The sequence below is a fragment of the Hibiscus syriacus genome, unplaced genomic scaffold (genome assembly GCF_006381635.1).
Source record: "Hibiscus syriacus cultivar Baekdansim isolate YM2019G1 unplaced genomic scaffold, ASM638163v2 tig00112980_pilon, whole genome shotgun sequence".
NCBI lineage: Eukaryota > Viridiplantae > Streptophyta > Magnoliopsida > Malvales > Malvaceae > Hibiscus > Hibiscus syriacus.
Window position 1 is genome coordinate 144096 of NW_024063430.1, and position 72089 is coordinate 216184.

The 72089-nt window shown below is 36.3% G+C and overlaps 7 protein-coding genes and 1 pseudogene across 7 annotated transcripts in view; 4 read left to right on the forward strand and 4 right to left on the reverse strand.

Moving 5' to 3' along the window:
- Positions 1-3152: 3152 nt before the first annotated feature.
- On the forward strand, positions 3153-5395 carry LOC120184933 (vesicle-associated membrane protein 711-like). The gene is made up of 4 exons (XM_039189279.1): positions 3153-3695; positions 4232-4422; positions 4760-4923; positions 5103-5395. The coding sequence occupies exons 1-4, from the start codon at positions 3479-3481 to the stop codon at positions 5191-5193; spliced, it is 663 nt and encodes a 220-aa protein (XP_039045210.1). The 5' UTR covers positions 3153-3478; the 3' UTR covers positions 5194-5395.
- A 1502-nt stretch (positions 5396-6897) lies between these two features.
- LOC120184945 lies at positions 6898-14063 on the forward strand. Its single transcript, XM_039189287.1, has 10 exons — positions 6898-8346; positions 8909-9382; positions 9466-9767; positions 10173-10898; positions 10994-11272; positions 11478-11639; positions 11730-12665; positions 12760-12975; positions 13084-13344; positions 13510-14063. Exons 1-10 carry the CDS (start codon positions 6960-6962, stop codon positions 13855-13857), a joined length of 5091 nt encoding a protein of 1696 aa, XP_039045218.1. The 5' UTR covers positions 6898-6959; the 3' UTR covers positions 13858-14063.
- A 1299-nt stretch (positions 14064-15362) lies between these two features.
- LOC120184931 (hydroxyproline O-arabinosyltransferase 1-like) lies at positions 15363-17729 on the reverse strand. The gene is made up of 8 exons (XM_039189276.1): positions 17223-17729; positions 17035-17102; positions 16739-16940; positions 16566-16663; positions 16424-16493; positions 16003-16074; positions 15750-15863; positions 15363-15623 (listed from the first exon to the last, which is right to left on the reverse strand). Exons 1-8 carry the CDS (start codon positions 17607-17609, stop codon positions 15564-15566), a joined length of 1071 nt encoding a protein of 356 aa, XP_039045207.1. The 5' UTR covers positions 17610-17729; the 3' UTR covers positions 15363-15563.
- Positions 17730-18203: 474 nt separating this feature from the next.
- Positions 18204-22624, reverse strand: LOC120184932 (neurochondrin-like). Its single transcript, XM_039189277.1, is given in 19 exon segments — positions 18204-18675; positions 18782-18836; positions 18920-19083; positions 19289-19361; positions 19436-19540; positions 19645-19744; positions 19860-19949; positions 20113-20168; positions 20234-20325; positions 20503-20702; positions 20789-20909; positions 21009-21102; positions 21211-21306; positions 21399-21502; positions 21741-21812; positions 21815-21876; positions 22009-22171; positions 22259-22466; positions 22557-22624. Coding segments are annotated over 19 exon segments (1914 nt in total). The 5' UTR covers positions 22560-22624; the 3' UTR covers positions 18204-18619.
- Positions 22625-23842: 1218 nt separating this feature from the next.
- On the forward strand, positions 23843-24274 carry LOC120184940. Its single transcript, XM_039189283.1, has one exon. The coding sequence runs from the start codon at positions 23843-23845 to the stop codon at positions 24272-24274; it is 432 nt and encodes a 143-aa protein (XP_039045214.1).
- A 1656-nt stretch (positions 24275-25930) lies between these two features.
- Positions 25931-27998, reverse strand: LOC120184934 (annotated as a pseudogene).
- Positions 27999-29325: 1327 nt separating this feature from the next.
- Positions 29326-37757, reverse strand: LOC120184948 (trafficking protein particle complex II-specific subunit 120 homolog). The gene is given in 11 exon segments (XM_039189288.1): positions 29326-29759; positions 29973-30887; positions 30890-30916; positions 31303-32180; positions 32461-32753; positions 32835-33123; positions 33528-33587; positions 36001-36110; positions 36486-36668; positions 36790-36993; positions 37271-37757. Coding segments are annotated over 11 exon segments (3591 nt in total). The 5' UTR covers positions 37682-37757; the 3' UTR covers positions 29326-29538.
- Positions 37758-71172: 33415 nt separating this feature from the next.
- The window catches only part of LOC120184941 (probable receptor-like protein kinase At1g80640), a 2156-nt gene continuing 1239 nt past the window's right edge, over positions 71173-72089 (forward strand). Inside the window, exons 1-3 of the mRNA XM_039189284.1 lie at positions 71173-71530; positions 71625-71875; positions 71954-72086. Coding sequence (XP_039045215.1) covers positions 71173-71530; positions 71625-71875; positions 71954-72086 — 742 coding nt within the window. The remainder of the gene's footprint in view (positions 71531-71624; positions 71876-71953; positions 72087-72089) is intronic.

Here is a 72089-nt window from a genome sequence, read left to right on the forward strand (position 1 = left end):
CCGTTTCTCTCATTCTGTCTTTCGTTTTCTTTGGATACGGTTGCTCTCGTCGTTACTGTGTTGTGTCTTACTGGGTATCTTTTTTTGTTCCGTTTGCTGTCGATTTTTTTTTGTAGGTGGTCGATGGCTTTTATAGCCATCGACGGTGTAGCTCTCGAACCGGTCTCAAATGGTGACCCTAGGTGAGTCACCGGACTAAGGTGGTGACTCACCATAGGGTTTCAACGTGGGGCAGAAACGAGGTGCTTCTGGAGGCTTCGGTTGAAGGTGGCTTCGTGGAGGCGTGGCAGCTGGCTGAGACATCGACGTGGGGCGGCTGGAGGCAGAGGCGACGCCGCGTGGTCCCTAGGGTATCATAACCCTAGGGTTTTTTGTTGGGGAGCTTTGGACCGTTGGATATTGTCAGATCCAACGGCTGAGATTGAGGCGGCTGGGATGAAGATGCAAGAAACCCTAGAGTTTAGGGTTACTGTTGGGTCTCCCTTGGGCTTGAATTGGGCTTCAGGATCTGGGCCTTTTTGTTGGGCTTCTGATGTAATTTGTAATATATATATTTAATAATAAATAATAATAATATAATAATAATAATAATAATAATATTATAATAATAATAATAATTTTAATAATAATAAACGAAAAATTAGTGTTTACACTCTTGATTTCGGAAAGACAACCCAAGAAGGTATTGTGACACAGTAACTCCATCCCGTTCGATGATCATGTGGCCAAACAGTTTCCCTCCCATTCTGCATGTATATGTCAATTGAATAAGTACTAAAACAATGAGAACATGAACGAAGGACATCAAAAATCAATTCCTTTCTATGTTAAAAGAAAAAACGAAAATCCATGTCAATATTAAAATTATAACTCAGCCCTTACTTTAAGATGTTCTTGATAGAGTTCACCTATGACCTTCCTTAATTAAAATTACTACTAAATTTCAGCTGCAAATACTTAAAAACCATGGGAACTCTGTAAATGCTTAAAACCAGCTCATGAGGTCTTATATAGACATGGGAAACAAATCTAGAATTTTAAATTGACTAGATAATACATTTAAAAACTGATAATGCAATGACGAAAAAAATAAACTGATAACGTAAAAGCAATAAATGCACTGTATTCTCAATAAATATTACGACGACAACATAAGTTACTGAAACAATCTAGCAATAAAGTCCAATCTCGTCATTGCAAAATCAATAGTCTGATTTTCTTTTGATCTCGATCCAATGTAAAACTAACTCTATATATTAACTATGGTTCAAAATTCTAGAAATTCATGAACTGACCTCTTCTATCGCCAGAAAAGCTGAGCGCTAATTCGAATTCCAAGCTAATTTCAAATGAAATCAAATAAAAAGGAGATGAAATCGTGGGAAATCTTACCCATTTACGAGGGGGCGGACTCCAATCCATCCCGAGAGGCAATGGCGAAGTCCCGTCGTGCCTGTGCTTCGGTGGACTCCGTCTCTGCATCATTTATATCTTCTTCTTTTTTCCTCAATCTATACAACGATTACGATCTCTGTCTTGGGATCGAAAATGAACATTCAAATTAAAACAGGGCGAGGAGCTTTAGGGTTTATGTGATCGGATCAGGGTGGAAGTAGACAACTGGAGCAATAGCGTCGACATGTGTTAGACGTGGGAATTTCAATTTTAGAATTTAGTAAAGATTTTGTGCGTTTTATATTAGAAGGCGGGGAAGTGGGCTTAGGAGTTAGGGGAATGGCCCGCCGGAATTAATTACCCTATCTACTTGAATGGATGTTTTAAATTCATTACTGCTTCACATTTTTTTCACGTAAAACCTTCATAAAAACATTTTAAAAATATATATTTTTAATTAACTGAAGACAATTTTAATATATATAACAGTATGAATTTTTTAGAGAAATAATATAAATAATCATTAAATTAAATTAATTTTTTTAATAACTGAAATTTTAAAAATTAGAAAATGATTATTAAATTTTTTAGATAATTATAAAATAATAATAGTATGTTATAAAATAGTGATACTTTTTTTTGCATGTTTAAGTATTTTTTTACAAAAAAAAAGGAATCATTTTATAATAATTTAGTAAGTTTAATGATTTTTTACAATAATTTGATAAAATTCAATGATTTTTTTGTTATCATTTGAGAAATATAATAATTATTTGTGTTGTTGATGTTGTTATGAATCCCTTGAGATCTATTATTGCGGACATACCAAGTTTGAAAAGTCATAATTGGTCTCTCATTTTCTACCATGAATATCGTGAAGATAATTTTTGCGTCGATGTTCTCTTCGAGATGTACGTTTATCTCGAAGATGAACTATTGATTTATGCTTCTCGTCCGCTGGAAGTTCTTTCTTCTTTAAAAGTTGATTGAATGGGAGTATCCTTACCGATAGGATATACTCCGGCTTAACCAGCATTACGTTATTTCTCTATGTAATAAAAAATATTATTTTTAAATTATTAAAAATGTAAAATTATTTTATATTTAATGAATAAAATAATATTTATAAAATTTATTCGAATTTCTATCAATCATCTTATAAATGTGATCCTATGACTTTAAGAATAAGAAATTATTTCATTTACTTCTCTCACAACAAAAATAGAAAACTTATTTGAAATTTTATCAATTGTTTTATAAGGGTAGGTCAAGCTATTAAATTTTATTTTATTGTATTTTTTATATAATAAATTTTAGGGTAAGTTACATATTCAATACTTAAATTATCAGTTTTGATCCGTTTTAGTACTTAAACTTTTAATTTTTTTCAAAACCATACATTACGTTTAGTTTTTGTTTCATTTTAGTACAATGTGTTAAATGTTTAACGCGTTTAGTACCTAAACTATCAATTTTAGTCTGTTTTCGTATCTATTTTTTATTTTTTTCAAAATTAACATTAAATTTTGAACGGGGTACAAGAACTAAACTTTAGGTATGATTTGAAAAAAAAAATTAAAGTTTAGATATTAAAATAGTTCAAAGTTTACGTACTAAATGCTGAATTTACCCTAAATTTTAGAAACATTTTCCCACGTGTCTAGAAAGCCGAGACAGTATCTATTGAAGCTTGGGATCAAGGAAGAATATAGACAAAGTTCATAGGTTGAAACCTCTGTTATTGAGCAATGGGAATCTCCAAGCTGTATGGACAATAGCAAACTCACATCATTTCCTTCATTATACGAAAAGCAAAATCAAACAAAGAGAAAACACCAAAGAGCCAACTCCCATGTTCTTATCTAAATTATTTTTTTTTATTTTGATTTCGATCATCCCAGCCGATTAATCTAGAAAGTCAAAGAACAGTTTTCATTATCCCGATCCAGCTCACTCAAAATCAATTAATTTTATATAAATCTTAAGGAATAATGGAAGGAAGTTCGTTCTGAGGAGCAAAGCTGCTGTCTTTTCAGATTAATCCATCGAAGCGATCTATTGAGAGAGAGGCTTTCGAGTTTAGATGGCGATACTGTACGCGCTCGTTGCGCGTGGATCGGTAGTGCTGGCGGAGTTCACGGCGGCGTCGACTAACGCGAGTTCGATCGCCAAGCAGATTCTGGAGAAAATACCAGGAGACAACGACACTCACGTTTCGTATTCGCAGGATCGTTTCATTTTCCATGTCAAACGCACCGATGGACTCACCGTTCTTTGTATGGCCGATGCAAGTGCTGGAAGTAAGCTAAATAAGCTGTCTCGTTATTTAATTTAGATGTAATTTTTGCTAAACATATGCTTTTTTATTCTTCTTCTTTTTTCTGAAATTTAACTTATATTTAGTTGACGCGATGGATTACAGTTCAATTTCGATTGCTCTTTCAAGTATTTTTGAATTCTTTTCATTCTAAAGAGAAATTAGTGATAAAGGCAGGCGGTTGAGAAGAAAGTTTGTAAGTTCTATGATTGGTTGACAATCTAGAGTTTGATCATGAGTTGAAAATGGTATAAGGGATGTTTTTTGCTGATCATATCCTTTCGTCAATTGTAGCAATAGATACCTTTTCTGAGAAATTATCAGTTCTCTTATTCTATTGAAGGAATACTCACCTTTTACTTTATGCTTATGAGCTGGAAATGGGGATACTAATGTTCTTCAGAACACTGAATGTTCATTATCCAGATTGAAAGTTTATACCTCTTCTTTGTTTAGAACTCCTTGGTAACTTGGTTCCAACGATGCTGATGGTGGATGTGCTTATTGTATCTTTGGCAGGGAGAATTCCTTTTGCATTTCTTGAAGACATACACCATAGATTTGTGAGGACATATGGAAGAGCAGTATTTTCAGCCCTTCCTTACGGCATGAATGATGAATTTTCAAGGGTTTTGAGCCAGCAGATGGAATATTACTCGAGTGACCCTAATGCCGATAGGATAAACCGACTAAAAGGTGAAATGAGCCAGGTAGGCTTTGAATGGCTCGTTATCAGGTTATCGATTCTTTCATTCTAATTCATCTAGATTCGTATCGGCGTGTTCAACCATCTTAATCATGGTGTTTATTTGAATGCATAAGGATGATCTTACACCTGTAAAAATGAACTAGTTTGCTGTCAGGCATCACATTGAAAATTTCTAATATCGATCTTATATTGCCAACAATTTAACATGTTATATTTAAGGGGATCCCTACTTTTAGTTGCAGGCTGCAGCTATGGCCTTTTCACTTACATTTTCTTCCTTCACATTTCCTTTTCAAGCATTGTCTGAACTTTTCAAGTTGTTTCTTGTACTTAAATAGGTGAGAAACGTTATGATAGAGAATATCGACAAAGTTTTAGAGAGAGGCGACCGCTTGGAATTGCTGGTCGACAAAACTGCTAGCATGCAAGGAAATACCTTTCGCTTCAGAAAGCAAACTCGACGTTTTAGAAACACAGTATGGTGGAGAAACGTCAAGCTTACGTATGATTTCTGAACTTTAGAACCTCGCTTTTTTGTATGTTACATTCACCGCATTGGACTAGAAAGTGAAATCTACCATAAAGATCATACTTTCCCAGTAAACCAGTTAGCCTTAAGGTACAATAGATAAAGAAGGAAAGATGAACTTATCCCTCATTGTCTTGCTTTGCACATTGCAGGGTTGCTCTGATAATCCTCCTCCTAATTATCATTTATGTCGTGCTGGCTTTCGTCTGTCACGGGATCACGCTACCTTCGTGCCTAAAATGAGGTCAGCAATTCGAGATTCGAAGAACTCCGTCCGTCCCCATGGAATCCTGTTTTCTTGGCTCGGTGATGCTTTTGTTTCAACTTCCTCTGCAGTGAGTTGTACACTATCTGTTTATTCAATGTGAAAGAACCAGAGTTTTCATGCTGCTGTTGTGTAACCATAGTTTCTTGTGAAATTTGGGACTGCTGCTTGGTGTTTGTCTCTTGAAGACATTGGATTATGTATACATGTCAAGTTATTCATTAGATATATCGATTACTTCGCCGGTTGTGTATACCTAGGGGTAAATACAATGCAGTATATGTTCAAAGATAAACTCTTAACCTTTCGACATTGAACTCTCACACCTCTAGCATCTATGGTGCTTAAACCCGAGTCTTTAAGGAATAACAACAATTTTTTTATCACGGAGATCACTTGGTTCGTTTTAAAAAAATTAATGTTTGAGAAATATTTTTTTAATTTTTCTTGTAACTACTATAGATATTAGGCTTATATTATAAATCAGTATCTAAAGCACAACATCTTTTTATTGGAATACTTAAAATAATTTTTTATATAAATAACTACTTAAAGTATTTTTTTTGTTAAAATAGGTATTTAAAATATTTAATTTTTTGTTTAAGTTCTAAAAATTTACACATAATATTAATTAAAGAATAATTTAGGTAGTTAAATAAAAAATATAATATATTTTAGCTACATATTTTAATAAAAAATACTTTAAATACTTATTTTAATAAAAATGATAATTTTAAATATTTACTATGAAAAAATATATTTAAATGTCTAGATAAAAATTATTATCATTTATCTTCTTATTTGTAATATAATCTAAATATTAGTATTAACTTAAATTTTAATAAATTTATTATTATTTTGGGTAGAGAACTTAAATGGTTCTCTGACAATAGGGTACTATCTTATTAAATCTATTGACAATTAAAAATTATAAAATGGTCATTTGATTATATAATATTACTTTGTTGAGTCCATCGACTATTAAAAGTTATAAAATAGTCACTCGACTATTCATTATGTTCCAAATGTCGTTTTATGTTAAAAAAAAGACGATGTCATGAGTTTAATGTTAACTTGTTGACTTTGATTTGATAAAATTTGATCCTAAAATCTCAAACGACTATCATATTTCAGTCATCATGTTAACATCGAGTTTAAACAAACATTAAATTTTTAATGAAAAATGACGAGTTTATAACGTAATGAATAGTTAAATGATTATTTTATAACTTTTAATAGTCAAATAACTTAACGAAACAATACTTCATAATTATAAAATTATTTTATAAATTTTAATAATAGAGTGATCTAATAAAATACTATCCTTTAATATAACCTATTATTTTTTACCTCTGGTAGATTCCTTTCCTTACGACTTGTCGATGAAGAGAGAGATACATAATGATGAATCAATCTCGATTATGTGAATAGAGGTCGAAACGCACGTGTACACACATTCCGTGGCCAATCAGATTTATTCTTCGAACAAATCAGACGGCAGAAGAAAAGAACCAACCGCACTGATATTTACAAAAAAGCAGTGCACCGAAAGCCAAGTGGAGTGAGTAATAGGGGAAAATGCAGGTACATGGTTAAGTATCGTGCACCCCTCATTGTCCCCCTCTTAACAATGTTTACATCACCCCTCTTTCCGGGTCGGTATTTAAATCCTGCTCGCGAGGGGTGAAAAGAAAATATTTAAATAAGGAAATCCCCGACAAAGAGAAGAAGGAGAGGGAACGCAATGAAGCAGAGCTCACCTGAGGCAGTCTCGTCATCGTCTTCCTCTATACCCAGCTTACCCGTCCAATCACAGCCGGCCACTTCATCACATGTAACCGAAAACCACCACCACTTTAACAATAATAGCAATAACAAAACCTTGGCGTCGATATCAGCGGCGGATGATTTAGCTGGGGTAGGGTCGAGGGACGGAAGCGCGGCGGCGCATGAAACGGTGACCGTCGATCGACGAGGTGAATATTCGGCGGTGTGTAGATGGACGGTTCATAATTTCCCGAGAGTCAAAACTAGGGCACTATGGAGCAAGTACTTTGAGGTAGGCGGTTACGATTGCCGTTTATTGGTGTATCCGAAAGGGGACTCTCAGGCTTTGCCTGGCTACATATCGGTGTATCTCCAAATCATGGACCCGAGGGGCACGTCGTCGTCAAAATGGGATTGCTTCGCTAGCTACCGGTTAGCTATCGTCAATCTAGCCGACGATCCCAAGACCATTCATCGTGATTCGTGGCATCGTTTCTCGAGCAAGAAGAAATCTCACGGTTGGTGCGATTTCACGCCCTCTTCTACTGTTTTCGATTCCAAATTAGGTTATCTACTGAGCAACGATGCCGTTTTAATCACTGCTGATATCTTAATCTTGAATGAATCCGTTAGTTTTACCCGTGATAATATCGATGCTCAATCTTCATTGTCTTCCATGGTTTCGAATTCCGTTGTTGCCAGTCCCGTTTCTGATGTTTTGAGTGGCAAATTCACATGGAAAGTGCATAATTTTAGTTTGTTTAAGGAAATGATTAAGACTCAGAAGATAATGAGCCCAGTTTTCCCTGCTGGGGAGTGTAATTTGAGGATTAGTGTGTATCAAAGCTCAGTTAATGGGCAGGAATATTTGTCTATGTGTTTGGAGAGTAAGGATACAGATAAAACAGTCATTTCTGATCGGAGTTGCTGGTGTTTGTTTAGAATGTCAGTCCTGAATCAGAGACCAGGGTCGAACCATATGCACAGAGACTCATATGGGAGATTCGCGGCCGATAATAAGAGTGGGGATAATACTAGTTTGGGTTGGAATGACTGCATGAAGATGTCGGATTTTGTTGGGCTAGAGGAAGGGTTTTTGGTGGATGATACTGCTGTATTTAGCACCTCGTTTCATGTGATCAAGGAGTTTGGTAGTTTCTCCAAGAATGGAGTGTTGGTTGCAGGTAGGACTGGTAGTGGAGCAAGGAAATCTGATGGACATATGGGAAAATTCACTTGGAGGATTGAGAATTTTACAAGATTAAAGGATCTTCTGAAGAAAAGGAAGATAACAGGTCTTTGCATCAAGAGCAGGAGATTTCAGATTGGAAACCGGGATTGTCGTCTCATTGTTTATCCTCGAGGTATGCAAGAGTCATTGTAACCGTTTAATGAAATGGATTTTGTGGTCATTTTTCTATTGGACAAACTGACCGATACTTCTAGTTAAAGAAAGTGATGTGTTTGTTGACATTTTCCCTTTTTCTTGGTTAAAATAAAATATAATTGTAGATAGTGACAAAGATGGTTACATGCTTGTTGTTGTCACCCCCCGCAATTTTTTTAATACAATTCTAATTGGTTAGCTTAAGCTTCCGTATTTTGTGTCTCTAGATTCATGTATGATTGACTTGAAAATGGTTTTGGCTTTATTGGCACTTTTAGGGAAGCAGTGACTGATTTTTTAGCACTCACTACTGGTAGTGAAGCTATTTGTCACTTTATATACATGTATGATGTGGTCCGTGGATTCAAAATAAATTAAAAGGGAATTTATGGAGGAAGAGCTGTATTCTACCTTTGTAATCTGGTTTGTCACAAGTCTTATGATCCTTGCATCCGTGACAAGGTGACATGGGATGATTGTTGCTAAATTGTGTTTGGAACATGTACTGATTGAAGTTTCCCATGGCTTGATTCTATCAGGGCAGTCCCAGCCACCGTGCCACCTTTCTGTGTTTCTTGAGGTTACAGATTCACGAAATACTTCAAGTGACTGGAGCTGTTTTGTGAGTCATCGGCTGTCTGTTGTGAACCAAAAGATGGAGGAGAAGTCGGTTACAAAAGAATCTCAGAACCGCTACTCTAAAGCTGCAAAGGACTGGGGTTGGCGTGAATTTGTGACGCTTACCAGCTTATTTGATCAAGATTCTGGGTTTCTTGTTCAGGACACTGTTGTATTTTCTGCGGAGGTCCTTATTCTGAAAGAGACATCAATAATGCAGGATTTCACTGTTCAGGATACTGAGTCAGCAAATACTGCTCTTCAGATAGAAACGGTTGGAAAGAGAAGTGCATTCACATGGAAGGTGGAGAACTTCTTATCTTTCAAGGAGATAATGGAAACCCGCAAAATTTTTAGCAAATTTTTTGAAGCCGGTGGATGTGAGCTTCGAATTGGTGGGTGATTGTCTCCAATCGGTTCCCCACTGAACATTTTGTTTTAGTTGTTTCTCATGATTAACTGGCTGTTTGTGATGCAGGTGTGTATGAGTCCTTTGACACCATTTGTATATATTTGGAGAGTGATCAATCAGTTGGTAGTGATCCTGACAAAAACTTCTGGGTTAGATACAAAATGGCTGTAGTGAATCAAAAAAATCCAGCCAAGACTGTCTGGAAGGAATCTTCTATTTGTACAAAGACATGGAATAATTCTGTTTTGCAGTTTATGAAGGTATCTGATATGTTAGAAGCAGATGCAGGGTTTCTTGTACGTGACACTGTTGTTTTTGTTTGTGAAATATTGGATTGCTGCCCTTGGTTTGAGTTCTCAGATCTTGAGGTTAGTATCATTTGGATCTCTTTTATTTTATGCATTGTTTTCTCTTCTAGATAGGCAAGTTTTGTTTATATTCAGTTTTCAGATTTAGAGGTTGTCTATTTGGGGTTTCTGTTTACATAGCTTATGGGACAGAAAAGATTTCCTTTTCTACCTTCTACAAGGATTTGGAACTTTTTGTCTTTACCTGAAGGTCGTGTAAACTTGATCCTTATCAACTTATTTGGCTTGGTTCTTCTGAACCACCCTCTGCTGTGCTATTTTCTTGTTTGTTCTCATGCTGACTACTTTCACAGAATCAGGAAGGAACTAATGAAGGATATATAAATTTACTCATAATATCTTTTTCTTTATGTTTCAAATGAATTAGCTCAGCATTTTGATGTTTGCTTTCTCCACATTTGACAGGTTTTGGCTTCTGAGGATGATCAGGATGCTTTAACAACTGATCCTGATGAACTCATTGATTCTGAAGACAGTGAAGGTATAAGTGGGGATGAAGATGATGTCTTTAGAAACCTTCTTTCCCAAGCTGGATTTCACATTACATATGGAGATAATCCATCACAGCCACAGGTCACTTTACAAGAGAAACTTCTGATGGATGCTGGAGCAATTGCTGGTTTTCTGACTGGACTTCGTGTTTACCTCGATGACCCTGCCAAAGTAAAGCGCTTGCTGCTTCCAACAAAGCTCTCTGGTAATGGTGATGGAAAGAAGGCTTTGAAGAACGATGGATCTTCACCAAGTTTGATGAATTTGCTTATGGGAGTCAAAGTTTTGCAGCAGGCAATTATTGATCTACTCTTGGATATAATGGTTGAATGTTGCCACCCCTCCGAAAGAGTTGCACATGGTGATCCTTCAGATGTAAACTCTAAACCTTCTTCTGATGGTAGTGAAACTGCTAGCTCACTGGTTTGTGATAGGGAAAATGGAGGTGCAGAATCTACTCATTTTCCTTTGTATGAACGATTGGATTCTTTTGTGGATGATGGTATCACTGCCTCTGCTGTACAAAGCTCTGGCGTGAATGGGATTAATATCTCTGGAAAACCCATTCTCGGACAGCCTATTACTCCACCAGAAACCTCTGCTGGGGGTTCTTCTGAGAATTCCTCCCTTCGCTCAAAAGTATGTTTTGTGAATAATGTTGAATTCAAATAGTAATCATGTAATTTTTTTGTTCAATGATTATTAATCAATTCCTGAACAACTTGAATTTCCAGACCAAGTGGCCTGAGCAATCTGAGGAGCTTTTAGGGTTGATTGTTAACTCTTTGAGATCTCTAGATGGAGCTGCTCCACAAGGCTGTCCAGAGCCAAGGCGGAGGCCCCAGTCTGCACAGAAGATCTCTCTTGTTTTGGATAAAGCTCCTAAGCATCTGCAACCGGACTTAGCTGCATTGGTGCCTAAATTGGTAGAGCATTCAGAGCATCCACTGGTTGCTTATGCACTTCTTGAACGACTTCAAAAGCCTGATGCAGAGCCTGCATTGCGAATACCTGTAAGAGAGTTTTCTTTAATGGACTTAATTTCTTTTACGTTATGGTATTTGTGGGCTGTTCCATTAGGACTTGCTTTAAGAGAAATCAGTTTATGAACATTTGGCTCAAATTTCAAACGGACTATTGTTTTGAAATATGTTTTTTTTTCATTATAAAGTTCATTTCTTTATCTTCGATCTGCTAATAATGATTCTTCTATTTCAGGTATTTGGAGCACTCAGTCAACTGGATTGTGGCAACGAAGTCTGGGAACACATCTTATTTCAATCTTTTGAGCTATTAACAGGTCCAAATGATGAACTTCTGGCTGCAACCATAGATTTCATCTTTAAAGCTGCATCACAATGCCAACATCTTCCCAAAGCAGTATGTTTATCTTTATCATTTCGTTGTTGTATTCCACATATTAACATAATTTCCTGTTGTATATATAACTATTTTGATTCTCTTCTGCAGGTTAGATCTGTTCGTGTTAGGCTAAAAGAATTGGGACAGGAGGTGCCTCCTTGTGTTCTTGATTTTTTAAGTAAAATTGTAAATAGTTGGGGAGATGTTGCTGAGACCATATTTAGAGAGATAGATTGTGATGAGGATTTCAATGGAAATCTCCCGGCAATGGCTTGTGGGTTCTTGTTTGGTGAAAATGGACCCACTTGTGAAAGATTGCATGTGGTGGATGAGCAAGCTTTTTGCTCTGGTCATCATTTTTCTGACATTTATATTCTGATTGAGATGCTATCCATACCTTGCCTTGCTGTTGAAGCTTCTCAAACATTTGAGAGAGCTGTGGCTCGAGGAGCCATTTCGGTTCAGTGTGTAGCCATGGTCTTGGAAATGCGTCTAGCTCAGAGATCGAATGTCAATGCCGTATATGTTGCTGAAAGCTTTAAGCAGGGGGATGCTGTTGTAGAGGGAGAAGCCAGTGAGCAGCTTAGGGTTCAACGGGATGAGTTCTCTTCAGTTCTGAGTCTTGCTGAGACATTAGCACTCTGTAGAGATCTTCGTGTCAGGGACTTTGTGAAAATGCTTTATACAATATTATTCAAGTGGTATGCTGACGAGTCCTCCCGAGTGAGGATGATGAAAAGACTTGTTGATCGTGCTACCAGCACTACAGAAAGTAGTCGTAAAGTGGACATAGATTTGGATGTTTTGGTTATTTTGGTTTCTGAAGAGCCAGAAATTATTAGACCTGTTCTGAGCATGATGCGAGAAGTTTCTGAACTTGCAAATGTTGATCGAGTAGCACTTTGGCACCAGTTATGTGCTAGTGAGGATACAATTATCCGCATGCGTGAAGAGAGCGAGACTGAAATTTCAAACATGGTTAGGGAAAAAGCTACTATATCCCTAAAATTAAGCGAATCTGAGGCCACGAATAATCGTCTCAAGGTATGCCTCTTTAACTAATGGTACGTTCTACGATTGCTATCCCATCTCTATTCTTTTCAGGAAGTTCTTAAAGTTACATCTTATACATTGACAGTCTGAAATGAGGGGTGAGATGGATCGATTTGCTCTGGAAAAGAAGGAACTTTCTGAACAAATACAGGAGGTTGAGAACCAACATGAGTGGCTTCGCACCGAGAGGGATGATGAAATTAAAAAACTCACAGCTGAGAAGAAAGCACTTCAGGATCGTCTTCATGATGCAGAGACACAGCTCTCCCAGTTGAAGTCTCAGAAACGTGATGAATTGAAGGTACTTGGTTGGGATGATAAATATGCGTTGCATCTTTGCTTTTGCTTTGTGATTCCTTCGACTGCTATCTTTACTGCTTTATCTGACAAGAAGGTATGTATGTGATAGAGGGTAGTAAAGGAGAAGAACGCTCTTGCTGAAAGATTGAAGAGTGCTGAAGCTGCGCGGAAAAGATTTGATGAAGAATCAAAACGGTATGCCACTGAGAACGTGACCCGAGAAGAAATTCGTCAATCGCTTGAGAATGAAATTCGTAGATTGACACGAACAGTTGGCCAAACTGAAGGTGAAAAGCGGGAAAAGGAAGAGCAGATTGCTAGGTGTGAAGCATATATTGATGGCATGGAATCAAAGTTGCAGGCCTGCCAGGTTTTCCCCTCACCATCACCATTTTTTATGTTGAATTTCTAGGAGATTTCAGCTGTTTATTGGATAAGACATAGTGCAGAGATTCGGGTTCAAATTTGAATTAAATAATGCTTTTTGTGTTTGCGTGTGTGTGTGTCCCTCTCATTTATGCGTTTTCTTCTGCAGCAATATATTCACACACTTGAAGCTTCTCTCCAAGAAGAAATGTCACGACATGCTCCTCTCTATGGTGCTGGTTTGGAAGCTTTGTCGATGAAGGAATTGGAAACATTGTCGAGGATTCACGAGGAAGGGCTGAGGCAAATCCATGCTCTCCAGCAACGGAAAAGCAGTCCGACTGGTACTCCTCTTGTAAGTCCCCATACTATCCCACACAATCATGGGTTATACACTACAGAACCACAACCAATGGCTGTTGGACATCCACCGCCTTCCCTCCTCCATAACAGTGTAGGAATCCACGGAAATGGGCATGTGAACGGGACTGTCAGGCCTTGGTTCAATCGTGGTTGAGACGTTGAGTTTCTAGAGCCACCTTTTTACGTTGTGCCGGTGCCGGCGCATTAGTAGGTTTACCCCCCCCCCCCCTTCCCCATAGAGCTTATGAACATCACCGTTTGAGGGGATGTCCCTTTACTGAATTATCTTTTTTCTGGCAATTTTTTAAACTGGTAGAACTGTTGGAGCCCATTTGTGACATCCAAATCCAATGGGACTAACAGTTGGAAATATGCTTTTTTTTTACCCTCTTTGCCTCAAATTTTATAAATTTTGATTAGGCTTTTATCAAATACTAATTTGTGTTTTAAGAGCTTCTTTTATACAATCCGATTCAGAAGGACAAATATAATTTTAAAATTTTCCAGACTCCTCTATATATTTAAAAGATCACAGTCCAACTTAGGGATGACAAACGGGCGGGTCGGATGCGGATATTCTCTCCCCCATCCTCATACCCATCTAATATTTTTAAATTCGTCACCCGCCCACCACCCATAATACGTAAAAAATTTCAAATTCAGACCCTCTAACGTGGGTACATTTTCAAATTCTTCTCCACACCCACTACCCAACTGGAGACGTATTCGGTTAGACCCGCCTGAAAGCATATATTTTATACAATATTAAGATTTATAAATTAGTCTATAAAATTATACCTAAATTCATAATGATCCAAAATTTAATGGGTATTTAGTGGGCGGGCGGATACGGGGCGGGCAAGGTCTCAAACCTATCACCTGCCCACTACCCGCGACGGGTACCACTTTCTAAATCCACACCCGCCCATTACCCACTAAAGTTATACATTCCCGCCCCAATTGGAGCGGGTACGGTGCGAAATTCACGAAATTGTATCTGTTTGCCATCCTAATCCAACTGATATTTGGAAATTAATTCAAATTATAGCAAGCAAGATATAATATAATACTACCAGATATGCAACCCACAAATCCCTTACTTGTATTCCGTAGGAACAATGTTGGACCTTGAAATAAAAATGGATTTGATTTTCTTTGCTATATAGCAAGGGAGACAAGGAAGTGAAGTATATAAGACTATCAATATTAAGCTGTAGCTTTTATAGTCAAGCCGGAGTATCAGAAACAGAGACTAATCCGTAGCCTTGATAACCCCAAGTTCCCTCAGTGCTGCATTCTTCAGCTAGGAGGATGTTGGGACTGTCGGATGGAAGGACATGTTCTAGAGGGTAGCTTCTGTTGTAGTGAAGCTTAAGAGCAGTGTTGCCGATTCCTATATGTCATAACCATTTTTTTGAAAAACAATTAGTTAAAAAAACAATTATGACTTCTATTTGAAAAATTGGTAATTTATAAATTAATTTGAATTAAATTGAATGGGAGTCGCCGTCGACCTTTGAGATAAGTAAGTCGAATACCTAAAAACGTCTTTTAAAATAATTTTAAGAAATCGTTTTCAAAACACTCAACAGCTAAGAATTTAAAAGATCTCCATTCTCAACTCAGCAAACTTCAATTAATGAAACCAAACTAGCTGAATTAAAACAACGATAAGCTAATTTGATTTCGAATTCGAATAGTAATCGTCGGACTAAATGTGAAAGATAAAGCAGATTTGTAAATTCGGATTTTGATTCTATAGAAACTGTAAACATCCAACCCATTGTCGACCTTAACTATAACCAAAACTCGAAATGTATGTCGAGTGTGCTCGTTGAATCCTCCAAAAGCTTTTATCTTCTAGGAGCCCCAGTTTGGAATGTTTGATGTGGCTTCGTTGACCATTTTCACCAGAGTTACCTGCCACAATGTAATTTCATTACAACATTGTATGATGTAGGAGAGAAGAGAGTGATCAAAATCTTAGTCCATTGCCTAACTACATAGCTTCATTACAACTATAGAAGGATGAATGTTAGGACATACCACACTTTGCGGAACACCGGGAGGAGGCAGGGGAAGGTTTCTCGGTGGTGCTTCATTAGTGAAACTTCTTTTATCGAACCTCCATTCTCCGATCTTTCCATAGGTTAACTTACCCTGAAATCAGGGCAGAAGAAATCTCACTATAGGTAAACGAAGACACTTTTTTTTCTTCCAACTCAGAAACTAATATTCCGGGGTAAAGCATTTTCATTCAACTGAAGCTAGATGATTGGGATTTCAGAAAACAGGTTACCTTCAAATCATAGTCACACCCATAAGTGAAATGAATGATGAACTTGTCACCGACTTCTGTATCCCAAGGAGGCTGATAACATGTCACAAAACAGACAAGTTCTAGTAAGAAGAATACGGGAAAAAAATCTGCATACCGATAATTGAAATGCCAGATGAATTCAAGAACCCCGGAACATAGCACTTTTCTCGAAACTAATCAGAATTCCAGAATATTATAACGAGAGTATGAAGGGGAAAGTCTCTACTGACAACACAGACAAGTTGAACTCATCCTAATATTCACCTAGGCTTGCTCTTCGGAAACTAAAAGGCGATATCCATCGAAAATGCTAGCTATAGGTAACAACGTGATACAATTGGCATCTTGTACCGTGTGAAGAAGAAATTATGGTTAAAAACGAATGACAATCCCATCAAACCTGGATCATGAAATCTTTGTGCAAGATGTTACCAACACCATGCAAGGCAGAGGAAACCGCATAAGCATACCTACAAGTACGGAACAAGAAAATTAACTCGAGGAGCACCCTAAACAAGAAGTTAAAAGTAGTTAAAACTCACATTTCAAGCACCCAACCGAAAGCTTTATCTGTTTCGAGATCTTTCTTCATTGCCAACGAGACATTCATCCAAGTTGGAGCAATTTTTTCGAGGGAATCCTAAATAATGTCCAAAGAAAGATCAAGACAACGCAAATGCTTCTGTTGTAACTAGGTAACACCCAAATTGCATACCTTAGCAATAATGACGGGAGAATTTCCTATGGGGTCGATTTTGGTTATCGGACCCTTGTTCTCAGGGAAGTACTTCCTCAGAATCGACTCGTACTTTTTAGGTTCTATATAAAAGAAAGGAAACGCAGCGCCGCGACCAGGCTTCGATAAATTCGGTATCGGCTTGACAATGATATGGTCTGGCTCTGCCATCAATATATAACTGGATACATTGTACAGAATGAGAATCAGAAAAATCAGTCAAAAATGAAAGATCACTAGACTCAAGAAAGAAATAACAAAATCAGATTTCTCACTCTTCTTTTATGTATGCCTTTTGGAGCCATTGTACAAACGCCCAAGGTCTGTTTAGGACTATATAGCCCTGTGATCAGCATAAAACATACAGTTAGATATATCAACAACAGATTACCCAAATCCGATGCCTTTTTTCATTTAATTGAAATCTATGAACTAAGCCCCATCAAAAGAAAATTGAAATTACCTTATCCGTTCCAGCTGGTAATGGCTGAGCAATAAAAGTGGGGATCTCATCCATGTACTTGTCGGGTTTACCCGAGTGCAATATCCGAGTAAACCCACCCATATCTGAATTGGGTCCATTCTTATGCTGCTGGAACCAGTAGTACATGACCCGGCACTGCCAAGTGTTGTAAACCGAGTCGGAAGCTGTCACGGCCGTGTGAAACAACCTCTTCTTTGAATTTGACCCTTGAGGCATCATCTTGATTAATGGGTCGGAATTCGATGATATTGAAGGACCGGGAAGCTCTTGCTTTAGAGGAGAGTTGGCTGAGATTAGGATGTTGTAGGTGATTAGAGCTACAGAGAATGTTACGATTAAGGTGTAGAAGGTGTTCCTACACCCCATTTTCACGCTCTGCTTCTCTTTTTATTGAAGTAGAACTTTTTGTATGTGGTGGAGCGGCTCAAGGGACTGGCGGAAACTGCCTATAACGGCGGCGTATGAAGAAAGTCGTCTCTTTCTTAAACCAAGTAGCAGTGATATATTATTCAGTTTAAGCAGCTGTTGCGATTAAATAAACGTTTTTAGCTGTTCTGATCATGTTTTCAGTGTTGACCAAGAGCTTGGTAGAATTGTCAAAATCTCCAAACAAGAATGGCCTAATTTCGATTTTGATCCCCCTCTATTATACTCAAATTTAAAATTTAATCTTTGTCCCTAATTTGATATGATTTAGTTTATTAATTTTAGGGAAAATGACAACTTTTGTCCCTAATTTGATATGATTTGGTTTATTAATTTTAGGGAAAATGACAACTTTTATCCCTATAATAAACTCAATTTATCACCTCGCCTATATTGTATTTTACATCAATTTAACCTCTAAATCATAAACGCTAAATCCTAAACCGTTAATTTTATAATATCGTTAATTAATTTAAAGCAAGCGAAATTGTACAAGCAGGCATTTTACATTATGAAAATGGGGTACACCATTAATTAATGAACTTTAAAATATCGCATTGGATGCCCAACTTTTATAAGATACAAGGTCAAATTACCATGTCTGCCTAACTGAACCAATACCGTCCGTTCACGCTTTGTTAAATACGGTACTATGCTACATTGACTGCTTGCAAGTGCAAATCAATAAATTAGGCCGAACACACAGCTAAATTAAGAGGGGTTTCCAACGACCACTTCCCATGATTAAACATAGTCTCTATGTTTCTTTCCGAACACACATCGACAAGCCGTCTCGAGGAATGAAGGTAAAAGTATAGATTCCCTTTGCTGTTCTTTTTTTATTGATTCTCATCCGTCATTGTTGTTGAAGAGGCTTGGCATCAGGGTAAAAATCCATGGACACAGATAACATATACCTTCAAGGAAACTAAGTAGCTACGTCGATCGAACTATCCCTCAACTGCTTTTCGTATTCGAGGGAATCGATCAGCCCATCTAGAATATCCTGCATCGGGATTAAAAATTAGCATGTATGAGGCCAGTTCAAAAAACGACCTTAGACTAACTAATGTTTACAATTATATATATACACACACTCGGAAAGGACAAACCTGCAGTAACAATCTCTAGAAGATCCATGTCTGCTTTAGCAACATCAGACATACCCTACAATAATGAGACATCGAAATATTAGCTCCACAATTTATGAAACAAATATACACACAGATGAACATAGCATCGGCTTTTACCTGTCCCCATGAAGCCAAGCTTCTTGCAATGAGCCGTGACAGGCTATCGAGACAGCTGCTACTAAAACCAGGATGATTCAAAAGATCATTTTCCGATGACAAATCAAATATCAGTGAGCAAATACTCGAAGCCATCATGACAACAGATTGGTCATTAGTTTTCTCTGCAACAAAACTCAGCAATTGCTTAGAATATGCGTTCGGAGGAAGAAATGCTAGAGTAAAAGTTCAATGAAGTAAAAGCAAATGATATTCCATGAAAATTCTACACTGAAAGTAATCAAATAATTTATCAGTTATCACTTTCCGTAGTATTTCCTTCAAGTAACATGTCACGACATTGGCTCAAAGAAATGACTGAAACAGTACCTGTCCAAAGTGCCAGTGCCTTCAAAAGATTAAAAAATGTTGATTCATCCTCAGGAAAGGGAAATTGCTCTCTCTGTTGATAAACAAAATGGAGTCAATACATTACACAAATGAAGTATTTTACGACAATACGATAACAACCGCCACCTTTAAAAGAAAATTCATAATTGTATCACAAGCCAAGAAAACACAATCGTTATCCTCAACCCCATGTATGTTCTGCTCTATCAACTTTATGAGGCAGTCAACAACCTGCAATGAAACCAATATTTTAACATGATAATAAGAAGTTTACACCAAGTATGACAACAGTGGCGCATATATAGGTTGTATTTGTGTCGGAAAGATATACTTACAGCTTTATAACCTCCAGAAGAGGCCAAAAGTTTGCATCCTTCAATTTCCATAGTCATTTGACACAACATTGGTAGCAGAAAGCATACAGAGTAAAATGGACTGCATCAAAGTTAATTAGCAAAAATATTCAGAAATGTTGGTCACAAACTACAAAAACGAAACAAAAGACATATGTCTCAAATTATCAATAAACTACAGCATTAATTTTCCTTACCTTGATTCATCTTCACCTTCAACTGAAAGCATATACCCCAAAAGTTCCTCGATTTTATCTTTGCATGCAATGGGTGTTTCTGCAAGATAGCTAAAACAAACACAAAAATCAGCTCAACATAAAATTCATCCTAGGTGCAAAAGATCAGCATACAAGGCTTGATCATGTTCATGTACACCTATATATATATATATATACATATATAAAAAGGGAAATGACGTCAAAACTTTGGATGAAATGGAATAAAAAATACCTCCCAATAAGACGTACTGAAGCAAGAAGATCATTTCCTACTTTTTGCCCATGTTCCTGCAAAATGTAAACTGTAAATAAAAGAGGTGAAAGAATTATTAGTATCATCGTTCTAACCATACCTTTGCATCTTGTAGATATTCTAGAACCACACCAATTGTCTCATTAAGCCCATTGATCACCTTTATGAAAGTACTTTCATCAACAGGGTTCCCTGTGATTGAGTTTCCTCATTAAATTCCTTAAATAAACAGCTTATAAAGTACATACCCGAAAATAACAAGAACCCTTGCAACGAACTGAACAAAAGTTTCAAAGGTAGCAAAAGCAAAACCGTATAATAAGCAATGAAGCACAACCACACTAGTATATCTATGAATTGTTAACATGCCTTCAGTTTCACCAATGTTTGATATCAATTTTATTATCTTCTCCACCAAGGAAAAGACAATAGTCACTTTCTGTTGCTTCGAAATTATAGTTTCAGCTGTTGATGAAGAACTCTTAGAAGCTTCATATTTTGTGTAGGCTAGATCATTCAGCAAAACAGCAACTTCAACCCTTGAAGACTCTAAGACAAGCAATAGACACCTGAGAAATAAATTTACAAATAATGAAGTCCCAGTCAATTAAAGTAGCAATAGAAGAAACAAAAAATTTAACAGGCACTGCTTTACCTGTCAGCTGGAATAGGGTCCTGTACATTAGGCAAGTTTATTTGACCAATCAACCAACTTTCACCCTTTATAGATGCCATGGATTCAGCTAGAATAAGGGCCTCAAATTTTTCAGCAGGTGCTGCATTAAAATAGCAAAAACATAAATACCAGTGTGTTTCACTGATCAAAACTGAAAGTTTTGCCCAGGAAGGAATAGAAAAAATTCAGTTTAGCATACCAACACGGTTCTGTAAGATTGTTGCAACACCATCACGTATATGGTTTGACCAGTTCTCATTTGGAACAACACGGAGAGCATCATGAAGTAATGTCTAAAAGTACCGAGTGAAAATCTGATCAGTCTAAAGAAATATGGTTCCTAAGGATTAACCATCCAAAGCAATAACTTCTTCGATAAGAAAAGGAGGGCAAGTGCATACCGAATATTCTGAAGAGAAGATGGCAGACAATAAATGAAGTGCTTCAAACTTTAAGGCACTTTGTAGGAGAGCAAATTGTCTTGCTACTTCCGCCACCTAAATTGAAAGGGAAATGATCAAAATTTGTTGTTTGTGAACTAAAGATTGAGAAAAAAAAACTTAAAGGCTACAAAAACATCTAGACATACAACGATTGAAAGCTCAGAGTGATGGTCATTTTCAATGATGCCTTGAGAAAGCTTCTTCAGCATCATCTGTATAAGCTTCATGGCAAGTTCCATCAAATGAGACCCTGCAACAAGTTCACATGCTAAAACTTTTCTATAGACAGTAAAATTCAACTTGCAAATCCGTAACACCGTATAACTAATTATGCTAGGTACCCAGAAAGTTCAGACACAAAGACTCAATACAAAACAACATATTCTCTCCAAACATAAAACTTCCAGCCATCGTCATGATGTATACTGTCATAATATAAGGCCCTGGAAGTGCCAGATTCTAGAATATTGAGTATGTAAATAAGTTACCATCTGACAGAGCGGACATTTGACCAGCAAGTGCCTTCATCCCTCCACGCTCGTACAATGCTGTCATCCCATCTCGGAAGCAGATGACACCAAGTACAAAAATTCATAGCATTCTTCCAGCACAGGTAAGCCTGATCTGCATTCAAATACATATATATAGAACAAGCAAGATTAGAGTAAAAATCATCTTAGTCTAAGCTAGAATTCGTATTTTGTACAGAATATTTCTAAATTACTCCATAAAGTGGAACGTGGATAAAAAGCTTACTCCTTTGACATTACTTCCAAAACCATTGGAATCTTTGAAACCATTTCTTTTGAAGAAGCAATCTCAGGAACTCGACAAAACGCAGATAGAACCGTAACCGACAGCTGCAAATAGGCATCCCGGTTTTCACCATTACCACTACTCACCACACCTTTACCTAACCCTTTTTTTAACCAACCAAACAAAAGAGAGTAAATTTTACCATAAAATAGAATGAAAAAAAATCAGATAAAGAAGCATAAACCAATACCGGTCCTTAAGAGGCGGTCCAAAAAGTGAGGTCCAACAGCATCGTAGATAGCTTTAAGGGAAACAAGATCGTCACTTTGAGTGAATTTGGTGACGAGAAACAAGCCAGCCAGCCGCTGCTCGTCTCTCTCGCCTTTTAGTAGCTTCAAGCAATCCTGGAGAGGTACTGATTGTGATTGTTCTACCTGCTGCTGCAGCGATTGTGGCTCCTACCATAAAATAAAGGGCAAATATTATATATAAAAAAATTTGAAAAGAAAAATAGATTGATTGGGGAGAGTTCAAGGAATTAGCTTTACCATGGAAGCTGAGGACGGATGGCAAAGCAGAGATTTTTGGTGGGTTTTAGTTGGTTTTCGTGGCTTGACATTCATTGACCTTTGTATTAAAAATTTTCCAGAGGAGTTTCCAGAGGAGTTTATAATGGCCCAAACATGTAAGGCGTAGTTTCATTAGGTGGGTTTCAGTTATAGTTTGAGATTGCCTCGCCTCGCATAGATTTCCCGGGCCATCATCATCGCGCCTATATCGGATAAAATTGGTCCAATAGGCTAATTATTTAGCTTAATATGGTGATTAAATTTGTTATTTTGAGAACTATATTTGGTATGGTAACTTAGAACTTGTCATATGAACATGACGAATTTTAACAAAAAATATTTTTTCTTAAAATTTATCATTTCGATGTGATAAATTTTTTAAAATATATATATAAATATATATTAAACTTATCACATCGGCTTCGAATTAACAAAATTATTTGGATAAATTTATCACGTGGGACTGATGAATTTATTATATACCGTAACATTTGTCGTATCCCAAATTAATTTTAAGAACAACCTAATGAATCATTTTTTTATCCGACAGACCTATTGAGATATCGAGATCATTTCAAATGAAGCAACTCTGATTTGGACTAGAAGAAAACCATACTCACCACCTGAGGCCAAAAGTTTAGAGTGAATGACTATGGAAAAATTTATATATATATATATATCGTAATAGTTATCTTTAAATATATAAAGAAAATTTATAATGATTACATTTAAATTCGTAGTATATAGATAATGTTAAATATTATAATCGAACTTATTAACATAATTTCGTTTATATATTTAATATACCTCACAATTTTGTTGATCAAATTAATTGGATGATTATTTAATTATTCGACTTTAAATCTCATTTTTACAACGTTAGGCATAACTAAACATCTTCACCTACCCTTTGGATCGTGCAGATGATTGCTCGAAGATAATTTTACTGTTGCATTGTCCGACCATGTCGATGTGTTAATCTAACTAGACATATTAATCTCGTTATCTTAATCCTCTAGATAGAACCATGATTGCAATACCAGTTGGTGAGTGGCCGGTGCGGGGCTTTTATTTTAATCAATAAATCTATGTAATTGCCAGTTAGACCACATTGGCCCTTTCTCAACGGTCGAGAAGCAGCTGGATCCACGTAGGCTAAAGCAAGTGAGCTGTAAATGGCCGGCAGATGCCCGTAACCGAGGCCTTTGCATGTTTCTTTATATACCAAACGATATCCCACAGAGCGTCGCGCATCGCATCCTCCCATGGCGGCCACACCACAAGAAAAACCAGCGCAAGCTAAAGAAACACGGCCGTTAAGAGCCGAAGACGAAGACTACTCCCAAGATTTCGAAGACCCTTTATCATCGTCCTTTTGCGGCGGGTGTTTCCGGGGGATTTTCCGGTGGCGGCATGGATACCTGCTGCAATATGAAGAGAACAGAGAGAGTTGGGTGAAGAGGAGAGCCAAGAAACTGCAGGAGATATCGGAGTTATTGGCGGGTCCAAGGTGGAAGAATTTCATTAGAAGGTTCAGTATTTACGGCATCAACAAGAAAAGAAGGTCGACGACGATGCAGTACGATATTCAAAGCTATGAACTCAACTTCGATGAAGGGGTCCATAGAGAAGCTGACGCTGGATACCTTGGTTTCTCTGCTAGATTTGCAGCTCCAGCCGGGATAAACAAAGGGTAGCTTCTGGGATCTGCGGTATATGGTTTTTTGATCATTTGAAACTGATATATATATTGGTATTAAATTGTAATCGAGTGATTCTTTTCTTGTTCATTGTTCATTTGTTTTTCCAGATTCATATACAGTATATACGGCCAATAATAATGTTATCTTGTTGATTAAAAATGGACTAAATCATAACTTATGTGTAATTTGACCCTTTCTAGTTAAATTTAGCTAAATTAGAATATGGACTAAATCATAACTTATGTATGATCGATGGACTAATTACAGAATTTAACCTTATTAGTTTTCACTGTCATGTGTTATTTGTGCGGCCTATTGGACTAAAAGGAAAGGACTATCAATCTTCATTATAATATAAGTTGATTTTAAGTTGGGATTATCTTTTAGTTGAGACAATTAAGATTAAGATTCGACATGTTAATAACTTTAAATTCAAGATATTTAATATTAAGGGTAAAGTACACAAATGGTCTCTCGTTTATAGAGTATTGTTTTTTAGTCATCCAACTATTAAATGCTATAAAAGGGTCCCCTGATTATAGGACATTGCTTTTTACGTCTCGACTATTAACAATTACAAAAATGGTCATCCAACTATTTATTGTGTTTCAAACTCGTCATTTTTTATTAAAAAATTGATGATAATTTGAGTTGCACGTTAACCAGCTAACCGGGATATAATGTTCGGATTCGATCCGCAGCGCTTGTCTTCCGCGGACGATACCCGAGAGCTGGCTTTCGAAGCCGTCCTGAGCACTATACGGATTGTAGAGAGAAGTAACGTTACATCCCTGTCCAACAGCATATCCGAATATCTCGTCGACAATTACAAGTTCGACCCCGAAACGATCTCTGATGATCCCGACTCACCCAACATTCTCATCATCATCGATGTAAACCAAACTTGGGTTCCGGTAAGCTGTCTATATCGTGGATGGAATGGCTTAATAACGAGGAAGCAATCGATAATGACGACGACGAAGACGTTATAGAGGCATTGGGAAAATCACTGGACTGGACGGATTATATAATTCAATTGGAAAGAGTGTGGGGAGTGGATTCGGTTGAAGTATGTGATCATATAGATATAGCGGTGATGAGCGCAGCATGTGTGCCATCTGCTTGGAAGATCTGTCCAGTGGAACCTGCATGAAGCTGCCATGCTCACGTGTTTTTCACAAGGGATGCATTGTTCAATGGATTTGGGAGCAAACTTGCACCATGTGCAGATCTTCATTGGGAAGGAAGTGGTACGTGTCCTCCTCTTAAAGGATGCTTTGGAATTGGAAGGGAAAGATATAGGTCAATTAGATTATCAAGGCATTGTATTTTAGTTTAAACTGTTTATTTTTAGTATAAAATTTCATTTAATTTTTAGCTTCAGTGTACACTAATATTAATTTTTTTTAAATTCATTGAGTTCGAACTAATCGAATTAAAATTACTTATGCTTATTATCGAATCAAATTTAAATTTATATCAATAGAACGAATTAAAAGAAGGCTTCCAAGCATATGTGCAGCCAAATGTGAAGGCTTTATATGTCATCTTCTGCTGCAAATGCAAACTCTACATTACAATGCTGGAGAAAGAAATGGCTATAATAATGATCTAAGCATGACTGTAAAGATTTGTGCAAAGTTTTATTGCACTGTACTCTCACTACTGCATTACCTGCAAAAAGGGGTTACGGATCGGGTTGCGGAATTTCTATGTCGTGTGTTCGATTTCATGGTTGAAGTTTAGATGTAACGGGATGTCGTCGGGGATTGATGTCCGGTCGAGAAGACGATCGTGGTCATGTTTCTCACTTTTCACCTGCATTACTTGTTTTGAAAAAAGGGTTGGTACTTGGGATATGAAACTGCAATGCTCTAAAAAAATGGCTAGAAATTAACCGAAACAAGACATGCATTACGTTGAGTATACCTTTTACGTTTGCTCTTCGAGACGGTTGAACTTGATGGATTGCTATGCCAGTTCCTTTTCCTCTGCTTGATGGACCAATTGTTTATCTGCATTAGTTGTGACTTGTAAGCCTGTTTCTTGAACCAACCTCGCCTTTCTTCCTCTGAAAAATCCGACAATTAACCGCGACCTAACATGTTACAGAAACCGAATTGTAACCAAATTACTTACAGTAGGGTATGGCCACTTGGAATGTGCCTGCCACCAAGCTTTTAAAACTGCTGTTGTATCACCAGGTAGCTTTCCTGTTCTTCTCTTGCGTAAAATTTCCTCCCTTATGTCAACAATTTTCTCCTTGTAACCCTATAAGGAATGTAAAACCAAGTAAACATCGATTTGGATGATAAAAAAATATATGTAAAAACAATGATTTTTCATTAATTTTATTACATGTTTGAGTTCATGTTTCATTTCTTGTCTCACACGCTCCATCAGAGACCTTTCACTCTCCGTCGGGACGAGAGGTCCGAATCCCATGGAATCCAGACCGTCGAAACTTCCGTCAAACAACTTGGCATCACTGTCCACTTGGTCTTCATCATCATCGGACATTGTAGCACCTGTTCCTTCCCCTGGAGAAACTCCTGTTTATGTGTCGAACAGAAATGACGGGGTGAATATCGGATATTGGTATTTGTTTGACGTAATGCAAATTGTTGGAAGCAAGAATATTAATGCACATCATCTGCTTGACATTTGAGCAAATATACCTGTTAAGCCCTGTAAGAATTGTTCGATTTCACAGCATGCCATAACTGCTTCCATTGCATGCACCCGAACATGTTGTTGCAGTTGTTCTTTAAATGAACATAGCAAGAGAACGTAATGCGTCTAGCAAGTTCAAAATACAAAAATCTATTAAAATGATCTGAGTTATAGTTTGAGGATGTTTAGTGAAATTAAACCAGATATAAATGGAAACACTCTGTTTCATTTTTCAGTAAGATTGAACTCCCAAAACAGAGTGAAAACATAGAAGAAACCAGGAAAGCATTAATGAATGGTTTTCAAAGAGTAGTGGCATACCAAGAATTGATCGAGCTCCTGTCATAAGCAACCAAACCCTGGGCTCCGCTGCCTAGAGCCGAGTACTTGGCTACCACATGCTGCGACTGAGCCAGCTGAGCGTCGATCCTCGGGAGCTGATCCACCGGAGTGGCGACCCTGAGACACGACAGGTGTGCTGACAGTAGCTGCTCGTACAAGGGGTGCGCTAGTATCTCCGCCTTGCACCTCTCATTTTGTCAATTCATGGCCCCGTCTCCTCCACTTTCCACTACGACGCCTTCGCTCTTGTTGTTATTCAAAGTCTCGCTGTTACTGTTCTTCAAATTCCCCGATTCCACGGCCATCATGGAGTCCCCGCCACCGCCTCCTCCTCCTCGTGTGGTGGCATCCACGTTTTCGATGAAGTCGCTGCGGTCGCGTTGAAGAAGAGAAGACGACGAACGTGACAGCCACCGGGTTGGAGCTTGGGGAACCGTGGAGGTGGAGTCCGAACCAGTTTATTCAGTATGAAGGTTGAGTAAGCCGTGGTCAGAGAATTGACCACCCTGCGGCTGAGGCTGCTGCAAACGAAGGAGGGCGGAGTTCAACCAATTGGGACCGGCGGTTTCCGCTTGTTGCTCGTCGGTGAAGTGATGAAGAGGAAGGTCTCGGGAAAGATGGTCACTTTGGTGAAACGCCATGGATACGGATACGAAAGAGAGAAATATGACGACAACGAACGACGTTTCGACGATTATGCATTCATGGTCGTCCGATAGAGAGAGAAAATGAAGGGAAAGAAGTTACAGTCTTTGTATATGTAGAGAGAGAAAGTAAACACAAAGTCGAAGGGTATGAGTATAATATGATTGTGACTATGGAGTTACTGTAAGAAGCGTGTTTGATGAGAGAGTTTTGAGAGAAAGGTAAAGCAGCGTTGGAGAAGCTATTTTCAGGTCAAGAAACCTTCTTTATGTTATGAAAAATGGTGAAAGGAGATTTCTTTTTCATTGTTTTCTGGGGAAACAGTCACATACATTGGGATTGGAAGCTGATGGTCTCGCTTTCGCCCAATGTTTTATGCTCACTTGGGTGGACTCTTACCAAATACCCCAACAGTGAAGTGAATGGTTGCTTAGACGCCACGTGTCGAGCTCTAAACTCACATAAAAACAAAGAATCGGGTACGACCCACCCGCCCTAGGTTCCGTGGAGCATCCGCTACCTTTGTAGAGACGGTCAACATCGACCAACAGTAGTTCGCCACGCTTATTCAATGTCTCAATCATTCGCATGAACCAGTAAAGAGATTTTGATTACTCTATGACAAATATGAGATAATATATGTTGAAGTTGCCCTTAATTAATTATCTGATATGAATGTTTAATCCTTTGATATTTCAGAATTTAAACTCGAGATTTAAGAAATAAAAAAAAAATTATCATTGAGTTCATGCTATATATATCTTTATTAATTTAATTTTATTTTGTTTTATAAAAAATCTAAATCCTCCTCTTCAGTCGTTTACCTCAACCATTTTCCGACTTTCGTCCATCACATAAACATCCTAAATCATCACAATCTTATCTTTACATTAACAATCTGGAGTATTAAATTTGATTGTAAAATTATCCAAATTTTATATAAAAGATCTGGTGCATACAGATTTTTCATTAATTAATTTAATATTTAAACTAAGATCAATGGTGGTGTTATTTATACTAGTATGCAAATGTTTGTCGCCAGATCCTTTGAATATAAGCGTTGCCCATGGTGCATGAATTGTGTTCTTTAGGAAGACACGTTTATGTTTTAGATTTTAAAATGTATGGACTAAACCTCCAGTTTTATCAAAGTGTTAGGACTGGTGGCATATTTTGACCAAAAAGTAACAACAATTTTTTGTCCAATTTCCCTTTGATAATTCTTCGAAGCAGTTGAAATTAGAGGCGATTTCAACTATGAAAATAACATGTTTCCCCCTTGGTCCAAAAGGTCAAGCCGAGCCCTTTAGTGAAGGCGGAATTTCATGAGAGATATAAAACCCAAGTCGATGTTAGCTATGAAAAGGGATTGCAAAATAGTACCATAATTTGAAATTAAACTGTTCATGTATATATTAAACAAAACCAATGTATAAAATGAATCAAAGCATCCAAATGGATGCACAAGTGATCTCATTCACAAGCACTTATATCCCTAATCAGTACAGCAATTGGATTTTGAGAAGGCGGAGGTTTTGGTGATTAATGACTATTTGGAAGAAGCTAGAATGACGGATAGCTATGCGGAAAAAGAACCGTCATGCAGTCCCAATGACATGTACATGTAAAGGAGGCCCTCGACAAAAAATAGGTTCATCGGGTGATTCACATTTTGCTCTGGCTCTTAAAACGTCATTAGCATCGTCGATTACAGCAGCAGCAACCATGGTGTACTCACCCGGGACAAGGAAGTACAACGAAAAACTATGCTTGCCTTCTTCAAGTGGAGGAACCTCCATGGTGATTCCACTTAGAACACCTGATTAAGAACATAAATTCTCAGCAAAAGAAATTAAGGCATGATCCCCACACACTAATTGGCCTGTTTTGATTTTTTTTTTTTTAAAGATTCTTGGGATTTCTCTGAAAAACTAAAGTTAAAGTACGTTTAATGACTATAAAATGATATTATTGAAACTGGAATACAGAACTGCCGTATAAAGATAGATAGCATAAGACGAAAGAAACTAACCAGCCCACAGGACAGTTGCCTTTGCACCCTCCACACAATTCTGTCCTGCCACATCTCTGCATGTGACACTAAGACTCATCTTGATGGTTTGCTTCGTGTTATTCCGAACCAGAACTTCCATAGGAGTCATATCATGTGCAATTACGGGATTCTTTGACACAGAGGTAGTATCGGATTCTTTTGGTGAATCGAGTTTTGCAGCATTTTCAGAACCCTTTCTAGCAAACCTGAAGCCAAAAGTCAGAGGATCTGGCAACAGTATATCCATGATGGATGACTGAAGGGCTGCTCGTATAGCATCTGTGATGTTCAGTTCTCCAGAGCTATTCCGTCCTGATTGCCACCTGACTTTTATTCTGGAGGTGAGGCTCTTAATGGAAGCATTCAGTTCAGATTTTGTATTTCTTTCCGAGAAACTAGAATCTTTACCACTGGTGGACCCATCGGACTGCAAATCTTTCGAGAAAAATGAATCATCGAGAAAAGGCAACTTAAAATGCTCGAGTGGTATTAAAACCCTCAAGAAGTATTCCCTGTCGATTCTTGTTTTAGGATAACCATATTCAGCGGCATAGTCAACAGAAACGTTGCCATCGCTGCTCGGTTTTTCCAAAACAAAAACACTAATTTCAAACACTACGTCAGTTGGATTAGACATCTCTAGCTCGAGAAAGCGTAATCCCCAACTTCCTCTAAAGGGATCAATCTTCACCAATCTTTCTATCTTACTTCCACAGCTAACAGCTTCATCTGAAGGGTTACCATCCACATTAGCCAGATTGGAAGGACTCCCACCCACATGTGCAGGAATCTCCATGGAAAGCAAACGAGCTTTCACAAAAGACAAGCCTTGCAAAACACATATTTGTAGTGGGACAGCTAGACGCCTTCCAGGGGGCACAGACGTTTTGTTTTTTCAAGATCCCCAACTTCTCCCAATGGACCTGAGAAAAGAATGATGAACTTCAGAAAGTTCTTACGTGCAGTTCAACAATGATGGAACCATGGAGAAGTTACTAATCATTCAAGTCAAATGAACTTGATTATGATTGCGTGCAAATAAATTTAACTGCAAGGATTAGGAATAGGTATGCATCAAAGCTACTAGCACTAGTGCTGCAGGACTACGTTATAAAGGAAATCATAAAAGATAATTTCATCCAATCTAATAATACCGTAGGAGTCCTTCAAAGAAGAAACTAAAGAAACTTGGGAAATCCCAGAATACTGCAGTAAATGCATCAATGGGCTATTGACAACAAATAGGGGAATCTGCTTCAGTTATGTGAGACACTGAGTGACTGTAGTGTATACTTTTTTTTTTAAATACCTGCATAATGGATCAACAATGAGGGGCAGCTTCCGTCTTTCACAGTTCTACCCATGCTCACAGAGGCACTCTTACCAGCTGCAGTATCATTCTCACCCAAGCCAAGTTGCCAGGCTTTCAAGGTCAAGGGTATGGTCACTTCTGCACCATGTTTCAGTGGAAGAGCAGATTTTAATTTTTCATACCCGATTGAGATGACAGAATCTTGGTTTTTCCCAGACAGTGAAATGTGAGCCTGTTCAACTACAACCGTGCCAGCATTAGATAGAGTTATCCATACATCTCGAATTTCACCTTCATATAGAACAATGGCACCATCACCACCTATAACACGTGACACGAGCAATGGCAATGGAGGTATAACAGAAATATTCGGCACAGATACATTTCTCAACCTTGGTGACCCACAGCAACGAAAGGGATCAGAAAGCACAAGTCCTTGTGCTGCTCCAAGGAGCAAATTATCAACATCCTTAAAATGGTGTTCAGTAATTACACCAAAACAATGAACAGTGCATCCTGGAATCACCACTTGTCCAACAGATGTAGGGATTCCAGACAACATGATCACCTGGGATGAATTAGGTGGGAGATCCACATTAAGGGGAAAAGGATCAAAATTCCCCGATTGCACAGAGAGATAGATGCTATCGACTTCTAAATCAAATCCACAAGGGTTAGCTAACTCCACAAAGACCTGGACTGGTTCCCCTACAATCCAAACCAAATCTTGCTTGCTATTATCTGATGACTCTCCCTTGCTGAATGGTGTATAGATAAAAGGTCCTGGAAGTGCAGATCCTGCCCACCAATCTTCTCTTGCTGGATTGCGTTTTACAATGTCCATTTGCGAGGGATGGAGAGGAAAAGAATACACCCTACATTTATAGACAATAATTAGGAAAATGGGAGTCAACAGTTTCCTGATGATTGACGACATGCAAATACCAAGACCTCTGCAAAGTAAATTGATAGGGAAGCAAGCAGAAAAAACCCACGCAAAAACTAAGAGAACAGGGAATGTCTGAGCAACTTACTCCCATAAAATATATCCACTATTAAGTGCAGCAGAAGCACAGCAACCATTAGAGTGATGAAACAAAATCCCCCCCCCCCCAACAAAAAAAATCTAGATGAATTTGAAGCAGTGAGACAAACCTTATGAAAGGTAAGGCAGGGTCAGCACATCGAGTTCCTGAAGGTAACCTTTCGGCTGCATTTTTCAGTGCACTTGCAAGGCCATTTTGTCCAGCAGGTGTAATTAGAGGATAGTAAGATCTTAGTAGCCTTGCTGCTGCACTCCAGGCAACAAGAGGGTCTCCTGCACGAACAGCAGATAGAAGTATCTCTCGCAGCACAACCATCTGCAAGGTGCTCCATTGTGATTCAAACAGTGAAACCACTGACTGATGATGAAATTTTCCACTATCAGCATGCACAGATCCAGTTTCCTGCCATAGAATAAAGAATATATCAATTGTAGTTGAGAAACATTATAAAATGCGCACCACAAAGTTTGCTTCTATACTCACATTAGAAATAGAATGATTTGCACTGGATGCTCTACTTTGAACACGGTATACTTTGGTGGTCATTGCCAGGACTTGCATGGCACTGGTTGCAGCATGTCTATTTTCTTGTTGTAGGTATAACTGCGCTACCTGCCTTGAGAAGAAGGCAGCTTTTCGTTGATAACCAAGAGTACCAAATAAACGAGCTATTTCAACATATAATATGAGTCTGTCGCTGGCATCGATCAAAGATTTTGCACCATCGGCAGCATTGGTTAGCAACTCCACAACCTCCTTAGTCAGTTCTCTCCTACAATAACCACAATAACTAAAAATAAAATTTCTTTCAAGAATGCATTTTGACAAGACTTAACACATGACACTACATACAAAATATCGGAATTTAGACAGGTAAATCATAGAAGTGCCTCCACCTCATTCTTTCTTAGAAAATGTATATGTAGCAGCTAACGGATTAACTCCACAAAACAATGATAAACAAAAGGGATTGCTCTTTTTCTTTTTTGGGGGTGGGGGTGGGGTGGGGCGTGAATGGTACAGCCAAATTGTCAATATGCCAAGATAGATTCCCTATTTATCTAATAAAATAAGTAGCCTCTCTACAATTGTTCCCAAAAATACCAAGGAGCTATGCATATCATGTTCAAAAGCTAACTCAATGAGATAATAATGATATTGAACATTGGAACATACCTGCATAGAAACCTGGCCAATTTCAAGGTTGCTTCAAGTTCAAAGGTAATTGGTGAAACTCTGCATTTAAAAAAAATTGAAGGGTCAGTTTTCAACAAGCTTAAGACAGATAAATTTCCATTTATTAGTAACATATGTTAGCACTTATTAATCTACTTCACAAGAGTATGCTGACAAAAATAAGGTGCATCATAAAGACTTCATACATTTTGCTTTATAAAAGATTCAAATGAAACTGGGTACAATACAAACATAAATATAGTTTAGAAGAAGGGGATAGAGAGCAGATTCCGAAAGCTACAAATATTTGTAACTGAAACTGAAAAAGGTGCAATGAAAATGACATTAGATACTTGTAATACCCTAAATAATAGGTCAGTGACTATTTTGAAAGGATTTAATTTTTGGAAGACTAAATTGAATAAATGGTAAAGTATAAGAAATGATTCAAGTAAGACCAAATAGTAAGAATGGAAAAATGAAAGGGCATTTTGATCCTTTAAAGTGATATGAATTTAAAATTCATTTCTATTAGGGATTAAGAAAAGGGAAAAAGGGGAAAGCGGAAATCAAACTAAGCCATCCACACTTCTTCTTCCCGTGTTCACGTGTTCTCCTCCATAGTCAAAGGTAAGCTTCATCTAACTAGTTTTTCCTTTCGATTTTTGTTGTTCTTGAAACCTTGAGTGTTATAGAGGCTTAAGAAAGGGTTAAAGAGTATTAAAAAAACTAAGAGATGGATATTTTATTTGTGATTGAAGAAAATGGGTTTTTGAATGATATGTTGGAATAGGAGTTTTTATTGAGGTTTATTAGTATATTTGACTTGTCAAGGAAGTAAATAAGAGATTATAAGCATTGGATGTGATTAAAAACATGTTAGAAAAAGTGGTATGATTCTTGGTTGGAGATGTTCTTTGGAGATTTTAGATGCTATAAGAAGCTAAATGAAGGAAAGTTAGTTGAGATAAGTAAAGAAGAGTTTATTAGTATTGTTGGAGGTAAAGGTAAGGGAATTTGACCAAATTTAGGTAAAAATTGAGCTAAAAAATGGAAAATCTGGATAAGGGTATCGATATTGATAGAACAGTACTGATACTATAGGTTAAAATTTGTAAAAATACGATGAACAATATTTGTACTGATGCAATTAGTATCGATATTGATGTGGGTATCGATACTAAAAGAAAGATATCGATATCATGGATTCCACAATGCAGAAATGGTATCAATACTGAAAGGGAGTATCGGTACCATAGTATAGAAGTATCGATACCAGGGTAGGGGTATCGATACTATTGAGCCTGAAATTGTAAGATAGGTTGAAATTGTAATAGAAATTGTTATAGGGTATACTAACATTTGTATGGTATGTGTATTAAATAGATGCTTGTGTAGATCATAACCAAGCTCCCGAGTCAAGCAAGAAAATGAGCAAGGACAAAGTTGCCGAGTAGTTGGACATCCCTACAGCATACTTGAGAGGCATATCAGGTGAGTGCATCTATTGTAATTATATGGGATGAGGGAGACTCAACATGAGTCAACCTCTAATGTTTTAATTTGATGTTGATTTTACCGTATTTGATATATGTTTATAATGTGTATGGAATCGATAACATGAACAATTTTTAGAGTAGGAATCTCTCTAAAATGAAAGGTTAAATGCCTAACTGTGCATTTGGCATAAAGGTGCCAATAATACAAGTTAGATGAAAGGTTAAATGCCTAACTGTGCATTTGGCATAAAGGTACCAATAATGTAAGTTAGATGAAAGGTTAAATGCCTAACTGTGCATTTGGCAGAAAGGTGCCAATAATACAAGTTAGGTGAAAGGTTAAATGTATAACTGTGCATTTGGCAGAAATGTGACAATAATGCAAGTTAGATGAAAGGTTAAATGTCTAACTGTGCATTTGGCAGAAATGTTCCACTAATGCAAATTAGATGAGAAACAGTGTATTTCGGCATAAACGGTGTCACTTATTAGTTTAACTAAAAAGATTGTAAAGGGTTTTCACGAAGTATACGAATTACCTCGATAATGATAGTCATGGCATGATTATGAATAAATTGTATTTTGTTTACAATATTATGTCTCACTAAGTAATTACTTAACGTGTGTTGATTTCGCGTGTAGGTAAAAATCAAAGAGTAGCCGAGTAAGGAGTGCAACAGCAACAACTATCATCAATTTAAGGTTGACTCGTCAGTAACAGTAGGGCAATCATGTTTATTTTGAAACCTAGTTGGCATGTAATCGAATTTAAGAAAAATGTTTTGTAATGGTTTTAAAGTGATAGTTTTTAGTAATATATTTCAATGAATGTTTTATTATTATATCAAAATGTTTGGTTTGAAATTCGAAACAAAAATTTTAGTGGTGTTACAAATGAGTAAATGTTTTCATAAGTCATGTGACACCTATGATTTGTGTACGGAAACGTATACGGGAAATGGGTGTTACAATACCTCTGAACATTGTCTTGAATGAAGGATTTCCTATAATGAGTAATGACACTATTGTACCGATACCTAACCTCATCCTCTACACTTGTATCCTTCTTGCCCATTTGATCCACCTGATGATAAGAAAAATAGATATATAGTTAAGATTCAAAAGAACACTATATTCTAATCTTAAAAAACATCAACCCCCACCCAACCCTGGCAAAATAAAAAGAAAACAATGAAGAACAGGAGAAACAGTTCAGTCCTTATACCCTCAATTAGAGAAATGAAACATCATCATTTGAAATGTGATAAATCCTGGAATTTAACACTTGTCACTAGAATTGGCAGTGGTGATTACCGAACATATGTCTTACTGTATAATTTTTATGAGACAGACTTATAAGGATCCAATGCATTGAAGATTATCTATAAATGTAAATAAGCCTATGACTCTAAGGATCCATAAAAATAACATAAAAGTAGATGAGCTTGATTAAGAGTACCAGTATGGCACAAACGCTACCCTCCAATGCCCCAGCATACCAAAAGTAATCTGCAGTTAACCTGGCTAGCTCAAGTGCAGTTGCATAATGTGCATTCGCATCAACAGGTGATCCTGCTAACAAACAATAATCCCCTATCGTCTTTTGAGCACGAGCAAGTCTTCGTTTTTTGGCCTTGATCACCTGCATTGTTAATTTATGCAAAACAAACTGATTAAGAAGAACAATTCTGAACAGTATACAATTGGTCCACACAACAAGAGAAAAGAACAGATTAAAATGCTTAGGATGTCTAAACATAAACCTCCTCCGAGATAAGAGTGGCTTGAGAATCTAAAGGCGTCTTCAAAAGAGTTCCCGAAGATTCTGCTTTAAGAACCCACTTCTCAAATTTCATCAATAATGAAGCAGCAATATCTTGCATCATCGTCTGTAAGTGAAACTCCTGAGTCGAACGATCTGCAGGAGGAAATAGAACCATGTTCTCTCTCTTCTTACCACCATCCAGCTACAGCAGAAATTAAGGTAATTAAACCACGCAATTAATCAAGGTATAGTTTAGTAAGATAAACAAATAGTAAATAAACCTAGCTGTGTTGTTCTTCAAATATATAGAGAGAAAAAATCTAAGCATTCCCGACACATCTGAATCTAGTAAATATAACCATTAATTCAGCAAATTACTAATAAATTACAAATAATGACAGTAAAAACCATAAACAATAACCAGAAATCAGCATCTGGTTTCAATGAGAAGTAAAACATCTTGATTAATGAGAACTCACTTGAGAATCGCCAGGACAAAAGGCGAAGCAGCGGAGAACGAGAGCAGATGAATAACTTTTGCAGGCGGCATTGAATTGTTCGATAACGACATCAAGATCCGGCGACGAAGGACAGTGGCAGATGCCGATCACGCTGAGGATCTTGCGATTGGGCTGGAAATCTTCCCAGGGGCTGGGCGGGGACCCGCCCAAAAGGAATTTGAAGCGGAGCGAGCCCTTGTCCCAAGGCTGGTGGACGAAAGGGGATTTCTGGTGCTCCGTGTAGAAGGAGCTGATGGTGGCGAGAGGGATCGTGTGGTGCGGCAGAAGCATGGAGTGGTAGTCCCGCAGGAGAGGAGGAGGGACGTTGCCGATTGGAAGGACGGCGATTCGGATCGTGCACGATGTCTCGATGCTCACGTCGGGTTCCATTTTCTTGTGAGATCGAACGGTAGGGGCACGGCAAGTGTAGTGATAATGGCGTGGAGGTGTGCGTGTAAGATTACGAACATATGAATCGCGCCAGCGGGAAAGGCCCCTGAACCGAGTGGCCGAGTAAGATTCAGGTCGATAAATGGGGTTGTACGATTTAATTCCTTTATTATTAAAAAATATTATTATTATTTCTAAATAAAGTCAGAAATTGATTTAAAAGTATATTATAAATATCAAATTTTGAATTATAAGATGAATTGCACATGCATTTTATATATATATAATGAATTATATAATATTTTCAAGTTTAAGTTAATGTTTCGAGAAGAATATAGAGACCTGTCACACTACTATGAGAGGAATTTCAAACTCCACCATTTATTGAGTGAACTTAATTTTTAAAATTTTAAGAGTGAATATGAATTTATAAAATTTTAAATATCAAAATAATTTTTTAACAACAAAAAATACATAAAAAATTTAAAATATATAAAAAAAATTAAAATTTTAGATAAGCGATTGTCCCAATTCACCTCTAAGTCCATCTCTACTCAAAATTCTCTTGTTAACCCATATGCTACTTCAGCCCTTGTAGACAGAGACGGAGCTCTGTTGGGGCCTATTGCCTCTGTTAAAATTAATATATTCGATATAATTTAGATTTAATACTATTGAAAATATTTTGATATTTCGATATAACAAATTAAGTATAAATGAATTTTAAGATTTTACAAATGATTTTCTAAGTATATTCGATTTAATTACTCAAATATCAAATTATTACTCCAAGTCTTTCAAGATCAATTTCAAACCTTACTAAATGTGTAAAATTGTGTTTTATACTTAATATATTTTTGAAACAATTTTCACAAAGTATTTTGAACCAAAATCAAGCCTAAAATCAATTTTTCAAAGTGATGCACCGATGCACCAATCCATGCATCGATGCACCATGAAATAAATTGAACATCGAATGCATTTCATGTATCGATGCACTCAGGGTTTTATGAAAACATCGAATGCATTTGATGCATCGATGCACCAGCCATGCATCGATGCACTCAGACTATTTTGAAACATTGAATGCATTTTATGCACCGATGCACTAAGGGTCCAACAGTCAAAATATTTAAATTTTACACTTGATGCACTGACGCTCCCAACTGATTTTATTAATTGTTTTCACACTTAAACGACTCTATTGACTCCACTAATCATCCCCAAAGTTCATAATCAATTGAAAGAGTATTTAAACAAGCTTAGAAGCCATTGATCAACAACAAGAAATAACAAAAAACAAGAATCAAGTGAGAATCAAAGAGAAAGCATCAAACTCATTGTTTGAGCACTTCAAGCCTATTTTTCATTCAATATTCATTTCACTTTCAAGAACACTACTTGTACTCAATTATATTCATTCTTGAGTGTTCTTTTCTTTGTTATAGAATTGTGCAAATAATCTACCTTGTGAGGTTTTTCCTTGTAAGTTTGCAAATTTGTGTATTTCTCTTTGAGAAAGAGAGTTCTCAAGAATTAGGGTATATTCTTGAGGGAGTTGTAAGGTTATCTCTTTCGCCTCAAAAGAAAGAACAAATTAGTGAATTTGTTGAAAAAATCCTTAGTGTGGATAGCTAAGGTAGTGAACGTAGACTTTGGTTGAGAAAGTCAAACCACTCTAAATCGTTGTGCAACTTCTTTCAAGTTTCTGCAAAAGCTTCCACCAACTTTTAATTGCCAATTCACCCCCCTCTTGGCCGATTCCGTCAATAAATTAACTTAACAATTGGTATCAGAACCTAACTCATTTGAAGGTTTAATCGCCTCTTGAGTCGATTCGGGAAGAGTTACATCGATTTTCAAAGTCATCAATGGTCGGTACTTCAAACTCCGACTTCAGTCTCGATTCATTGCCCGTCAACAAGCCTTCTTTCTTCAATGGAGTTAATTATGCTTATTGGAAGAATAGGATGATGTATTTCATTCAAGCAAATGATATGGGAGCATGGAATATCATAGAAGATGAATACATCAAACCCTCCACTCACCCGAGGTTGTGGAGTGAATAAGAGACAATAATGTTCCAGCTCAACTCCAAAGCCATCCATATCATTTTTTGTGCTCTTGGACCGGATGAATACGGAAGATTTTCATCTTGTACAACTGCCAAAGAGATATGGGACAAACTACAAGTCACTCATGAAGGCACAAACGAGGTAAAAGAATCTAAAATTAGTCTTCTAACTCATAGCTATGAAAATTTCAAGATGAAACGAGATGAAGATGTCAAAGCTATGACGAATAGATTCTCCACAATTGTCAATAGTCTCAAATCATATGGAGAAATCATTCCAAATGACAAGCTTGTAAGGAAGTTAGTTTACTCTCTTCCAAAAGCTTGGCAATCAAAGAAGACGATGATCATCGAGGCTAAGAACTTGAAATCCTTAACCCTCGATGAACTTATTGGCTCTCTCCTCACGCATGAAATGATGCTTAAAGAAGAGAAAGATCTTGAGAAAAGAGACGAGCCAAAGAAGGATACGGAGAAGAAGAAGAACGTGGGAGTTGCTCACAAATCAACAAAAGATGAGAGTGACTCAGATGAAGATGACGATGACGAGGAAATGGCATTGTTTGCCAAACGGTTCAGAAAAATGATGAGGCCTAACCGAGGAAGAAAATTCAAACGAAATGAAGGCTTCAAAAATGAACCAAAAGATAAGGACCGATCATTTGCTATGAATGCAAAAAATCGGGGCATGTCAAATATGATTGCCCACAATTGAAGAGAAAGGGTCAATCAAAGAATAAGCACAAGGCTCATGTGGCTATATGGAGCGATGAAGAAGGTTCCGATGAAGAGGAACAAGAAGTAGAAAACTTGTGCTTGATGGCATTCGGGGAAGATTCTAAGGTAACCTCTAACTCATTTGATTTAGATGATTTATCTTATGATGAGTTATTAGAGGAATATAATGGGTTGCCTTCGGATTATGAGAAATTGTTTTTAAACTATAAAAATGATATTTCAAAATTGAAAAATGAAAATAAACTCATATCCAAAACCAACAACGATCTTGAAAGTAAAATCAAAGATTTGCAAATCAAACTAGAAGAGTTTGAAAAGAAAAATTCCGATTTGCAAAATTTACTTTCAAAAGTTAATAATGATCATCAAAAGAAAATTGATGATCTTAAAGCTTCTTTTGATAAAGTTGGAACAAAACGTTTTGAAAATGGAGAAAATTCAAAATCCAACTTTGTTAGAAAAAGTTTTAAAAATTGCAATCATAGAGGTCTTTGAAGAACCTCAAATAGAAAAATCGTTAGAAGTATGTGGATTCCTAAAGAACTCATTACTACTAAAGATAAGAATATCCTACACAAATGGATACCTAAGGGGACTATGATCTTGAAAACTAATGAATATGGACCCAAAAGGATTTGAGTACCAAAAATAAAAAATTAATCTATGTTTGTAGGAAAAGGAGCATTGCTACAAGGCACGAGAAACAAATCCAAACTCATGGTACCTTGATAGTGGATGCTCAAGACACATGACCGGAGACAAAAGCCGGTTCATAGAGCTTAACAACAAAAATAGAGGAGAAGTGACTTTTGGTGATAATTCAAAAGGTCACATTGAAGGTATATGTACAATAGGTAATACCTCTACCATACAAATTAAAAATGTTTTATATGTAAATGGATTAAAGCATAATCTTTTGAGTATTAGTCAATTATGTGATAAGGGATTCAATGTCATGTTTGAAATCAATGGTTGTAAAGTTATTGATATCGCATCTCGGATTATGCTTATTGGTCATAGAATAGGAAACATTTACATGGTGCATTTAGATTCTATAGATATGACTAATTTGTGCTTAGTTGCTAAGGATGAGCATGATAGATGGTTATGGCATAGGAGACTATGACATGCTAGTATGAGTGTTTTGCAACGGCTAATTCAAGGAGATTTAGTTCGAGGGTTGCCTAAAAAATTTGATAATGATAAAATCTGTGATGCTTGTGCTAAAGGAAAACAAAAGCGAGTTTCTTTTAAATCCATTAATGGCGTATCAACTAGTAGAGTATTACAATTGATCCATATAGATCTTTTTGGGCCAACTAGGACTACTAGCTTAGGTGGAAAACAATATGTATTTGTCTTGGTAGATGATTATTCTAGATATACTTGGGTTCTATTCTTAAGTACTAAAGATGAAGCATTAGAAAAATTCATCATGTTTTCAAAAGTAATCCAAAACGAAAAATGTTACACTATAACTAGTGTTAGGAGTGATCATGGAACTGAATTTGAAAATCTTGTATTTACTGATTTTTGTAATTCAAATGGTGTTAGCCATAATTTTTCAGCACATAGAACCCCTCAACAAAATGGAGTTGTTGAGAGGAAAAATCGAACTTTAGAAGAAATGGCTAGAACCATGCTTTGTGAAAACAATTTGCCAAAATATTTTTAAGCAAAAGCCACAAATACCGCTTGTTATGTTATTAATCGAGTAATGATTAGGTCTATTTTGAAGAAAACTCCATATGGACTTTTTAAAAATAAAAAGTCTAACATTAGCTATTTTCATCCTTTTGGATGTAAATGTTTTGTTTTAAACAACGATAAAGACAATCTTGGCAAATTTGATGCTAAAAGTGATGAAGGAATTTTTCTAGGTTATTCTTTAAATTCTAAAGCTTATCGAGTATTTAATAAAAGAACTTTAGTTTTAAAAGAGTCTATACATGTTGTTTTCGATGATAATCCCCTTCCGAAGAAGGATTCTTGTTTGAATGATGATGTAGGTATTATAAATATAAATGACGTTGAACATGACGTTGGAGAACCATCATCAAAGGAAGAAACGAAAGAGAAAAACTCAAGATCCTCTCGAATCCAACCCATTGAAGAAAGGGAATTATCTTACCGAAGAGAGTACAACTATGTCAAGGATGGTGAGATTATAGGTGATCCATCCAAAGGGGTAACAACTCGATCTTCTCTTAGAAATATTTGTAATTATGTTACATTTATCTCATGCATAGAGCCTAAGAATATTAAATAAGCATTAAATGATTAACATTGAATTATGGCTATACAAGAAGAGTTAAATCAATTTGAGAGAAGTAAAGTATTAACATTAGTTGAAAGGCCTAGTAATAAATCTATTGTAGGTACTAGATGGGTATTTAGGAATAAGCTTGATGAGAGTGGTAATATAGTGAGAAACAAGGCTAGACTTGTTGCTCAAGGGTATACTCAAGAAGAAGGCATAGACTATGATGAAACATACTCTCTCGTAGCTAGGATGGAAGCAATTAGAATGTTATTAGCATTTGCATGTTTTCATGAATTTAAATTATATCAAATAGATGTTAAAAGTGCATTTTTAAATGGTTTTATAAAGGAAGAAGTGTATGTGGAACAACCTTCTGGTTTTGAAGATTTAAAATTTCCAAATCATGTTCTTAAATTGACAAAAGCGATTTATAGCTTAAAACAAGCTCCTAGAGCTTGGTATGAAAGATTGTCAAACTTTTTAATTGAAAAAGGTTTTTCCAAAGGGAAGATTAACACTACATTGTTTTTAAAGCATAAAGGTAAAGATTTATTAGTAGTTCAAATTTATGTTGATGATATAATATTTTGTTCTACTAATGAGGTTCTTTGCCAAGAATTTTCTAAGCTAATGCAAAGTGAATTCGTGATGAGCATAATGAGGGAGCTCTCATTTTTCTTGGGACTCCAAATCAAGCAAAGAAAAGATGGTATATTCATCAATCAAGCTAAGTACGTCAAAGATATGCTCAAGAAGTTTGGACTGGAAAATAGGAAACCTCATGACACTCAAATGAGTTCATCAACAAAGCTTGACATAGATGAAGGAGGTAAATGTGTGGATGTTAAATTATATAGGTCAATGATTAGATCTTTGCTTTATCTAACTGCAAGTAGACCGGACATTATGTTTAGTGTTTGCTTATGAGCTAGATTTCAATCATGCCCTAAGGAATCACATTTACTAGTTGTTAAGAGAATCTTTAGATACCTTAAGGACACTCTTAGTTTAGGACTTTGGTATCCTAGAGGTTATACCTTTAGCTTGCATGCCTTCTCTGATGCGGATTATGGAGGTTGCAAATTAGATAGGAAAAACACCTCCGTTACTTGCCAATTCCTTGGAAATATGTTGATTTCTTGGTTTTCAAAGAAACAAAATTGTGTAGCATTATTTACCACTGAAGCGGAATACATTTCAGCTGGTAGTTGTTGTGCACAAGTTTTATGGATGAAACAACAACTTTTTAACTATGGAATTGAAGTAGGTATCATTCTTATCAAGTGTGACAATACTAGTTTTATTTGTCTCACTAAAAATCCCATCCAACACTATAGAACTAAGCACATTGAAATTAGACATCACTTCATTAGAGACCATATCGCTAAGGAAGATGTAGTTCTAGAATTTGTTGATACTTTGCACCAACTAGCGGATATCTTTACAAAACCTTTAGATAAAGAAAGATTTTGGACACTTAGGAGAGAATTAGGTTTAACTAACCTAGCTTCACTTAGTGTTTAAATGTTTTTAACACTTTTAATTAATATTGAAAAATGTTTATAAAAATGGATCTCGGACCGTCGTTCATGTAAATACCCGATTTTATTCTATTTTACGGTTGAGTTCTTAAGCGATGTTGTTTTTTGACTAAAAAATGCATTTATGGATCTTCTCGCTCTATTTGCCTTGAATTTGGAGATCCATGCAATTGCTGTTTGTTTCCCCCGATCGGATCTGGTTCCCTTCCTCTCCATATTAAACCAGGCTCCGATTTCGCTCAAAGTCCCCGTCACCAACGCCACAAAGTTTGCTGCTACTGCCGTTTTTGGAATCCTGCCAGGCGAGCGGACCCGGATCAGTCTTGCTCTGTTGGGTACAGGTTTTATTGTTTTTGGGTGAATCTCTGAAAGTTTTTTTTGGCTTTCATAATCTGAAAGCTTCTTTTATCTTTGATATTCTTTAGCTTCTCAAACTTTTTTTTAAATTGTCTTTAAATTAGCTTTAATTAAGTTAAGTAATTGTTTTAAGTTGAAAATTTGTTTTTAATGAAGTAGATCTGCCGATAATTAAGTGATTAGGATTTGAGAAGTATTGGGTATTGTAGATCTTGCGGGTTTTTTTAATCTGTAATAGATTTCATTTTGGGTTTATTTATTTTGTTTTCTTATCGATTCTTGCACATATAATCAGTTATTATTTATGAGTTTGGACAATTTATATGGTTAAGATAAGAAATTTAAGGGGTTGCCTTTGTTTTTTATATTGTTTTACTGGTTATTTTGTTTCAAGATTTGGGTTATTTCTATTTTACATTTGCTCAACTTTTGAATTGATTTCATTGCTCTTATATTTTGCAGTACAATTTTAATATTTTTTTGCTTAGCTCGGATATTTATTGAACATTTTAAATTATAGTTTCTAGATATTGGCCTAAAGTTAAGTAAGATAGTGTTAATTTTGTCTTAAAATCCTATTAAGTAACCAACTAGGCTTTTTAGTATTCCTCAATTCTCTAGTGCTTTATTAGTGCATCTTCTGTCTTATTTGGATTCCTTTTTCAAAGTTCCTCATAGCTTCGGTTATAGATGATTACTTGAGGTCATGCCCTTCTTTTAGATCCCATGGGGCGTATAGGGGGAGGGCTCGACAGAGTGGTGTCAAGGAGACTAGACTTAGAGTTTGCTCGTTGAATGTAGGCACATTAAATGCTAGGATGCTGGAGCTGACCGATGTACTTAATAATAGAAAAATAGATTTTGCATGTATTCAGGAGACTAGGTGGAAAGGGGCTCGCGCCAAAGAGTGTAATGGGTACAAGTTGTGGTTTTCAGGCGTAGATAATGCTAGAAATGGGGTGGGTATCTTGGTATCCTCTAGGCTCAAGAAAAATGTTGTTGAAGTTTGTAGATACCGGGATAGGATCATGATGATTAAGGTTATTATAGAAAAGGAAGTGATGAATGTCCTTTCAGTGTACGCCCCACACGTTGGCCTAGGGGAGGGGGAGAAACGTTGCTTCTGGGATCAGTTAAATGATGTACTTAGGAGCATTCCGGAGGACCAAAGAGTTTTCATAGGGGGAGACTTCAATGGCCATATAGGCAGTGCAACCGACGGGTATGACGGTGTTCATGGGGGTTTCGGTTATGGTAGTAGGAACGATGAGGGGCGTACGTTGCTTGAATTTGCTATTACACACGATTTGGTGGTCACTAACTCCTTATTTAATAAGAGAGATACGAACTTGATTACGTTTCATAGCGGGGGACATTGTACCCAAATCGACTACATCTTGGTTCGAAATCAGGATCGATGGGCTTGCATTGACTGTAAGGCGTTCCCTGAAGAGGTATGTGCATCACAACACAAATTGTTGGTTTTGGTGTTTCGCGTACCGCACGGGCGGAGCACTCATAGGAGGGCTAAACTTGGTAAACCTAGGATCCTTTGGAAGAAGTTACATGGAGCGACAACTGATAACTTTAGGAGTAAGGTTTTGTCTAATACAAGTTTTGGAACTATAAACTCAAATAATGCAGATTTGTTATGGAAAAATATGGCAAATTCCATCAGAGAGGTGGGCAAAAACACCATGGGGTTGTCGATAGGGAAGGCTAAGGAACATAAAGAATCATGGTGGTGGAACGACGAAGTCCAAACTAAGGTTAAGACAAAGCAAACTTGCTTCAAGGAGTTTCTACAATGCAATGACGATGAAGAAAGGTCGAGAGCTAAACAAAGATACAAGGAGGCAAAGAGGGAAGCAAAGAAAATGGTGGCTAAAGCAAAGGATAAGGCATAAGAGGAAATGTACAAGAGATTAGACACCAAGGAAGGACAAAACGACATCTTCAGGCTTGCAAAATCTAGGGAGAATATGAAAAAGGATCTAGGTAGCATTAGGTTTATTAAGGACAACAATGGTGTTATTTTAGCGAAAGATCATGATATTAAGAGGGTTTGGGGTAGTTACTTCTTTGGCTTATTTAATGACGGTGCATTTCCCTGTAGAGATAGTATCGTTGATGGGTCAGCCGACTATCATACTACGGCCAATGACTGCCCTACAAGTAGGATTGGGTTTGAGGAAGTCAAAATGGCTCTTAGAAAGATGGGTAGGGACAAAGCTGTCGGTCCTGATCAAATTTCTATCACTGTGTGGTTGGCCCTAGGAGAAGAGGGAGTTAAGTGGTTGACCAATATCTTCAATATTATTTTAGAGACTGCCAAGATGCCAGAGGAGTGGAGAGAGTCTACGGTGATACCAATCTATAAGAATAAAAGAGATTCCCAATGTTGTGGTAACTACAGAGGTATTAAACTACTCAGCCATACCATGAAGCTATGGGAAAGGGTGATAGAGGCTAGGTTGAGACAAGTTACTAGGGTTTCAGAAAACCAATTTGGCTTCATGCCAGGCAGGTCTACCACGAAGGCGATTCATCTACTTCGACGGCTTATGGAGAAATATAGAGAAAAATCTAGAGATCTTCACATGGCATTCATTGACCTTGAGAAGGCTTATGATAGCGTTCCCCGCGATACGATCTGGAAGACTTTGGAAACGAGACGGATCCCAACTGCTTATATCCGGGCGATTCGTGATATGTACTGTAGATCTACTACATACGTCATGACTACAGTTGGCGATACCGAGGTATTCCCAGTTTGAAATCGGACTCCACCAGGGGTCGGCTCTTAGCCCTTACATCTTCGCCTTGATTATGAACGATATCTATTGTGCGACACTAGACGGTGTACCATGGTGTATGCTTTTCGCTGACGACATTGTCCTAGTTGCTGAAACAAAATCTGAGTTGAATAGTAGACTGGCTACCTGGAAGACTGCTTTGGAAGAAAAATGTCTAAGGATCAATATTGAAAAGACATAGTATTTATGTTCAAATTTCAGTGGGGACCAAAACGATGAAGATGTAGAAGTATGCATAGAAGGACACGTTCTCTCTTCAAATGATTATTTTAAGTACCTAGGGTCTATGATACATAAAGATGGGGGTGTAGATGATGACGTTACACACCATATAAAGGCGGGATAGCTAAAGTGGAGGGCTGCTATTGGAGTTTTGTGTAACAAGAAGGTGCCTCTAAAACTTAAGGGAAAATTATATAGAATGGTAATAAGATCAGCGCTGTTGTATGGATCAGAAATGTTGGGCAATCAAGAAGGATCACGTAAGGAGGATAGAGGCCGCATAAATGAGAATGCTTCGATGGACATGTGGTAGGACTCTATGGGATATGGAAATAAACTTTGTTATTAGGATGTCCTTGGGGGTGATGCCTGTTTCCGAAAAATTAAGGGAGGGAAGACTACGGTGGTTTGGTCATGTCCTTAGGCGACTACCGTCGGATGCGGTCAGGAGGGTAGAGTCGATTACAGTCGACGGTGCCAGAAGGAGATGACGACCAAGGCGGAAGTGGGAAGACTGCTTGAGATCTTATTTGATGGATTTAGCCTTTACCGAAGACATGACCTCTGATAGGAAAGTATGGAGACTTAAGTCTAGGGTAGTCGAGTAGTGTGGGTCACATCTATAGGGTGTATCATCTCTGTCTTTTTTAATGCCTTTGTAGTAATTTCCATGACTTCTACTTTTTATACGTTTCTGTTATCAGTATTTATGAAGGCTTAGAACTGGGCTTCCTATCATTGACTTCTGTGTATCATTCTCTTCACTTTTAAATTTAGCTGGGTCTTACGTTTCTATCTATATGCAGAGATTTTTTTACAGGGATTTATTTTTAGGGATTACTTTCCATTACAGACGCGCATATGATATTAATGATATTAATGACTGCATATGAATAATGTTAAACTATGTATTTATTTATACATGCATTGCATTTTATCTATATTTTAATTTTGACTGCCGGAGGTCTTCCACGGAAGCTACTCAACCTGGCGTTGGGGGCAGCCTATACCTACCTCCCCTTACCCCATTGCATATGGGAATTGGGTTTTGTGTTGTTGTTTATAAAAAATGACATTTTGATTGCATTTGCTATAGTAGGGGGGGAGTTATGATTCTTAGTGAAAATTAATTTTTGTTGAAATAATTTTAAAGATAAATTTGATTGATTGAACATAATTAATTTTCAATATATGAGTTGTCATATCACTAGAGCTAATTAATTTAGCATTTTGAGTGATTAACACATTTTTTTGACTTTTTTGTGCTTAATGCATCGATACACTTGACAGTGCATCGATGCATCCCCTTTGAATGTGCATCGATTCATCATGACGATGCACCGATGCACGCATTGAATGTGCATCGATGCACAAGGCCATGCATCGATGCATCCGTCGGGTTTTTGGTTAAAACCCCTATTTTCTCTTTATTTTCTCATACTCTCTTAAATTGTCGCCGTTCCTCTTCCTCTCATCTCTCTCAAAATTGCTCCATAACCTTCGTTTTTTATCGGAATTCATTCATATTTCATCTCCATATCCTACTTTTATCATCAAATCGTGCAAAACATCACTACATTCCTCTCAATCTGAAATTTTCAAGGTATTTTTCTAAAAACCTATCTTTTATTGATTTTTGATCTTATGACTAGTTTTAATTAGTTATAGGATGAACATTATATCGGGTTTTGATTATATTATGATTCTAAACTAGATTTTATAATCAATTTCGTAAAAAAAAACAAATTTTCAAGATTTTTCTGAATTTTAGAAATTAAAAAAATTGTTATTTTCGAAATTTATTGATGTTTTTGACTTAATTGTATTGTTTGTATGAAACTATACATATATATAATATTTCAATAGTTTTCAAAATCATGCCCATTAGGATTCAGTTTAGAGAACCTTGAATTATTGAGGACTCAATTAAGTTTTGGGATTGATTATTGTGCATACATGAGTTTCAAATTGCAGGTTTCATTCATTATTCTGATACCTTAACCATGTCCAATCGTAAACGTCCTAGGACTTCATCGAGTCGTTCAACCCGACCTCTTAATCTCGTTCCTCCTCCACCTAATAGTCTTATAGGATCCTGTTTTAATATGCCTTAACATCGTAGAGACGACTTGTACCATAGGTATATGGAGTCTTTCCAATCTTATAGAATCCGGGAAGAGCATATTCCTTATCTTTAAGCCATGATAGATATTGACTTCTAATACCTTCCGATACTTAAAACTTGGAAGTTTGATAAAATGTTTCACCTTAAACCTATCGTCTATCATCAGTTAGTCCGCATTTTCTACTCTAATGCGGTATGGATTCAAAACCAAACTCAATGTGGGACTATAGCAATTCGATCCTATCTTTTAGGCCTATATATTAATATTGACCCCGAGACTATAGCTTTTCGTCTTGGGCTAGATGATGATGGGTTATATAATGCGAATGAAATTATGGAATATCCCTATGTTCCAAACTCTAGTGTTAGTACTCTACGATCTCATCACGATCGTTTTCTTCATTTGATGATCTCTTGGTGGTTTAGACCATTCGGAGGTAGGTACTCCACTCTTCGTACTAGGGATTTATGGTGGATGCACTGCATCAAGAATAAGAACAAAATAAATCTGCCCCACATTATATTTAGTCAACTAGTGGATACCATAAACATTGTTCCTTCAAAATATGTCGAAACATTAGTTTATGGATGTCTTCTTAGTAACATTTTTATCAAACTCGGTCTAAACGTCTCTCTCAACAATCCCATCCCTCTACAAAATCAAATCAATCTCACCTCGTTGAAGAAAGCGGATTGGAAACAAGATGAGTAAATCGGTCTTTGGGTCTTTCGACCTGGTAAGCAAACTCCGGGAGCGAGTTCTTCACGAGCTGCTCGTAGCTTCTCTCATGCTCCTCCTCCTCCTCCGGCTCTGACCGCTGACGATGATCTCGAACTCCAATAGATTATGCAAGAAATCGACGATCACGCACCAAATGATGAGCCTGCACCGGAACCAGCTCCACAAGAGGATCAAGTGCCTCCATATTTTCATTCGTTTTTGGAGACATTTGATCTACGGTATGCTTCCATCGAATCCCACTTGACTGCTATTCACGAAGTGGTAAATCATTTCTTAGACACTTTGGAAGCTCGACAGATGGAGTTTCAAAGGGAGATGCTTGCACGTATGGATGCTCTTACACTTTGGATATTTAAGCTTATTATCTATATTTGGTTTGGTTTTAACGTTTAATTTGAGCTTAATGTTTATTAATTTTTGCATCATTAGACATATATGACCAATTATCCTTTACATGTTTATGAATATTGTTTATGAAAACTAATGGCTAATCTCTCTTTTGATTGTGATCTTAGTACCTTAAACGTTAAAATAATTACTCAATTGACGTATATTTTTCAAACCTTGTTTAATAACGTTTTAGAGTCTTTTTGATTTAACAAAAAGGGGGAGAAAAATGTTATAGTGTTAAAAGTGTTATAGTGTTATAGTGGGGGGAGTAATTTTTCAAAATTGATTTCAAAAATAATTTTCTTAAACAAATCTTAAAATTACACAAATGTTTTGTTATATCAAAAAGGGGGAGATTGTTGAAAACATTTTGATGTTTCGATATAACAAATTAATTATAAATGAATTTTAAGATTTTACAAATGATTTTCTAAGTATATTCGATTTAATTACTCGAATATCAAATTATTACTCCAAGTCTTTCAAGATCAATTTCAAACCTTACTAAATGTGTAAAATTGTGTTTTATACTTAATATATTTTTGAAATAATTTTCACAAAGTATTTTGAACCAAAATCAAGCCTAAAATCAATTTTTCAAAGTGATGCACTGATGCACCAATCCATGCTTCGATGCACCATGGAATAAATTGAGCATCGAATGTATTTCATGCATCGATGCACATACCATGCATTAATGCACTCAGAGTTTTATGAAAACATCGAATACATTTGATGCATCGATGCACCAACCATGCATCGATGCACTCAGGCTATTTTGAAACATCGAATGCATTTTATGCATCGATGCACTCTTAGTGCACCGATGCACTAAGGGTCCAACGATCAAAATATTTGAATTTTACACTTGATGCACCGATGCACATAGTGTATGCATCGATGCATTGACGCTCCCAACTAATTTTATTAAGAGAAAATAACCTCAGTGACCAAAAATACCTTATAATATACGATTTTAACCAACGTTTTTTGGATTTTGCCAAAATGACCAACTAAATCGCAATGCGATCGATAATTCGCAACGCGATCTCCGGTATCGCAAATCAGTTTCCAAATTCGCAACGCGATTCTGACTATCGCATTGCGATTTCCCAAATTCGCGTTGCGATTTTCCTAATTCACAATGCAAATACGTAAATCGCAACGCAAATTTGGAAAATCGCAATGCGATTACGTAAATCGCAATGCGAATACGTAAATCGCAATGCGAATCTGACTATCGCAATGCGATTTACATAGCGCCATTCGTATTAACGCGTATTTTTTTTTCAAATTCCAAACACGAATATATTAATATATCGGAACACTGAACTGTCCACAATATATCCCGTAATCGCAACTCATAACCTAAAACCCTAAATCATAACTCAGTCTCATCTCCATCTCTCACTCTCTAAGGCGACATCCGTCCCCATCTCCGACGAAATCAGTCCCCACGACGATATCAGTCTCCATCTCCGGTGAAATCATTCACGGCCAGAAATGGAAAATCAACCAAATCAACCACCGAGGGTTAGTTTTTTTAATTATTTTTATTTTGAAATTTTTGCATTATTATTAGTTTTCATATTGAAATTGATGATAAGTTTACTGGTGTTTTCAATAATAGATTAACCATTTCACTTAGATTGCTTATTATTCATTCGATTGCTGCTAATACTGCTAAACTGTTTAGTCTTTAACCCTGTGAAGTTAGTATTGTCTTTGTTTTATCTTTTGGTTGAAGTAATGCAATCCATTCAAGTTTCTTCAATTTTAGTATTGAAACCGAGAATGACTATCGCAATGCGATTCTGTCGTTGCGATTTTCATTTCGCGTGCGATAGTCAAATTCGCGTTTGCGATAGTCATTTTCGTGTTGCGATTTAAAGTTTCAGAAACTATTCTTCTCTGCAATTGAAACTTGAATGAATTGCATTACTTCAACCAAAAAACAAATACTAAATTCACAGTGTTGCAAATTTAAGTTTGAAGAATAAACTACTACTCTTTATGTTTATGTTCATATCTTCACAGTGTAGTTTTTTGTATCTAAATTGGTATGTTTATTGTTTTTGCAGAACTTTTATTCGGCTCAATTGACCTTAAGAAATAAAGTAAGCCTGGCCAAAACAATTGCGTCGAAGCTTTCACCTGCACAAAGAAAATATTTGAGGATACTTGCTTCGGGTCATGGCTGAAAGTACAACATTCGGGTGGAGATGTTATGTTGACCCATCTGTTTCTTCAAACCATGACTAGCGATCTACCAGAGACTATACAACGTCGTGATAAAGAGATATGGTTTGATTTTCCACTGGCGTATACGCGTTTTGGGCGGGAGGATTTTGCTTAACACCGGTCTACGCTTCGGACACGATGATGTAGATCGGTACACTAGATATATTACCCCCTATCATGGGTTTCTTGGTTTTCCGAACTGTCAACGGAGAAGTCGAATTTACACTGGAAGACTTGACGAGATTATTGAATAAGAAAGATGGTTTTACTCGGATGGATGACATCGATGTTGTCCGAGTAGCCTTTAATACTTTTACAAGCCGGCTTTTTAGGCAGAGAGGCCCGACAACCTATTCCTAATGATCTAATTAAATTGGTAGAGGACCTAAATGCATGGAACCTGTTTCCGTGGGATTCATATCTATGGAGAGCTACAGGAATAAGTGTCGTCTGCCTTTAATGATCGGAAAAGTTTGCGTGGCGATGGTTCCAAATACACTTTGTCAGGCTTTATTTGGGCCTTTAAGGTAATAATTTTATATTATGTTTCCAAAATTATAATTAATTCTTTAACAATTACTAATGTTTGTTTATTTATTGTTTGTAGATTTGGATATTTGAGGCTTTTCCACCATGCAGACATATACATTAAAACTTCTAATGATATTCCTAGGGCTATTTCCTGGAAGAGAACGGTCCTTGCAGCAATGGGAAGATTTACTACTGTATACTACAATAAATAATGTAAGTTAACACAAATACTACCATATGTTTATAAACATGTTATTACTAGTACACGTTTAACTTTGTTTGAGCTTTTATATTGTTAGGAGGCCAACACTCCATTACAGAGGCTGACACCCACGGAAGCTGAGCTTGCCACTGATTGATGGCAAGCTAGTAAGGTTTTTTTGATGGCACGAATGATGAGCAGCCACCACTTCGAGAGCCATCACCTCACCCAGAGCCATCACCTGATCGACCCGAATATACACCTCCACAACGAGAGTCATCACCTATTCTGTCACATCATCGAGCTTCTTCTCCACCATCACCTCATGATAGGCGACCGATAAAGATGCCACGACGTTTATCTCCATGTTCTCCACTTCCACCTCCACGGGATGAGTTAGGGGAGTTACGTAATGAGGTCAATACCTTGCGTGAGGAGGTTGGTACTTTACGCGATGACAATGGTGCATGGCGTGTTGAGGTGTCTACTTTACGTGGTGAGGTAGCAGCTCTACGTGAGATTGTAGCATCGTTGCAGAACAAGGTTCATATTCTACGCAACGAGGTAAGTTTAATATGTTTTCATATTTAACTTGATGATAAATTTACTCGTAATTTCACTTAGATTGCTTAGTAAATTCATTCGGTTGCTGCCAATACGTTTAACTGTTTATTCTTTACCCTGTGAAGTTAGTATTTATTTTTGGTTGAAGTAATGCAATTCATTCAAGTTTCAATTTGCAGAAGAAGAATAGTTTACTATTGCAACGCGAAAATGACTATCGCAACGCGAAAATGACTATCGCAACGAGAGAATCGCAATGCGAAAATGACTATCGCAATGCGAAAATAACTATTCTGGATAATACCCTTTGGGCTAAGACCGCATTTGATTTTTATCTACATGAGCGGAGCCAAGGATGTTACGCTGACATATACAAACTCAACGATGATATGATTTGTTGATTGAACGGTCTTGGTGGGGTGTATTATTAGGGTTGAAGACAAGGGCTATTTCGATGGGGTAAGTCTTATTTCTTCTTATATTTCAGTTTGATTAATTTTTTTTAAAATTTATGTAATTCACTAATATATGTCTTTTTTGTAAAACAGCATATTGATGCATGGGTGACACGTCTTCTAATTGTAAGGAAATTGAACAAAATATAAAAAAAACGTGATATACAATTATGCCGACGTCTTTCACGTAGTTCACTTGAAGAATCAACGACAGGAATCATATGTTGGCTAATGGACAAGCTAAACTTTATCCTGCATGGTAGGAGTCGATAAGGTTAGTATATTTGTTTTAATATTTTAAAGGTGTTTCATAAATAAGTGCGCAATTTGAATTATTATATTTCGATGCATGTGTTTATATCCCTGTTTTGGACCGTACTCATTGGCTTCTCGTCGAGCTTCAGCTCCCATCCCTAAAGATAATAGTATATGACAGCATGATAAATTACATCATTGTCTGATTTGAGAGATATTATTAAGGGATGGAGCTCTCATTTGGCTAAATTCTTAGATGCAATTAATTATTGGACTATGTATGGAAACAAGAAGCCAAAGAAGTTCAATTTTACAGTTATCAGAGACGAGACCGAGCCACAACAAACGAAGGAAGCCAGAGGGGATTGTGGTCCTCTCGTATGCATGTGCTTGGAGCATTTGATGACAGGAAGTACACATTTTCTACCTCCCACCGATAGAGATAGAGGTGCAGTAGGCTTGTGCTTTCGGCATTTTATGGCTAGAGCGATATATGCGAGACGCTGCCTACCTGCATCCGCATTATGAAAGTGTCCATAAACAATTTGTAAGTCAAATGCAAGTGTTGTTAAACATATATACTCTTTTTGGTTTGAAAATGTTTGGTTAAGTAGCTAGAATTCAATAATTTGCTGTTTGTAGGTTTTAGATGTGTAGAAAGTGTTGTTGATTCAATGTTTGGTTTCTGCAGGTTAATCCTGAAGTGAGCTGCGTGAAATGGATGTATGGGTGCAAAAGTTGATTCAATAATTGATGAGGAAATAATTCATTATTATTTTTTGATTGTTTAATTGATTTGTAAAAGATGATTTGTAAATATTGATTTGTTTAATTGATGTGTACATAATTATTATTTGTGCTTGTTTAATTGATTGAAATGTAATAGTTGATTTGTTGATTTCAATCTGCATTATGTTGAATGCAAAACAGACCATCGCAACGAGAGAATCGCAATGCGAAATGAAAATCGCAACGAGTGAATCGCAATGCGATTCTCTCGTTGCGATAGTCATTTCCGCGTTGCGATAGTCATTTCCGCGTTGCGATAGTCATTTCCGCATTACGATAGTCATTTTCGTGTTGCGATAGTCAAATGAATGTCTAATAAGTGATAACAACTGAACATATCATAACAATGTTCAAACTCAAGTTACTAATACATGCCTAACTGAAAATGTTAAAAGTTCACACATAATATACACATAATACAACGTTTGCATTTAAAAATCACCTAAGTAAACAGTCCCAAAAGGTGAAGCCGGTTGTGATTGGGATTTTGATGAGGATCCATATTTTGGTAGAGGAAAAGATGATTGTGATGGCACTGGTGATCTACATGTTAACCTTGTATGGCCACTTTCCTTGCACCGACTACATGTCGATCTCTTCTTCTCTTCACCCTTAGACGGTATACGATCGTGACTTTTTGGTTGGCCAGGTAGCCTTCTGTCCATGGCTGGTGGCAAAACTGTTTGTAAGTCATCTGGTATGTCCCACTCAAAAGGATGTGGAATAGGGTAGACAATCTCGCCATAAGTCTGTCGATATACTTCTGTAGTGTAGCAATCCATAGCGTATGTGCTTGAATCATCTTGGTTTAGATGAAGAGAAACTTTTATAACATGGCCACACGGATAACCAGATGTTTGCCATTTCATACAACTACAAGTATTTGCATTTAGATCGACAAGCTCATTTAAGTTATTATCCAGTACTTCAAACAAAGTGTTTGAACATGGTTCAACTCTCCATGACGTTGACTTCACAACACGTTTCGTTATCTTTTTTTCAGTCCATGGTGTAACACGATGTTCCAATGTTCCTGTAAATTTAAATAAATAATACTTAGTAAAATATATGATAAGTTACGAATTTAAAGAAATAATACCTGCATGGTTTCTTTTCTTGTAGTACCACTATTGAATAGAGGCTCGAAAAAAATCCATTAACATAGTAATGGGTAATTTCCGGGAATGACGACTTAGAGCGTTGATTGATTCTGCACTATTAGACGTCATGAAACCATATCTTACTCCAAGTTGATGTACTCTTGACCATCTTTCAAACCCGACATCTTCTAGTGTTTGAGCACACTAAGGCAAAACACGTCTTAAACAGTTTATATGCTTATTAAAATCCACTTCCCGATAAGCTTTTACAGCCTTCAGTATGTCCATTTATGATTTTTTATACCAGCAGACCTTGATTTTAGATTTCTATACAAATGAACACCACAAAGTCCATGAAAAGCATCTGGGAAACACCTTTTAACAGCGTTGTCAATTGAGTTTGCCCTATCGGATATGATTGTCAGATTGCTAATAGGACCTATGTAATCCCTAAGATGCCCCATAAACCATGTCCATGAATAAGAGGTTTCAGATTTGCCAACCCCGTAAGCTATTGGCAGTATCCCATTGTTAGCATCCATGGCTACTGCTAATAAGTTTACTCCAAGGTATCGACCTTTTAAATGTGCTCCGTCAACTATAATAACTGGGCGCATGCAATTAATAAACGAACGAATCTACAAAATCATATACACAAGAAATATAATCATTTAAATGTGAAATGCATGTAACTAACAAAAATGAGTCAACAAAATTATATTGATTTACTAACCGCAAAACCAATGGCGATAAACAGTAACTCAAAGCGTCAATCTCTATCTGTTTTGATATGAGTTACCGACCCAGGATTTTTCAGCTTTAAATTGTGACAATAAGCCGGTAGTTGGGCAAACGATGCTTCTGGCGACCCCCTCAACAATTTCAAGGCATAAAATTTGGCTCTCCAAGCTTGAGAATATGAGATACTAATCTTGAACCGAGCATTCATGTCAGTCATAATTTCATGTCCCCGATATACCCTGCCATTCAAAAACATGAACTCAGCCAGAAAACCACCCAACACCTTTTTGTTTGCCTGTCTATGGTGAGGAAAAACTTAGGTTCTTGAACATGTATGTTTATCAATAAAAGTCCTAACTTGAAACATTTCGCAATCTTTTATCCTCTTTGCAATCATACGCCACGTACAGTTTTTGTCAATCATACACCTTGTTTCGAAACGATCATTGCTTGATTTGTTAACTTTTAGTTGATAGCTATCTTCTATACATTTCATATACAAAGCTATCTTCAAGTCTTCCTTTGTATCAAAACAATCATCTTTCTTGATACGAATAATTTTTGTGTAACAATCAACTGCTATCTTTACCAACTCTTCTTCCGGTATCTGAAGTAATTCTGGCATATTCCAGTTATACTCCCGTGGTATTTTCTTCGGGGACTTTTCTTTGGGGATTTCTTCTTCTTATTTTTCTTCTTCAGTGTTATATGAATTACATAATAGATGTTCAACATGTTCATTTACAGTCGTAACTTCCTCCTCATTATCATCAACAACATCTTCCTCGGCAACGACTGTTTCATCATCAAAATTCGGGTATTGACCAATATCAAAATCATTACACGCAGGGTCTGTTTCTTCTTCTGAAAAATCATCAAAATTCGAGTATTGACCAAGATCAAAGTCCGGGTATTGACCAAGATCAAATTTTGAATACTGACTAGTACTCATAATTTTTTCTGTTGGCTCATCATCGTCTAACTGGTCAATACGAAAACCGGAATTTGGTGCTAAAATTTGATTGAGATTTGGATTAGGGAAAGGTTGTGGGTTTCGAGATTGTGTTTGGTATTGGAAATGTGGTGAAACAATATTTGCTTGGTGATAAATTGTGGTGGAACCATTAAATTTGAGCACCATAAACTGGGGTTGAAAAACTTAGTTGATTACTACCCGCTACTGACCCAACTTCACTACTTCTAGGTTCAACAACATACAATGTAACATCAACACTTGAAACAATAATGTAAGCAATGAATCGTTCAACATCTTCATTGTCGGTTAACAAATAAACTTTACCATTTCTCTGATAAGATAGCCTAAATCCACTTAGGGGCTCTAAATTCAATTTATTTGCAACACGTAACATTAGAGTTTCATAAGTTAACTTTTTTAATGAGAGTTTTAGTTGAAGATTCATGGGTAAAGGCATATATTGTAAAACACCATGAACATTCTCCCATAACCCTCCAAAACACAAATCTATCCAAACATGATCGACATTAGATGATTTCATTATTGTAAATTAATTTACTAAACAAACGAGCTGCGAAACTAAAACATGTTGCCGGATGGGGAAGGATGTCGTTGGATATAGGAACGGATGTCGTCGGAGAGAGTGATAGATGGAGATGGAATGAGTTGCGATTTAGGGATTTAGGTTATGAGTTGCTGCTGCTGCGTAGTTATATACCCAAAACATTTGTGTTGCGAAACTAAAACCTGTTGCGAATTCAGAAATCGAGTTACGAATTTGAAATTCAGTATTGCGATAGTCAGAATCTCGTTGCGATTTACAGATTTGCATTGCGATTTACGTATTCGCATTGCGAATTAGGAAAATCGCAACGCGAATTTGGGAAATCGCAATGCGATAGTCAGAATCGTGTTGCGAATTTGGAAACTGATTTGCGATACCGAAGATCGCGTTGCGAATTATCGATCGCATTACGATTTAGTTGGTCATTTTGGCAAATCCAAAAAAAATTGGTTAAAATCGTATATTATAAGGCATTTTTGGTCACTGATGTTATTTTCTCTTTTATTAACTGTTTTCGCACTTAAACGACTCTATTGACTCCACTAATCATCCCCAACGTTCATAATTAATTGAAGGAGTATTTAAACAAGCTTAGAAGCCATTGATCAACAACAATAAATAACAAAAAACAAGAATCAAGTGAGAATCAAAGAGAAAGCATCAAACTCATTGTTTGAGCACTTCAAGCCTATTTTTCATTCAATATTCATTTTACTTTCAAGAACTCTACTTGTACTCAATTGTATTCATTCTTGAGTGTTCTTTTCTTTGTTCTAGAATTGTGCAAACAATCTACCTTGTGAGGTTTTTCCTTGTAAATTTGTGTATTTCTCTTTGAGAAAGAGTGTTCTCAAGAATTGGGTATATTCTCGAGGGAGTTGTAAGGTTATCTCTTTCGCCTCAAAAGAAAGAACAAATTAGTGAATTTGTTGGAAAATCCTTAGTGTGGATAGCTAAGGTAGTGGACGTAACTTTGGTTGAGAAAGTCGAACCACTCTAAATCGATGTGCAACTTCTTTCAATTTTCTGCAAAAGCTTCACCAACTTTTTAATTGCCAATTCACCCCCTCTTGGTCGATTCCGTCAATCGATTAACCCAACAAATACTATTTTAATTAATGTAAAAATAAATATTTAAATTTAAAAATATAAAAAATTGTTAAATATTTAATCAAGTAGGAGTCAAACTAAAAAAGATAAGTCCATATTCTCAAATTTTTAGTTTAATTATAATTTAGGTCATTGTAAGTTTAAATATTAGACAAATTATGAGTTGTCTTGTGAATTTTGAGTTTTTTAATTATAAATTTAAGGTAAATACAATGTAGTATCTGTACAAAAAATTTCAACTATTTGATAATAAACGCTCATATTCCTACATACACAGTGCTTGAATTTGAGACCTCAATGATAACAATAATCCCTTAATTACTAAAATTGTTTAATTCATGTTGAATTTTGATTTTAAATATCTATCGAGACGTTTCTCTGCCTGGCGACGGAGAGTGCAAATAGTACACCTAGTGTAACTAGTCTCGAAAAAGTGAGTGTTTATCTTCCTTGAATCAGATAAAACACTAAGTTGTAAAGTTGCCACCAATCTTTTAATGTGGTGGGATTGGTCACCAAAATGTTATATTATTCTAATAAAATTCATGAGAATAATATTAAAATAATACAACAAATGGTCTGCTTACAAAAAAAATGAGTTCGGGATTCTGTTACGTATGGGGAAGGTTTAATACTCCCATAACGCCCAAAAATTGGTACCGATGTTTATTAATTGATTTGTCTTTGCAGTAAATTTATAAATTTGTATCTAATTTTAATTTACAAATAATTGAAATAAAATATTACTTAATGTTACTTAATAATCTCATTATAATACTAAATATTAAAATTACATAGGTTAAATTATAAAATATATAAATTAATAATCCTGATATAAGATATAAATACTAATAGTATAATTAATCCTATAGTAATAATTAATGATTAAAATATAGAATATTAAAATTAATTACATAATTTAAAATATTATTAAAATTATGCACTAATAATGTAATTTACCCTAAATTATTATACATATCAAAATATAAATTATTAAAATATTAAGGACTAAATATATATTTATCCTAAAGTATATATATATATGTCAATGCCAAAATATAAATAAACAAAATTAAAATGTATAAAAACATGCTTTTTAATGACTAAATTGCAAGATTACAAAGTTACAGGGACCTCATGCTCAATTTCCACTTACCCGAATTTACGCATAAGCCTCTCCCCAAAACGACACCGTTCGAGAAAGGTATTTAAAGACCCTAAATCGATCTAAAAAGGCTTCAAGCCTCATTTTCCCTCTTTGCTTCTCTCTCATAGAGAGAAAAGCTCCTCCTTCTATATAAATTCCCTCACCTGAGGGAGATCGTCCCCGGCCGGCCACCATGTGCCATTGCCGATAGTCACCGTGATGGTCGAAATTACCGAATACACCAAAATAAAGCCTGAATCGTCCTAAAGCCGAATCCGACAGCCTTTTATTCTAAAAACCCCTAAATCAACGTAGATCTAGGATTTTTTACCTTCGAAGTTCGACTTCTCCAGCGGCGCGTGGAGGCGCGTAGATGCTCCGATGAAGGTAAGGCTTCCTTTACTCTCTTCTCTCAACATTTTGCTGGTTTGGTTGCTGTGTATTGGGTGCTTGTTGTTGTTGTTGTTCTCTTTGCAGGATCAACGGGCTTTTATAGCCTCCTCTGTTACACCGTTCGGATCGATCGATTAATAGTGTTACCACCGTGAGTCACCAAGGCTATGACGATGACTCACCTAGGGGTGGTGAGTTATTCAGTGGAGGGAATGAGTGCATTAAATGCACCCAGATCTCGCGGATCCGGCGAGGACATAGCAGCTGCTGGTTGGAGGCTACGGCGGTGGGCATCATCACCTCTATGGCGCGGCCGGAATAGCCCTAGGGTGTAATGACAACCTAGGTTTTTGGAAACCCTATCTGGACCATTGATCCTTATCTTGATCGAACGAGAAGCGACTGGCGCTGGAGAGACATACGTGAAACCCTAGTGAGTTGGGTCTGCTTCTTGGGCTGCTCGGGTTAGATTTGGGTCTGAACCGGGTCTAGGTCTACTGGAATTTGTTGTAATCAGGCTTCGGGTTTTAATTTTGTATTTGGGCCTTCGAGTTGTAATTGAACCTTGCCTGTAACCAAAATTAAATTATAATAATAATAATAAAATTATAATAATATATTTAATAAAACTCAGACGAAAACGATTGTCGACAATATCTAATAAATCTTTATATTTTTAAAATAATTTAAGATTTCGACCATTTCAATATTTAATTATATTCGATGTCTCTTACGAAACTACTCTCAACCTGATGTTGGAGGCAACCTACTATCTTAACTCTCTTTACCTAAAAAAAGGGACAGTCATTTTTTTATTTAATTATAGATTCAATGCTCATCGGCCTAATAGAAAGCTCAATGGCTGTTGTCACAATCTTCTGGCAAGTGCCTCCATATTTTCTCGCAATCTTCGGCTGCGAGAACTGGGAGTATACGACTCATATCTTCAACTAGTTCCATATAAAGTCTCGGTGTCGGAATCATCTTCATCGGGCACCATATCCAAGTCAGACAATACCAAATATTCTATATCTTGAGAATCTGACTGGTTTGCGACCGTCCATGGGGTTAGGAAAATATCTCAGGTTCATCGACAACAAAGCTCGAGTTCTTTGCAAAGCGCAAATCCAAATCAAGCTGCAATTCAGGTGTAGGTTTCATGATTAACAGCATGGGTTGCCAAAATTTAATAGATTGATGCTATTAAAGAAGCATTCGCCGCAACCCACAATCGATAAAGAATTGAGTTATGTATACACGACTCATAGTTAGTGAAATGATAAAAAGAATTATTAGATTTAATCATTTTCGCAAAGTAGGATCAAGGTGCGCTCATCGTGCAACACGAAAACAATTAAAATGCTGAGAAATCACAATTTTTACTAATGATTAAAATAACTGATACATGTAATAAGCTTAACACATTCTACATATTATAAGCTTAACACATCCACCGTACCTAACTAGTTCAACTTCTAATGAAAGCCCAGAAAATATCACACACGCTTGTGGCAGATAAAGAGAAACCCAGTAAGACCTTTGCATGTTAAAGCAAACAAAGAAACTAAATCTAGATCAACTTACACCACACACCATTAGGACAAGTTAAAACCTACCATTTTTTCGATCTCTCCCCTTGAAAAAATAAGGGATGACCTAATGACAAACAAACGATACAAATTAATTCAAATCTACCACTACAATTCGAGCCTCAGCATCCTCCTCAAGTCACTTGTTGCTTCGCTGTTCTTTACAGAAACCTCGATCTTCTTCGCGAAGAACGCTGGCATCGGAACAGAACTTGGAGGCGGCGAGGTTATGAAGGCAGACCCAGCATAAAACGTGACCGGGTTGACCTTATTGTTGTTGCTGTTGTCCGACTCTGTGAGTCGTGTCTGGATGGGAATCGACAAGGGTTCTGGACCTAAACGGGTAGTGGAACCCAGATCTACACCAACGTTTTCCTTTTCGAACCTAACGGACTTCCGGAGCGACGGTTTTTTTAGATTCGTCATGTTTGAGGATCTTGACTTGACCCATCACGAAATTTTTGGCCTGGAATTTGGTGTCGGCAGATGGAGGAGGGGAGGTGGTCGGAGACCGATTCCTACGGTTCGAGTGTGCCCGTTTCGAACGGCCCGGGTTCGGGAAAAGATTTTTGTGGTGCTTCATGGGATTCGGTAGCTTTAAACAATCCTCTGGTTGTAGAACTGCAACACCCATGGCTGGAAAACAATTTAAATGAACAATTAAAGAGAATTAAAAGAGCTTTGAGAACGGAGACTGAAAGAGGCTTTTCAGAGAGAAAATCAGAATGGAAATATAATCAACTAGAGAGAGGAGAAATGTCTTTAAAGTGATAAGGAAATGGAACATGGCTATGGTTAGAGGAAGGAAGGGAATTTATAGGGGAAAGCTAAAATGAATTTTAAATGAATTTCCTTTATGTCGGTTTAAAGGCTACTCTCTCATCATGGGCGGTGTTGCACTCGTCTCTTTTTCCCTTTCTTTTATGCATAATTACGTATATATATATATATATATATATATTGTACACCTATTTGATGAAAAATGGCACAATAATAATAAAATTCAGGGAGGTTCAAAGATTTAGAGCTTCTGTGTAATTTATTAAAATGACATAATGACTTCAAAATTTAGGAAAACGATAAAAAAATATTACATTTATATTAAGATTAAAAATTATTCGAGTCAGTCGTAGATCCAGAAATATTTTTGACAGTAGATACAAATATGTTAAGGTTATAAAACTTTTGAACGAGATAGGCATAAATAAAATTTCAGGGGGACATCATCAATAAAATATGTCTTAATTGAAGAAATTTCATATTTCATGGTGGCCATAATAAATTTTCAGGGTAGGTAACATCAATAAAATAAATGACTAATCGAATAAAATTCGAATTTCATAATAGACACGTGCCCACCCTCGACCCTTAATGCATTCGACAATGATTTGAGTATTTTTAAGCTTAACTCAAACTTAAAATAGAAAAATTAATGTTTGATTTGAGTTTAAAAAATTTAAATTTAAAATATTCTCGTATTTAACTCGATTGAAACCTGAACTCGAGTTCGATTTAAGCTCAAGTTCAAACTTAAACTTTAAACACATAAATTCTTATATTGCATTTTTAAAAATAAATTTAATTTTAAAAATAAAATTATAACATTTTTCATATTGATCACAAATCATTTGTTTACATTTCTTAAAATTAAATATTATTTATAATGTTATTAAAAATTGAGTGACTTGTAATATAATTTACAATACTATACTTTTGGATTTTAGCTAGTCCAAGCCGTAGCCAATAAGGCAACATTAAACAATTCAAGATTTTTCGGGAGTGTTATTCACGTAAATAAGGCGCGTGGAGATGTAGTTGTAGGAGGAAAGAGCCCAGAAAAACCTCGGTCACGATTCGAAGAGGAGTGGGTTGTGTCTGACGTGAGTTTGGAACTACCATCTTAACACTTCACCCTTGCACTTCAGTTTATTTACGAAAACAATCGACATTTAGGTTCCCCGTTTTGGAAGACATGGTGGACCAGCTTCGACGTTTGATTAGCTTGTGATTGCATGCCACGTATTCAAACTTTAATTGAGTTTTGGATTAATTTCGAAAGGATCCTAAAATTCTAATATAAATTGAAATTGGTCTCTAAAATTAAAAAAGATTGAATTAAGTTTGTTATAATATTCAACACGATTGTCTGGGAAAAATTAGTGGTTATAGAAAGTATACGCATTTTCTAAAATTTAATCCATCTATTTTAAATATACTCCAAGTTAGATTTGAGTTGGTGCAAATATTTCGATAAGAAGACTTTAAATAAAGTATAATTTGGGAGCGTGTTGTGTAAATTAACCTTAAAATTTTAAAAGCAAAGCAAGTGGTGAATCGAGTAGGGTTTGTAATTAAGGAGGAAATGAATGGGCATTAGTTAAGACAGAGAGAGAGAGGGACAGACAGCTGGAGCTAACTCATGTGTAAACGTGTCAAGCGAGGATTGGGAAGACGTAGACGTGCGAACTCGGAATGCTGACAGCCGACTCGCATTTCATTAATCCTGCCAATTGCCGAAATATTTATGTACCGATTTAGTATGTAAATTATTGATTTTAATATATTTTAATATTTAAACTTTTACTTTTAAAATTATACTTAAATTATAAGTTTTGTTTTATTTTAGTACATCATCGTTAAAAATTTAACTGACGAGTTAACGTGACATAGTTTCGGTGGACAAACAACTAATTCGAACAGTGAATCACGAGAGAATGACGAGTCGACCAATATAGTACAGTTTCAAGCCCATCGTACAGTGGACATGGAGATCGAATGATAAAGAAATTGAAAAGTTAATCATCGATTTTGGGAGATTAAGACGTTCTCGGTAAAACGAAGGCCAAAATATCCTTCAGAGGGTCGAAAAGGAACGAGCTAAAAAGTTTGGACTTTATTAGCCGACGACTATAGACGCGGCGGCTGACAAGCTAATCTGTTAAGTTTTTAACGGCGGGTACTAAAATAAAACAAGAATTAAACAATTTAAAAAAATGAAAATTTAGATACCAAAACAGACTAAAATTAATCGTTTAAGTATTAAACGCATAGTTTACCCAAAATTCATTAATTGTTTAGCATGGTTTGGGCTTTTATCAATGCCCCAACTGGCCCGTCATCCAAGAGTTAAGCCTGATCTAATGGGTTAATGCCATTCCTCCTTTTGTGCCATACTCTGTACCGTTTCCTGATTTGTAATAAATAAATATACAGTTTTGGTATTTTAATTTGATTTTAAGGTTTAATTTTATATTTTATTCTTTTATCTAATTAAGTAAATGGACTTAGTTTTAGGATTTAATTTGACATGTAATTATTTTTGTCCATTTAGGTATTTGAACTTAATTTTTTATTCAAATTGATACATAAACTTGTATTTTTGTTCAAAATTATAGTTAATTTTAACCAATAAAAAATACGGTATACAAATCCTTTTGTCTAATCATGTATTTGAACTTGACTTGTTGATCTAATTGATATAAGAATTTAACTTATTCACAAGGCCGGGACTAGGATGTTGGAGGCCATGTGCAAATTCTTAAAAAGAGGCCCTTGCTATCCTGGGGCCCTTGCAAATTCCTTACTAAAAATTGTAAAGTTTGAATGCAGTATATATAGGGAGATTGATGATATTACTAACTCAAATCCTAATGATGTGGGATAGGGAGATCATGAAGATGAATTCATTTCTCGTAAAGTGGAGTTAAACAAAAAAAATGAGATTTTTATTGTAATAAATCTAATTTTTTTTGGACCCTTGCTATTCCGGGCCCCTGTTCGATTGCTCATGTTGTACACCCTATTGCCCCGCCCCTGCTTATTGATTCAATTTGATAATATTTTGTTTTTATTTTTACCCAATTAGGTTTAATGTTTTTAATGTGAATGTTGCAATTACAACATTACCGGGAACAGACAACCCATGCTTGGACAAACTTAAATGAAAAGCAGAGCAGAAATCAAAGAAAAGTAGATAACTTCCGGAGAAGAGAAGATCAAACTTTCATATGGGCTCGAGCTCTGAGGGTGAATCGGAGTAGAATAAAGACTTATGCATGCAGATGAAAACAAATAATAACGGAGAAGGAATGAAGACTTTCCGATCAACCCACCAACGGTCACGAACGACTGCTGGACCAAAAGTATATGTGAAGTGAAAAAACTGCCTACTTTCGCAAGGAGATGGACTCGAAGGTTTTGATTTCTTCACACATGGTTGAAGGATATATGTTCAAAATGTCTCTTGTTTTACCGGGGGAAATGGGATTGCACATTTTGAATATTTGTCAACATGGGGCTTGTCATTTTGTTGATTACATTTAGTGAATCACCTTCGAAGACGACTCCAAACTCACAAGGACCGCTTGTATGCATGTCTTAGCTTCAACTGCCTCAGGGGGGATTCTGGTCAGTATATAATCAAACCATTCGAGTGATGATACCTCAAACAAAATACAAATTCTCAGCCACACCATAAACGGCTCATTATTTGGAGTCTCATACTAAAGTTGTTCAACCATTCTATATCAAAGCTATTCAAGCTCTAGCCATGTGATATATGATTATTTTATGCTTTACACAAATCATAATCATAAACAATAAGTAAATAAAAAGAGTTTACATTCTAAAATTATTAGTAGGAACTGTCGGTTGGCCTTTAGTTGTAGGGTTAGGTATACAAAGGATAATTATGAGAAATTGTTACGTATTTTTTATTATATATCAAAATAATTTCTCAAATTTACTTAAAAAAAATCCATCATCAATGTATAAAATAAGACAGACTGTTAAGATTTCATCTGATAAAGTTAGGTATAATGACTTATCACAAAAAGCATTGCAGATTTGACTTGTAATTCTTGTATTATAAACAATCTAATATAAAAGTAAAATATATATATATTAAATAGACTTACTTTGAAACCTCAGAACATCACTTTGACAACTCTTTCCAACCAAACCATGCACCAAATGATTCATTTTTCTTTCTTTTTTCTAATCTTTTAGAGTTTTTAACTTTAACTATGGGTTCCGACTTTATAATTGTATCAAATTTTTTTTCCCATCATTATGTACAATTATTGGATATGTGTAACTTTTAAAATATGTTCATTTTTAACATATCAACCTTCAATGGTTAATATTTATTTTGGTAAAAGGGTAACTTCTTTCCCTATAGTAGGCACACTTTCGTCTTCATCGTATTTTCATATCAATTTAACCCTCGAAGTTGCTCAATTGTATCATTCTATATCCCTACTCCTAACTTAAAACCCTAAATCCTAAACACTAACTAGAGTTTATAATTTAGGGTTTTAAGTTAGGGGTAGAGCATAAAATGATGTAATTAAATAACTTTGAGGGTTAAATTGATAGGAAAATATAATAAGGGCGAATGCGATAAATTGAGTCTACTACAGAGACAAAAGAAATCCTCAATCCTTTTATTTTTAATATTCAGTTTGATAATTTTAGAAATATGTAAAGTATTTTTAAGAATTGTAAAAGCTACTATATCTGTATTTTAGTTAAAGTTGAGGGATCAAACTAAAAATTAATTTTTTATTAACATTTTACATCATTAATGTATGAAATTTAAGTTTGATCGATTATTTTATGATTAAGCAATAATATAAATTATCATAATATAACTCTTGAAAGTTTAGTGGTCAAAATAAAAAAGACAAAAATACATTTTGTACAAATTACATTTAGAAAAAGAAAGATTCAAGCTTGAAGCTATCTATCCGAACATTGTTTTTTTTTTATTATTAGTTTGGGGTAAATATAATGTAATAACTGTTTAAATATAATTTTTAACCATTGATGTTGAGTGTTCACACCCTTGATATTTTAATGCTCAAACTCGAGATCTCAAATAATAATAACAATTTTTTTATCACCGAAATGATAATCCGGAACATCGTTGAACTTGGGAGATTAGAAAACTCAGGATCTGCTGTCATTAATAATTTAATAAAGTAATTTAATAAAGTAAAAACCGTTGAGATTTCAGTTCCATCTCACAAATTAGGTGAATCGAATTATTTATGGTATTGCGAGTTACTCGTGAGAATGACATTCTACTTTCTTTTATTACCAATACATTGTAGTATTATATTTCTGTTGAGGAATTTCGGACCCAATAAATTTTGTTTTCTCATTTAAGGGTCCTGTCCTTTGATGGGTAGTTGTACTGTTTTTAGAATATTTAAAAGAGAGGTGTATGATAGTTCTCGGTACGACAGTTTAATATATAGTTAAAAAAAGATGTTATCGGAAATGTTATTGGTTTTTAACATTTCCGATAAAACATATTATTTTTTTACCGGAAATGTTAATTTCGCTACCTAATTTCTGGTAAAAAAACCGGTAAAAAAATATTTTAGGTAACGCACAATATTAACATTTCAGGTAAAAAAATAATGTTTTAGGTAGCACTATACCGAAAATGTTAAAAAACTAATAACATTTTCATAGCGCATTTCCTTAGCCGTATATTAAGTTGCCGTACGAGAGATATCCCGATATAAGAGTTTGATTCCAGCATATGTTTTATGAAATAAATATTTATTTATAAACATCTTATATGTTAGGGTAAACTATACATTTAATACCTAAATTATCAATTTTGATTTATTTTAGTACTTAAACTTTTAATTTTTTTAAAATATATATCTAACGTTTAGTTTTTGTTTTATTTTAGTACCCCGTCGTTAAAAACTTAACTGACGGGCTGACAACACATCTCTTCGGTGGACGGACGATCAATTCGAACGATGGACCACAAGAGAATGATGACTCTACCAACATAATCTAGTTTCAGGCTCATCGGGCAGTTGATGACGAAGATTGAAGGATGAAGAAGTCGAATAGTTTGTCATCGATTTAGGGAGATTGAGGCATTTTTCGATGAAATAGAGGTTGAAATCACGTTTAGGGATCGAAAAGGTGCGGGCTAGAAAGTTTGAGCTTTATCGGCCGAGGGATGCGACGGCCAATGAGTGTAAACACGGTGGTCGGAGTGCCCGTCCGTTAAGTTTTTAACGACGGATACTAAAACAAAACAAAAACTAAACGTTAAGTACGGTTTTGAAAAAATTGAAAGTTTAATTCAAACTCGTATATAACTAAAATCGATAGTTTATATTCTAAATGTGTAATTTACCGTATATGTTATAAAACATGTATTCAAACTCGTATATAACGATTTGGTTTCGTATTTATAAAACATGTATTCGAACTCGTATATATTCATCAATAGTTTGATTTCTAGTAATGCAAAGATCATCACATAGTGGGGTTGAAGCTAAGAAAACAACAGATAACATCCTCCTGCATTTATTTGTCTTTCCTCAGGATACAAACAACTAAAACAAGGATCGAAAAAGGTGTTTACAGAGTTCAGAGGTTCAACAAAACTATAAAAGTAAGCACCCAAGGTATTGGCTACAGCTTAGTCCACGTAAATATAATATATCCTTCTTCGTGTCTTCATGAAAACTCAGTGTTGCCAGTAATCGTAAAAGTTTTAGTACCGTTCTGAAAAAAGAAACAAAGGGATGATGAAGAAGAAGCTTCTACCTCTGCTTCTGCTTCTTTGCCTTGTTTCTTTTCATGAAACCGTTGTTGTTTTTGCGGTGCAAGGCCCTGTTTCGTCACCCATTTCTAGTCCTTTCTTTCCAGGTACTGAAACTGCACCCATTGCTCACTTTTTCTCTCCAAGTTCTGCTGACAAAAAAGTGGTTACTGAAATGGCAGGGAGTGAGGAGCACAAAAGAATGAGTTTGTCAAAGAAAATGTTAATAGCTCTCGGTGTTGCTTGCTCTTCATTGGGTGTAACTATCGTTTCGTTGTTTTGTTTATGGATTTGTTACAGAAAGAGTTCACTTAAACCCGTCAAAAATAATGCCAACAGCTCAGGTATGCTCTCTTGAGCCAATGCTCAGTTCATTCCTTTGTTCATAGTTTCTGCGATTCTGAGAGTGCACTTAAGAGTTGATTCTTTTGTGGTTAGATGCTGAAAAAGGGATTGCTTTGGCACCATTTTTGGGTAAATTCAAGTCTACGAGGATGGTTCCCAAGGAGGGTTTTGCTTCATTTATGGATTACAAGAAACTTGCAGAAGCTACCAACAAGTTCCATCAAAATAATATTCTGGGAATTGGTGGATTTGGATGTGTTTACAAAGCTCAATTCGTTGATGGTTCTTATGCTGCTGTCAAAAAGTTGGAATGTTCAAGCCATGATGCAGAACAAGAGTTCCAGGTATTAAAAATCCCATTCTTTTCACTTGTTTTCCTGGATTGTCATCTTTGTTGTGATGTTATTCTCTGGAAATCGCAGAATGAGGTGGATTTGCTTTCTAACTTCAAGCATCCAAACATAATTTCATTGTTGGGTTTCAGCAGTTACAATGAGACAAGTTTTATTGTCTATGAACTGATGCAAAATGGTTCTTTAGAAACTCAATTACATGGTA

Bases quoted from the DNA above. Each gene is read 5' to 3' on its own strand.
- LOC120184933 (XM_039189279.1), top strand. From the start codon at position 3,479: ATGGCGATACTGTACGCGCTCGTTGCGCGTGGATCGGTAGTGCTGGCG. The intron at 3,696-4,231 runs GTAAGCTAAATA...TATCTTTGGCAG, and splicing joins GGCCGATGCAAGTGCTGGAA to GGAGAATTCCTTTTGCATTT. The intron at 4,423-4,759 runs GTAGGCTTTGAA...GTACTTAAATAG, and splicing joins TAAAAGGTGAAATGAGCCAG to GTGAGAAACGTTATGATAGA.
- LOC120184945 (XM_039189287.1), top strand. From the start codon at position 6,960: ATGAAGCAGAGCTCACCTGAGGCAGTCTCGTCATCGTCTTCCTCTATA. The intron at 9,383-9,465 runs GTGGGTGATTGT...TTTGTGATGCAG, and splicing joins TGGATGTGAGCTTCGAATTG to GTGTGTATGAGTCCTTTGAC. The intron at 11,273-11,477 runs GTAAGAGAGTTT...CTTCTATTTCAG, and splicing joins AGCCTGCATTGCGAATACCT to GTATTTGGAGCACTCAGTCA.
- LOC120184931 (XM_039189276.1), bottom strand. From the start codon at position 17,609: ATGGGGTGTAGGAACACCTTCTACACCTTAATCGTAACATTCTCTGTA. The intron at 16,075-16,423 runs GTTTGATGGGAT...ACATGTTATCAG, and splicing joins ACAAAGATTTCATGATCCAG to CCTCCTTGGGATACAGAAGT. The intron at 15,624-15,749 runs GTATGTCCTAAC...ACATTGTGGCAG, and splicing joins CCGGTGTTCCGCAAAGTGTG to GTAACTCTGGTGAAAATGGT.
- LOC120184940 (XM_039189283.1), top strand. From the start codon at position 23,843: ATGGCGGCCACACCACAAGAAAAACCAGCGCAAGCTAAAGAAACACGG.